This window comes from Hordeum vulgare, chromosome 3H (assembly GCF_904849725.1).
Source record: "Hordeum vulgare subsp. vulgare chromosome 3H, MorexV3_pseudomolecules_assembly, whole genome shotgun sequence".
In the NCBI taxonomy this organism is placed as follows: domain Eukaryota; kingdom Viridiplantae; phylum Streptophyta; class Magnoliopsida; order Poales; family Poaceae; genus Hordeum; species Hordeum vulgare.
Window position 1 is genome coordinate 255423836 of NC_058520.1, and position 72089 is coordinate 255495924.

The window sequence follows — 72089 nt, forward strand, 5'->3', positions numbered from 1 at the left end:
GCCAGTCGAGTAGCTATCCTGAGATAACGCGTCGTCCACGGCCAGTCGAACTTGCCATCGAGGTTAGTTGTACAGACTTAGAACACTTTCATCCATTTCATTATGTGTGTCACCATAGATCATTATTGTGGTAACGAGGAATGGTGTTTCAGGCTGCTCTTCAGAAAGAGAGAGCGGCAAACCATGCTGCTCTTGAGAAAGAGAGATCGGCAAGCCATGCTGCTCTTCAGGCTGCTCTTGATGAGAGGGACCAGACCACGACACGATTGCTTGACGAGGAGAGGGCCCGGAATGAGGCGGGTCAATGGTCCCTGTACGAGCTTTTTGTGGTATGTTTTTTTTTTCACATTAGCCAAATCATGTGTGTAATGTCTGTTTCAATACTAACTAATACGACCCACTCTTCAGGGTCTGTGCGAGAAGAGCGGTCAAGTCCCTCCGCCGATGCCCGTCTTCTCTTCGATTGGCACAGTGAGTTTCATTATAAACTAGTATTAATAATTGAGTGTCATCATGCTAACCGAGACATTGCAAAATATCTTTTCTGCAGAATAACTCCCGAGCGGCACCGCACGACCCTTCTCCAGGCCAACCGTCTCCAAACGAAGCCGGCGCGAGCAACCGTGGTGTTTCTCCTCCTTGATGACCACTACGGTAAGTTTCTCCTCCAAACGTAGCTTGTTTTCCTCTAAAATGAGATAATTAGCCCATTTAGCTCCAAGAAGACATAATTAGGTAATTTAGCTCCAACAAGAGGAGAAGAAATAGGCAAAATGAAAAGAAAGAAGAAGAAGAAGAAGAGAAGAAGGAGAAGGAGGAGAAGGAGGAGGAGGAGGAGGAGGAGGAGAAGGCCAAGGACCTTCTAGTCCTTCTCCTCCTCCTCCTTCTTGATTTCTTCTTCTTCTCCTCCTCCTCCTCTTTCTTCTCCTATTTCATATTATCCTTGCTTTAATTTCCCCAGCAATGACATAATTAGCCCATTTAGCTCCAAAATACCATAATAAGCTCAAAATGGCATAAGAACCTTGGTTAGTTCATTAATATTACATACTTAGCTTGTTTTCCTCTAAAATGGGATAATTAGCCCATTTAGCTCCAAAAAGACATAATTAGGTAATTTAGCTCCAACAAGAGGAGAAGAGGAGAAGAAATAGGCAAAATTAAAAGAAAGAAGAAGAAGAAGAAGAAGAAGAGAAGGAGGAGAAGGAGGAGGAGGAGGAGGAGGAGAAGGCCAAGGACCTTCTAGTCCTTCTCCTCCTCCTCCTTCTCCTCCTTCTCCTCCTTCTTGATTTCTTCTTCTTCTCCTCCTACTCCTCTTGCTTCTCCTCTTTCATATTATCCTTGCTTTAATTTCCCCAACAATGACATAATTAGCCCATTTAACTCAAAAATACCATAATAAGCTCAAAATGGCATAAGAACCTTGGTTAGCTCATGAATATTATATACTTAGCTTGTTTTCCTCTAAAATGGGATAATTAGCCCATTTAGCTCCAAAAAGACATAATTAGGTAATTTAGATCCAACAAGAGGAGAAGAGGAGAAGAAATAGGCAAAATGAAAACAAAGAAGAAGAAGAAGAGAAGAAGGAGAAGGAGAAGGAGGAGGAGGAGGAGAAGGCCAAGGACCTTCTAGTCCTCCTCCTTCTCCTCCTTCTTCTTGATTTCTTCTTCTTCTCCTCCTCCTCCTCTTTCTTCTCCTCTTTCATATTATCCTTGCTTTAATTAACCCAACAATGACATAATTAGCCCATTTAGCTCCAAAATACCATAATAAGCTCAAAATGGCATAAGAACCTTGGTTAGCTCATGAATATTATATACTCAGCTTGTTTTCCTCTAAAATGGGATAATTAACGCATTTAGCTCCAAAAAAGACATAATTAGGTAATTTAGCTCCAACAAGAGGAGAAGAGGAGAAGAAATATGCCAAATTAAAAGAAAGAACAAGAAGAACAAGAAGAAGAGAAGGAGGATGAGGAGGAGAAGGCCAAGGACCTTCTAGTCCTTCTCCTCCTCCTCCTTCTCCTCCTTCTCCTTCTTCTTGATTTCTTCTTCTTCTCCTCCTCCTCCTCTTTCTTCTCCTCTTTCATATTATCCTTGCTTTAATTTCCCCAACAATGACATAATTAGCACATTTAGCTCCAAAATACCATAATAAGCTCAAAATGGCATAAGAACCTTGGTTAGCTCATGAATATTATATACTTAGCTTGTTTTCCTCTAAAATGGGATAATTAGCCCATTTAGCTCCAAAAAGACATAATTAGGTAATTTAGATCCAACAAGAGGAGAAGAGGAGAAGAAATAGGCAAAATGAAAAGAAAGAAGAAGAAGAAGAGAAGAAGGAGAAGGAGGAGGAGGAGAAGGCCAAGGACCTTCGAGTCCTTCTCCTCCTCCTCCTTCTCCTCCTTCTCCTCCTTCTTGATTTATTCTTATTCTCCTCATCCTCCTCTTTATTATCCTCTTTCATATTATCATTGCTTTAATTAACCCAACAAGTACATAATAAGCCCATTTAGCTCCAAAATACCATAATAAGCTCAAAATGGCATAAGAACCTTGGTTAGCTCATGAATATTATATACTTAGCTTGTTTTCCTCTAAAATGGGATAATTAACCCATTTAGCTCAAAAAAGACATAATTAGGTAATTTAGCTCCAACAAGAGGAGAAGAGGAGAAGAAATAGGCAAAATTAAAAGAAAGAAGAAGAAGAAGAGAAGAAGGAGAAGTAGGAGGAGGAGGAGAAGGCCAAGGACCTTATAGTCCTTCTCCTCCTCCTCCTTTTCCTCCTTCTTGTTGATTTCTTCTTCTTCTCCTCCTCCTACTCTTTCTTCTCCTCTTTCATATTATCCTTGCTTTAATTTCCCCAGAATGACATAATTAGCCCATTTAGCTCCAAAATACCATAATAAGCTCAAAATGGCATAAGAACCTTGGTTAGCTCATGAATATTATATACTTAGCTTGTTTTCCTCTAAAATGGGATAATTAGCCCATTTAGCTCCAAAAAGACATAATTAGGTAATTTAGCTCCAACAAGAGGAGAAGAGGAGAAGAAATAGGCAAAATGAAAAGAAAGAAGAAGAAGAAGAAGAGAAGAAGAAGGAGAAGGAGGAGGAGGAGGAGGAGGAGGGAAGGCCAAGGACCTTCTAGTCCATCTCCTCCTCCTCCTTCTCCTCCTTCTCCCCCTTCTTCTTGATTTCTTCTTCTTCTCCTCCTCCTCCTCCTCTTTATTCTCCTCTTTCATATTATCCTTGCTTTAATTAACCCAACAATGAGGTAATTAGTCCATTTAGCTCCAATATACCATAATAAGCTCAAAATGGCATAAGAACCTTGGTTAGCTCATGAATATTATATACTTAGCTTGTTTTCCTCTAAAATGGGATAATTAGCCCATTTAGCTCCAAAAAGACATAATTAGGTAATTTAGCTCCAACAAGAGGAGAAGAGGAGAAGAAATAGGCAAAATGAAAAGAAATAAGAAGAAGAAGAAGAAGAAGAAGAGAAGAAGGAGAAGGAGGAGGAGGAGGAGGAGGAGGAGAAGGCCAAGGACCTTCTAGTCCTTCTCCTCCTCCTCCTTCTCCTCCTTCTCCTCCTTCTTGATTTCTTCTTCTTCTTCTCCTCCTCCTCTTTCTTGTCCTCTTTCATATTATCCTTGCTTTAATTAACCCAACAATTACATAATTAGCCCATTTAGCTCCAAAATACCATAATAAGCTCAAAATGGCATAAGAACCTTGTTAGCTCATGAATATTATATACTTAGCTTGTTTTCCTCTAAAATGGGATAATTAGCCCATTTAGCTCCAAAAAGACATAATTAGGTAATTTAGCTCCAACAAGAGGAGAAGAGGAGAATAAATAGGCAAAATGAAAAGAAAGAAGAAGAAGAAGAAGAAGAGAAGGAGAAGGAGGAGGAGGAGGAGGAGGAGAAGGCCAAGGACCTTCTAGTCCTTCTCCTCCTCCTCCTTCTCCTCCTTCTTGATTTCTTCTTCTTCTCGTCCTCCTCCTCTTTCTTCTCCTCTTTCATATTATCCTTGCTTTAATTAACCCATTTAGCTCCAAAATGCCATAATAAGCTAAAAATGGCATAAGAACCTTGGTTAGCTCATGAATATTATATTCTTAGCTTGTTTTCCGCTAAAAATGACATAATTAGCTGAAAAACATCATATTTTGTTCTTCTTCTGACTTTCTTATTCACATTTTTGCAGATTGGATATGCTACATGCATGGAAGCTGGCATTCATGGAGTTGAACAATGTCGATGGATGAACTTTATATGTATATCATCTAGTTTTCATTTGAGTTGATGAACAATGTCGAACTATATGTATATGTATATATGGATAAACAGTGCAATACTTTGTATGTTGGTTCTTTGGATATATGGGGATGTACATTGATTTATATGTATATCATATATGTGTGGTGAATTATATATATGTGTTGACAAGTATATGTGTGGTGAACTATATATCATATATGTGTGGTGAATTATATAAATGTGCTGTCAAATATATATATATATATATATATATATATATATATATGTGCTGTGAAATAATATAAAACAAAAAAACAGGTACTATATGGGCTCTTTGCCGTCTGCCAGCTGATGGCAAAGACCTGTGCCATCAGCTGGCAGATGGCAAAGGTGCCACATGGCACCCAGCTGTGCATCCTGGGGTGTCTATATAGTCTCTTTTCTGTCTGCCTCCAGGGTGGGCAGACGACAAAGAAGAGGGCACAAAGGAGGGGGGAGGAGGCAGACGACAAAGAGTGGAGGGGGGGGAGAGGCAGATGGCAAAGAGTGGAGGGGGGGGGGGAGTAGGCAGACGACAAACATGGAGGGGGGGAGGCAGACGGCAAACATGGAGGGGGGGAGGCAGACGACAAAGATGGAGGGGGGGGGGAGGGGAGGAGTAGGCACATGACACAGATGGAGGGGGAGGCAGACGACAAAGATGGAGGGGGAGGCAGACGACAAAGCCTCCGTTAACCCCTAACGGAGGCAACGCCTGTCGGCTGTCGTCTCGAGCACTTTGCCGACTGCTCCTAAGGAAAGCTGACGGCAAAGAGCTTTGCCGTCCGCTTTGGGTGGGCAGACGGCAAAGAAGGTCCTATGCCGTCGTAGGCTGACGCAGAAATTTTACCGGTCGTGGGAATCTTTGCCGTCTGTGATTTTGTCTTTGCCGTCCGGGCTTTTTGTCTTTGCCGTCTGTGATGGCAGACGACAAAGAAGCTGATTCCTGTAGTGCACGTTACCGCGACAGACCAGGACGCTAGGAATGTCTGGCAGTCACGGAGTGATGACTACTGTCTAGTCAAGTGCGGCATGCTTTACAGTTTAGAATCGGGGCTCCAAAGGCGTTTTTGAGCAATACGGAGCATATGAGATGTTCGAGGAGCTGAAACTTGTTTTTCAAGCTCATGCCCGGGTCGAGAGATATGAAGTCTCCGACAAGTTCTTTAGCTGTAAGATGGAGGAGAATAGTTTTGTCAGTAAGCACATACTCAGAATGTGTGTTGCACAACCCCTTGACTCATCTGGGAGTTGAACTTCCGGATGATGCGGTCATTGACATAATCCTCTAGTCCCTTCCACCTAGCTACAAAGTCTTTGTGATGAATTACAACATGCAAGGGATGGAAAAGACTATTCCTGAGTTGTATTCAATGTTGAAATATGCGGAGGTAGAAATCAAGAAAGAGCATCAAGTGTTGATGGTCAATAAGACCACCAGTTTCAAGAAGGGCAAGGGTAAGAAAAACTTCAAGAAAGAAGACAAAGTTGTTGCCGCGCCCGGTAAGCCAGTTGCCGGGAAGAAGTCAAAGAAAGGACCTAAGCCTGAGACTGAGTGCTACTACTGCAAGGGAACCGGTCATTGGAAGCGGAATTGCCCCAAGTACTTAGCGGACAAGAAGGCCGGCAACGTCAAAGGTATATGTGATATACTTGTTATTGATGTGTACCTTACCAGTGCTCATTGTAGCTCCTGGGTATTTGATATCGGCGTTGTTGCTCACAATTGCAACTCTAAGCAGGAACTGCGGAACAAGCGTAGGCTGCCTAAGCACGAGGTGACGATGCGCGTTCGGAATGGTTCCAAGGTCGATGTGATCGTCATCGGCATGCTACCTCTACATCTACCTTCGGGATTAGTTTTAAACCTTAATAATTGTTATTTAGTACCAGCTTTGAGCATGCTCATTGTATCGGGGTCTCGCTTGATGCAAGATGGCTACTCATTTAAATATGAGAATAATGGTTGTTCTATTTATATGAGTGGTAAGTTTTATGGTCATGCCCCGCTGGTTAATGGTTTATTCCTGATGAATCTCGATCGTGATGTTACACATATTCATAGTATGAGTACCAAAATATGTAAGGTTGCTGATGATAGTCCCACATACTTGTGGCACTGCCACCTTGGTCATATCGGCGTAAAGCGCATGAAGAAACTCCATACAGATGGACTTTTGGAGTCACTTGATTTTGAATCATTTGACACATGCGAACCATGCCTTGATACGTCTCCAACGTATCTATAATTTTTGATGGTTCCATGCTATTATCTTGTCAACTTTGGATGTTTTGTATGCATTTTATATCTTTTTTGGGACTAACCTATTAACTCAGTGCCAAGTGCCAGTTCCTGTTTTTTCCGTGTTTTTGACCTTTTTCAGAGGAGAATATTAAACGGAGTCCAAATGGAATAAAACCTGTGGAAATATTTTTTCCGGAACAGAAGATACGGAGGGAACTTGAGAACCAAGGCAAAGGGCTCCGGGGGAGACCACAAGCCCCCTAGCCGTGGCCTGGGGGGCGCCTAGCAGACTTGTGGGCCCCATGTGGCTCCTTTGCTCTACCTCTTCCGCCTATAAATTCCCTAAAACTCGGAAACCATGGGAGAGAACCACGAAAATACTTTTCCGCTGCCGCAAGCTTCTGTCTCCGCAAGATACCATCTGGGACTCGTTCTGGTGCCGTGTCGGAGGGGGATTCGGACACGGAGGACTTCTTCATCAACACCATTGCCTCTCCGATGATGCGTGAGTAGTTCACCACAGACCTTCGGGTCCATAGCTAGTAGCTAGATGGCTTCTTCTCTCTCTTGGATCTTCAATACAAAGTTCTCCATGATCTTCATGGAAATCTATCCGATGTAATCCTATTTTGCGGTGTGTTTGTTGAGATCCAATGAATTGTGGATTTATGATCATATTATCTATCAATCTTATTTGAGTTTCCTCTGATCTCTTATATGCATGATTTCATATCCTCGTAATTCTCTTCGAGTTGTGGGTTTCGTTTGGCCAACTTGATCTATAATTCTTGCAATGGGAGAAGTGCTTGGTTTTGGGTTCATACCGTGCAGTGACCTCACCCAGTGACAGAAGGGGTAGCGAGGCATGCATCATGTTGTTGCCATCAAGGGTAAAAAGATGGGGTTTATATCTATTGCATGAATTTATCCCTCTACATCATGTCATCTTGCTTAAGGCATTACTCTGTTCGTTATGAACTCAATACACTAGATGCACGCTGGATAGCGGTCGATGTGTGGAGTAATAGTAGTAGATGCAGGAAGTATCGGTCTACTTGTCTCGGACATGATGCCTATATGTATGATCATTGCCTTAGATATCGTCATGACTTTGCGCGGTTCTATCAATTGCTCGACAGTAATTTGTTCACCCACTGTAATATTTGCTATCATGAGAGAAGCCTTTAGGGAACAATATGGCCCCCGGGTCTACTTCACATCATATTTTCAGCTCTACACTTTTACTTTGTTGCACTATCGACCTTCAGATCTCACCTTGCAATTAATCGTGAAGGGATTGACAACCCCTTTGTAGCGTTGGGTGCAAGTTTGCTATTTTTGCGTAGGTACTTTGGAGACTTGCCTTGATACTCCTACTGGATTGATACCTTGGTTCTCAAACTGAGGGAAATACTTACTGCTACTGTGCTACATCACCCTTTCCTCTTCAAGGGAAAAACCAACGCAAGCTCAAGAGGTAGCAAGAAGAAGTTCTGCCGCCGTTGCCGAGGAGTATCAAGTCAAGAATAGTCTCGCTTCAACGTGTCAATTTATGGCACCCGGGATTATTCTAAGTGAAGCTTATCCAAGTAACTGTCGCAAACTCATCTCTTGCATTTACTTTTTTTGCCTCTCGTTTTCCTCTCCCCCACTTCTAAAAAACAAAAATTTACAAAAATATTTGCCTTTTTCATTCGCCCTTTTCTTTCGCTTGCTTTCTGTTCGCTTGTTTGTTTGTCTTGCTTGTTGAAGTCACCATGACTGAAAACACCAAACTTTGTGACTTCTCGAATACTAATAAAAATGATTTTATTAGTACTCCGATTGCTCCCGCCACTAGTGCGGAATCATATGAAATCAATGCTGCTTTGCTGAATCTTGTTATGAAAGAGGAATTCTCCGGACTTCCTAGCGAAGATGTCGCATCCCATCTAAATACCTTCATTGAGTTATGTGATATGCAAAATAAGAAAGATGTGGTTAATGATGTGATTAAATTGAAGCTATTTCGGTTCTCATTGCGAGATCGAGCAAAAACTTGGTTTTCATCTTTGCCCAAAAATAGTATTGATTCTTGGAACAAGTGCAAAGATGCTTATATATCCAAGTATTTTCCACCGGCTAAGATTATCTCTCTCCGTAATGATATCATGAATTTTAAGCAACTAGATCATGAACATGTTGCACAATCTTGGGAGAGAATGAAATTAATGATTAGAAATTGTCCCGCTCATGGCTTGAGTCTTTGGATGATTATACAAATCTTCTATGCTGGTTTGAATTTTGCTTCTAGAAATATCCTTGATTCCTCCTCTGGTGGAACTTTCATGGAAATAACATTAGGAGAAGCCACAAAACTCCTAGACAATATCATGACAAACTATTCTCAATGGCACACTGAAAGGTCACCTACTAGTAAAAAAGTGCATGCTATAGAAGAAATTAAGTCTTTGAGTGCTAAGATGGATGAGTTAATGAAATTGTTTGCTAGTAAATGTGCTCCTTTAGATCCAAATGATATTCCTTTGTCTTCCTTGATTGAGAGTAGCAATGAGAGCTTGTATGTTAATTTTGTTGATAGGAATAAATTTGGCAACAACAATGCTTTTAGAGGTAACTATATTCCTAGGCGTTTTCCTAGTAATCCCTCTAATAACTTTGGAAACTCCTACAACAATGCTCATGGAAATTACAATAAATTACCCTCTGACCTAGAGAGTAATATTAAAGAGTTTATCAACTCGCAAAAGATTTTCAATGCGTCCATAGAAGAAAAACTGCTCAAAATTGATGACTTGGCTAGGACCGTTGATAGAATGTCTCTTGATACTGATGCTTTGAAATTGAGATGTTCTCCTCCCAAGATCAATATGGATGAAACTTTGAAAGCTATGCATGTTTCCATGAATGAGAGTAAAGAAAGAACCGCCCAAATTCATGCTCGACATGAATCGCTTAAAAAGGCGTGTTCTCGTGATGAGAATCACGAAGATCTTAAAGTGCTTGGTGTGACTCCCATTGAATCCTTGTTTTCTAATGTCGAACCTAATGATGATGGGGCTGGATATGAATCCACTTTGGTTGAGAAACGTCCCAATGATTCGGAGTCTATCTATCTTGATGCTAAAAGCATTGAAAGTGGAGTATAGGATATCAAAACTTCGAGTAGTAATGAAATTACTACTTTGGATTTCAAGGAATTCAATTATGATAGTTGCTCTTTGATTGAATGTATTTCCTTGATGCAATCCATGCTAAACTCTCCACACTCTTATAGCCAAAACAAGGCCTTTACCGATCATATCGTCGATGTTATGATGAAATCTCTTGAAGAGAAACTTGAATTGGAAGTTTCTATCCCTAGAAAACTTCGTGATGAGTGGTAACCTACTATCAAAATCAAGATCAAAAACTATGAGTGCAATGCTTTGTGTGATTTGGGTGCTAGTGTTTCCGCTATTCCAAAGTCTTTATGTGATGTTCTAGGCTTCAATGAGATTGATGAGTGCTCTCTTAATTTGCATCTTGCGGATTCTACTGTTAAGAAAACCATGGGAAGGATCAATGATGTTCTTATTATTGCAAATAGGAACTATGTACCCGTGGATTTGATTGTGCTTGATATTGATTGCAATCCGACGTGTCCTATCATTCTTGGTAGACCTTTCCTAAGGACTATTGGTGTTGTCATCGATATGAAGGAAGGGAATATTAGATTAAAATTTCCATTAAATAAGGACATGGAACAATTTCCTAGAAAGAAAATAATAATGCCTTATGAATCCATGATGAGGTTTACTTATGGTTTGAGCACCAAAGACGACGATACGTGATTCCATCGCCTTATGCCTAGCTAAGGGCGTTAAACAATAGCGCTTGTTGGGAGGCAACCCAATGAATTTATCTTTGCCTTTTGCTTTCTGTTTTGTTGTGTCCACACCATCATAATTCTGTTATGATTTTGTTCTTTGTGTTTCTTTTTGTGTTTGTGCCAAGTAAAACCTTTATGACTAGTTTTGGTGATGGTTGTTTGATCTTGCTGAAAAAGACAGAAACTTTTCGCTCACGAAATTATTTTTCATTCCTATCCAAAAAGAGCTTTTGAGTTGATTCTTTTTTCTGATGGTTTATATGCCAATTGCCCAAATTGTCATAATTGTTCAGAATTTGTGAGATACCAGAAGTATACGAAGTATACAGATTGCTATAGACTGGTCTGTTTTGATAGATTCTGTTTTTGTTGTGTTGATTGCTTATTTTGATGAAACTATGGATAGTATCGGGGGGTACTAGCCATGGAAAAGTGAGAATACAGTAATCTAACACCAATATAAATAGAAATAAAGTTTGCTACAGTACGTAAAGAGTTGGTAGTTTGTTTTCTTGTGCTAATGATATCACGAGTTTCTGTTTAAGTTTTGTGTTGTGAAGTTTTCAAGTTTTGGATGATGTTCTCATGGAAAATGGAATAAGGAGTGGAAAGAGCTCAAGCTTGGGGATGCCCAAGGCATCCCAAGCCAAATTCAAGGACACCAAAAAGCCTAAGCTTGGGGATGCCCCGGGAAGGCATCCCCTCTTTCGTCTTCAATCCATCGGTAACGTTACTTGGAGCTATATTTTTATTCACCACATGATATGTGTTTTGCTTGGAGCGCCGTGTATTATAGGAGTATTTTCTTTTTGTTGTGTCACAATCATCCTTGCTGCACACCTTTTTGAGAGAGACATGCACTCATCATGAATTTGCTAGAATACTCATTGAGCTTCACTTATATCTTTTGAGTTAGGCAATTTAGCTCGCGTGTGCTTCACTTATGTCTTTTGAGCTAGATAACTTTGCTCTAGTGCTTCACTTAGATATTTTTAGAGCACAGCGGTGTCATATTTTGGAGAAATAAAAACTCTCGATCTTCACTTATATCTTTTTGAGAGTGCTCTCTCTGAGTAACTTGGTAGTTGGCATGTGCCATGAAAGCAGTCCTAAAGATGATAGGCATCCAAAGAGGATATAATAAAACTTCCATATTCATGTGCATTGATTAGTAAAGAGAAGTTTGATTCCTCTCAATTAGTTTTGAGACATGGATATGGTAATATTAGAGTTATGTTAGTAGGGTGTTGTGAATCTAGAAATACTTGTGTTGAAGTAAGTGATTCCCGTAACATGCACGTACGGTGAACCGCTATGTTAGGAAGTCAGGGCATAATTGATTTATTGATTGTCATACTTTGTGTGGCGGTCGGGATCGCGCGATGGTTAAAACCTACCAACCGTTTCCCTTGGAGTATGCGTTTAGCACTTTGTTTCGATTACCAAGAGAACTTTCGCAATAAGTATATGAGTTCTTCATGACTAATGCGGGTCCTTGGTATAGATGCACTTTCACCTTCCACCGTTGCTAGCCTCACTAGTGCTGCGCAACTTTCGCCGGTGCACAAAACCACCATATATCTTCCTCAAAACAGCCACCATACCTACCTATCATGGCCTTTTCATAGCCATTCCGAGATATATTGCCATGCAACTCCCACCATTCCGTCTCATGACTTGTGCCGTCACTTTCATATTGCCATTGCATGATCGTAAGATAGCTAGCAAGATGTTTCAACGTCATACGCTAAGCTAGATTATTGCACATCCCGGTACACTGCCGGAGGCTTTTCCTATAGTGTCATCATTGCTCTAAGTATTGAGTTGTGAGTAAATAAAAGTGTGATGACCATCATTATTAGAGCATTGTCCCATGTGAGGAAATAAAAAAAAGAGGTCAGAGATGCCCACCACAAAAATATGAAAAGAGGCCTAAGAGCCCAAACAAAAAAAGAGAGAAAAAGAGAGAAGGGACAATGCTACTATCCGTTTCCACACTAGTGCTTCACAATAGCACCATGTTCTTCATGATTTAGAGTCTCTTGTTTTGTCACCACCATATACTAGTGGGAATCTTCATTATATAACTTGTCTTGTATATTCCAATGATGGGCTTCCTCAAAATTTCCCTAGGTCTTCGTGAGCAAGCAAGTTGGATACACACCCACTAGTTCTCCTTTTGAGCTTTCACACACTTATAGCCCTAAGTGCATCCATTGCATGGTAATCCCTACTCATTCACATTGATATCTATTGATGGGCATCTCCATAGCCCGTTGATACGCCGAGTCAATGTGACCATCTCCTCCTTTTTGCCTCACAACCTCCACCACACTCTATTCCACCTATAGTGTTATATCCATGGCTCATGCTCATACATTGCGTGAGAGTTGAAAAAGGTTTGAGAAAGTAAGAGTGCGAAAACAATTACTTGGCCAATACCGGGGTTGTGCATGATTTAAATTCCTTGTGTGGGGATGATGGAGCATATCCAAACTATATGATTTTGTAGGGATAACTTTCTTTGGCCTTGTTATTTCAAAAGTTCATGCTTACCTTGCTAGTTTGCTTGAAGTATTATTGTCTTCATGTCAATAGCAAACTATTGTTTTGAATCTTACGGATCTGAACATTCATGTCACATGACAGAAGTTGCAAAGGACAAATATGTTAAGTAGCATTCCACATCAAAAATTCAGTATTTATCACTTCCCTACTCGAGGACGAGCAGGAGTTAAGCTTGGGGATGCTTGATACATCTCCAACATATCTATACTTTATGATGGTTCCATGCTATTATCTTGTCAACTTTGGATGTTTTGTATGCATTATATATCTTTTTACTAACCTATTAACTCAGTGCCAAGTGTCAGTTCCTGTTTTCCCGTGTTTTTGACCTTTTTCACAGGAGAATATTAAACGGAGTCCAAATGGAATAAAACCTCCGAAAAGATTTTTTCCGGAACAGAAGATACGCAGGGAACTTGAGAACCAAGGCAAAGGGCTCCGGGGGAGGCCACAAGCCCCCTAGCCGCGGCCCGGGGGGCGCCTAGCAGGCTTGTGGGGCCCCCGTGGCTCCTTTGCCCTACCTCTTCTGCCTATAAATTCCCTAAAAACTTGAAACCACGGGAGAGAGCCACGAAAATACTTTTCCACCGCCGCAAGCTTCTGTCTCCCCAAGATCCCATCTGGGGCACGTTCTGGTGCCCTGCCGGAGGGGGATTCGGACACGGAGGGCTTCTTCATCAACACCATTGCCTCTCCGATGATGCGTGAGTAGTTCACCACAGACCTTCGGGTCCATAGCTAGTATCTAGATGGCTTCTTCTCTCTCTTGGATCTTCAATACAAAGTTCTCCATGATCTTCATGGAGATCTATCCGATGTAATCCTCTTTTGCGGTGTGTTTGTCGAGATCCAATGAATTGTGGATTTATGATCAGATTATCTATGAATCTTATTTGAGTTTCCTCTGATCTTTTATATGCATGATTTCATATCCTTGTAATTCTCTTCGAGTTGTGGGTTTTGTTTGGCCAACTTGATCTATAATTGTTGCAATGGGAGAAGTGCTTGGTTTTGGGTTCATACGGTGCGGTGACCTCACCCAGTGACAGAAGGGGTAGCGAGGCACACATCATGTTGTTGCCATCAAGGGTAAAAAGATGGGGGTTTATATCTATTGCATGAATTTATCCCTCTACATCATGTCATCTTTCTTAAGGCGTTACTCTGTTCGTTAGGAACTCAATACACTAGATGCATGCTGGATAGCGGTCGATGTGTGGAGTAATAGTAGTAGATGCAGAAAGTATCGGTCTACTTGTCTCGGACGTGATGCCTATATGTATGATCATTGTCTTAGATATCGCCATGACTTTGCGCAGTTTATCAATTGCTCGATAGTAATTCGTTCACCCACCGTAATATTTTCTATCATGAGAGAAGCCTTTAGTGAACACTATGGCCCCCGGGTCTACTTCACATCATATTTTCAGCTCTACACTTTTACTTTTTTGCACTGTCCACCTTCAGATCTCACCTTGCAATCAATCGTGAAGGGATTGACAACCCCTTTGTAGCGTTGGGTGCAAGTTTGCTATTTTTGCGCAGGTACTTTGGAGACTTGCCTTGATACTCCTACTGGATTGATACCTTGGTTCTCAAATTGAGGAAAATACTTACTGCTATTGTGCTGCATCACCCTTTCCTCTTCAATGGAAAAACCAACGCAAGCTCAAGAGGTAGCATGCCTCATGGACAAGATGACCAATACTTTGTTCTCCAGAACAATGGAGCGAGCAACTAACTTGTTGGAAATAAGACATACCGATGTATGTGGTTCAATGGGCGTTGAAGCTCATGGTGGCAATCGTTATGTTCTCACCCTAACTGATGATTTAAGTAGATATGGGTATATCTAATTAATGAAGCACAAGTCTGAAACCTTTGAAAACTTCAAGGAATTTCAGAGTGAGGTGGATAATCAACATGACAAGAAAATAAAGTTTCTACGATCTGATCGTGGAGGAGAATATTTGAGTCACGAGTTTGGCACACACCTAAGGAAATATGGAATTGTTTCACAACTCACGCCGCCTGGCATGCCGCAACGTAACAATGTGTCTGAACATCATAATCACACTTTATTGGATATGGTGTGATCTATGATGTCTCTTACCGATTTACCATTATCATTTTGGGGATATGCAATGGAAACAGCCGCATTCAGTTTAAATAGGGCACCGTCTAAATCCGTTGAGACGACACCGTATGAATTATGGTTTGGCAAGAAACCTAAGCTGTCGTTTCTTAAAGTTTGGGGTTGCGATGCTTACGTGAAGAAACTTGAACCAGAGAAGGTCGAACCCAAAGCGAAAAAATGCGTCTTCATAGGATACCCTAAGGAAACTATTGGGTACACCTTCTACCTTAGATCCGAAGGCAAGATATTTCCTTAGGGTATCCTTTCCCGATGAACGGCGAGCCATAGAAAATAATTGGATCTTCAAGAAGAAGACTGACGCGGATGGTAATGTGACCATCTATAAGGATCGACTTGTCGCTAAGGGTTATCGTCAAGTTCAAGGGATTGACTACGATGAGACCTTCTCACCCGTAGCGATGCAGAAGTAGGTCCGAATCATGTTAGCAATTGCCGCATTTTATGATTATGAAATCTGGCAAATGGACGTCAAAACAACATTCCTGAACGACTTTCTTAAAGAAGAATTGTATATGATACAACCGGAAGGCTTTGTCGATCCTAGCAATGCTAACAGGGTATGCAAGCTCCAGTGCTCCATCTATGGGCTGGTGCAAGCATCTCGGAGTTGGAACATTCGCTTTGATGAGATGATCAAAGCGTTTGGGTTTATACAGACTTATGGAGAAGCCTGTATTTACAAGAAAGTGAGTGGCAGCTCTATAGCATTTCTCATATTATACGTGGATGACATATTGTTGATGGGAAATGATATAGAACTGTTGGAAAGCATCAAGGCCTATTGAATAAGAGTTTTTCAATGTAGGACCTTTGAGAAGCTGCTTACATATTAGGCATCAAGATCTATAGAGATAGATCGAGACGCCTCATAGGTCTTTCACAAAGCACATACCTTGACAAGATATTGAAGAAGTTCAATATGGATAAGGCAAAGAAGGGGTTCTTGCGTGTACTGCAAGGTCTGAGGTTGAGTGCGACTCAACGGTCGACCATGACGGAAGATAGAGAAAAGATGAGTATCGTCCTCTATGCTTCAGCCATAGACTTTATCATGTATGCCATGTTGTGTACGGGACTTGATGTGAACCTTGACATAAGTTTGGTAGGGAGGTACCAGAGTGATCCAGGAGTGGATCACTTGACAGTGGTCAAGAATATCCTAAAGTACCTGAAAAGGACTAAAGATATGTTTCTCGTCTATGGAGATGCTGAAGAGCTCGTCGTAAAGGGTTACGTCGATGCTAGCTTCGACACAGATCCGGATGACTCCAAGTCACAAACCGGATACGTGCACATTTTGAATAATGGGGCAGTTAGTTGGTGCAGTTGCAAGAAAAGCATCGTGGCGGCATCTACATGTGAAGTGGAGTACATAGATGCTTCGGAAGCAGCACATGAAGGAGTATGGATGAAGGAGTTCATCACCGACCTAGGAGTGATTCCAAGTGCGTCGGGCCTGATGACTCTGTTCTGTGACAACACTGGAGCTATTGCTATTGCAAAGGAGCCCAGGTTTCATAGGAAGACCAAGCACATCAAGCGCCGCTTCAACTCCATTCGTGCATACATCCAGGATGGAGATATAGATATTTGTAAAGTACATACGGATCTGAATGTCGCACACCCATTGACTAAACCTCTTCCACGGGCAAAGCATGATCAACACCAGAACTCTGTGGGTGTTCAATTTATTATTATATTTCCAGTTCATGATAATTGTCTATTATTCATGCTATAATTGTATTAACCAGAAACCGTAATACATGTGTTAATATATAGATCACAGTGTGTCCCTAGTGAGCCTCTAGTTGGCTAGATCGTTGATCAATAAATGATCATGGTTTCTTGATCATGGACATTGGATGTCATTGATAACGGGATCACACCATTGGGGAATGATGTGATGGACAAGACCCAATCCTAAGCATAGCACTAGATCATGGTGTTTGTTTGCTAAAGCTTTTCTAATGTCAAGTATCATTTCCTTAGACCGTGAGTGTGACAACCCGAGACCGACGTTCCAGAAGATTCCACTTTTCTTTCCGTTTTCGTCGTGTGATTATTTTTATTTGTCACATCATCATCGCATCATGCGCATCATTAGCATTGCATCGGCATCCCGTTGCCGCCAGTTTTCAAACTTGCATCCGTTGTTAGTTGCCGGTTCTCGTCGTTGTTCGTTCTGAGCCCGACCGCACACGCACGCGCCCGCGGCATCGTCAAACCTGTTTTTAAAAGTGAGCGTAAAACTTTCTCTGATTGAGTTGAAACTTGAAGTGCGGTCTTAATATATTATAGGTAGGTTGCCTGCCAATTTTCGTCGCAATCGGAGTCCGTCTGGTACCCGAACGGTCGACCGTAGCGGCACCGTATTCGGTCTACCGTCGGACGTTAATCGGTGTTTTAAAAATTATGTTGTCGGGTACCGTTTCTCTCTCTTCTCCGGCTAACCTACTCTACACGGCCACTTAGCCCGTCCTACGTTCGAAATTGTTCGATTCTGACCGTGCTGTTGAAACCGAGGCAGAAAATTGCTAAACCTAGCCCCCCTTTGCCTATTTAAGCGCCTCTAACCTGCCCCTAACGGAAACCCTAGCCCCTGCCTCGAAATCCGTGCCACCTACCCCCAGCCACCGATGTCTCTCTCCTCTCTCCTCAGCGCAGCCGCCGCAGGCCCGCGAGCCCATATCCGGCCCGCCAGGGCCCGAGCCTCCGCCGCTGTCTGCCTGAGCCAGCCGCCTGAGCTCCTCCCTTCCGAGCTGTCCCGCGCCCCTCGCGACCTCTCGCGCGCGTCGCTCCTTCCCGAGCTCCTCTCGTCGAGGGTCGGAGCCGTCACCGGCCGAAGTAGTCCCGCCGCCACCGCCCCGCCCCACCGGCAACCGCCGCCTCCCTGCGTCCGTCACCCTCGCCGTGGCGATTCGTGGCCGCCGCCATGGCCTCCGATCGGGAGGGAGACGACGGGAAGAGGAGGACGACGGCCAGATCTAGCGCGTCGCCAGCTCCTGGATCGCTCGCCAGCCGCTCCTGGGCCGGCCTCGCCCCGGCCCATCTCCAAGCGCGAGCTCCTCCCGGCCTCCTCCAGACCGCACCGCCTCCCGAGTCCCGCTTCGCCCTTGGCCCAGAAGCCAGCATCTCCGCCTCCTTCCCTGGGCCTTGGCTTGCAAGGTGAGAACCCCCCCCCCCCCGAGCCACTATCATGCGCCCGTGTACTGTAGGACAACTATTGTAGAATTCGGCCCAATAGGTTTTTACTTTAGAGTTTTCGAATTAGTTAGTCTCAGGAATATAGATATATTAGAACGTCCGTAGTTTTTAATCCGTATATCGGATCGAGGCGAGTTGTATATGGATCTTGTGTAGATTTTCGCGTAGATTACGAATTTATCACTTGCATGCATGTTTGATGTAGTTAGGCTTGCCATATGCCTAGTTTTGCATGTTGTCCCAATATGATTTGTTCCGTATTTATTTTCCGTGCGTGTCCGGATTGCTCAAACTCCGGAGATAAAATGTTCATGTTTTAGGAACCCTTTTGCCATGTATTTTAGAGTGGTTGTATGCATTTTTGCATGTAGTATTCCGTGGCTAGTTTGTTATTCCGCGTTTCGGACATATTCCCGCATATACGTGTGGCGTTGTTTTTATTTTTGCAACCCGTCATGTTATATATGTTTTCGAGGTAAAAAAATCCATAGGATTTAACTGTGTATTAGATTTAGCTTTTGAGCAAGTTAGTTCGCGTGATATTTTGCCATGATGCCCTTTTGTTTATTTTGTGGGATTTATTCCGTGCGTGATATGAAGGAGTTGTCAACTAGAGATATGCTCTTGGATGTTTAGTCTAGCCCCTGGTAATGTTGGTTGCAATAGAAATCCATGGTTAGGTGTGGTTTGTTTGTTCTTTACTTGCTAGGATATAGTGTTGTTTTGGAGATGCTGAAATATTTCTAAGTCTGAAATCTGTTATATTTTGTTGCTGTCTTTGCATGAGTTTATCTGGTGTTCTATAGCTCTTTTGAGGTTGGTGCAATGGAGTTAGTTGTAGACTTTAGGATTCTCTAGCTTGCTGTGAGTTTTCATGCCATTTGGGGTCCTGTAGATTATGGTTTTGCTACTGTCAATATGACTTCAGATCGAAAACTGCAGTTTCATAAACTGTTATTTTCACGAAGTCTGAAACTGTGTGTGAGAAGCCATTTTGTGACTTCTTTTCCTAGTGATCCATGCTTCCATGCTAGGTGATATAAGTTGCATGTGGTAGTTCATCTTTCCCTCTATCTTCTCATGCCTTGGTTGAGCATATTGGTTTTATGTAGCTCGTAGTTGTGGGGTGTAGAAAATGCTATGTGGCTGATTTTGGCAGATTGTAGTGATTTCTTATTTAGCTCGTAGTTGTTGAACCGTTGCTCCGTTTTGATCATGTCCTATATGAACTTGCTTAGAATCTCATGTAGTTTCATATTATCTTGCTGGTTGTGTGTTTTGAAATGCTTGTGACTGCCATTTGCACACATATTGCATTCATGCCATCATATCTTGCGATGCTTGTATCTTTTGAACCGTAGCTCCATTGGAGATGTTCTGTATGTGTAAATTTCTTGTAACGACGCGTAGAATCACGTGAACCTATTTGCTTTGCTGTTTAACAAATATGAAAAAGTGTTAGTTCAGATCTGGACAGAATTACAAATTAACGTATTAGGTCATCTCGGAGGTGCTATATGTCATTTCCGACCTCATTTAAAATGCCTAGACAGGTAGTTTAATTATGCTGCACCTCTTGCTATGTTTAACCACATTTAATATTGTCGTGTACCTAATTGGATAGAACTAAATAACCCATTTGTGGAGTTTCGTTGATATGCAACTCGTTGGATATTGAACTTCACTTAATGTGTAGTGTTGATTGTTGTGAATTGCCATGCAATGTCTTGCATATGTTCAACGCTCATGCATCATTTGTGTTATGCATCATGTGGTGAATATCATGTGTTGATTCTTGTTTCCGATTTCCTTCGTCTCGATAGAGTTACGCAAGCGTGTCGGATTGTGAGGACCCGTTCAACTACGTCGGTTCGTCTGCTTCACAGAGTCATTCTTCTTCCAAGCGGGATCTCACGCAATATGACCATTTCCCCAGATACCATGACTATCATTGCCATGCTAGTTTTACCGTTTCTGTCGTTATATCTCGTTGCCTACCACCTGTTAAATATCAGCCTCTCAACAATGCCATGAAAACCCTCAACCTGTTCACCACCTAGCAAACCACTGATTGGCTATGTTACCGCTTGCTTAACCATGTGTTAGCGTTGCTAGTTGCACGTGCAGTTGCTTCCATGTGACAACATGGGTTCCTTGTTATATCACCATATTAAATGCTATTTATTTTAATGCACCCATATACTTGGTAAAAGGTGGAAGGCTCGGCCTTTCTAGCCTGGTGTTTTGTTCCACCTTTGCCCCCTTTAGTTTCGGCTACCGGTGTTATGTTCCATAATTGAGCGCTCCTAACACGATCGGGGTTGTTATGGGGACCCCCTTGATAATTCATTTTAGATTAAAGCTAGTCTGGCAAGGCCCAACTTTGGTACTACATTTGCCTAATAACCTAATAAAATTGCATAGGGACTTTCCGGACCCCGAGGATAATTAATCACCCCCCGGGCCAGTGCTCCGCATGAGTGTTGGTCCAAAATGGTCTGCCTACGGGGCCACCGCGAGGAAACTCGAGGTTTGGTTCTCGTAGCTAGTACCATCCGGCCGTGTTCTGAGAACGTGATACGCGACTACTATCGGGTTCGTCGACACGTCGGGCGGCCTTGCTGGATTAGTTTTACCTTTGACGAGATATCTTGTGCATCGGGATTCCGGTGATGCTTTGGGTAATCTCAGAGTTGAGGTTTTCCACTAAGGAATCCGACGAGATCGCGAGTTTCGTGATCGAGGATTTCTATGCGGCTTGTGGTAATTTGTGATGGACTAGCTGGAGCACCCCTGCAGGGTTAAATCTTTTTGGAAAGTCGTGCCCGCGGTTATGTGGCAACGTTGAAACTTTGTTTAACACTGGTTCTAGATAACTTGAAGTTAACTTAATTAAAATGTGCCAACTGAGTGCGTAGCCGTGACTGTCTCTTTCGTGAGTTCCTTATCCGATCAAGGACACGGTGGGGTTATATCTGACGTAAGTAGGTGTTCAGGATCATTCATTTGATCATTAGTAGTTCACGTCCGCTATGCGTAGATCACCCCCCTCTTTATTCTTGTACTCGTAAGTTAGCCACCTCACATATGCTTAGTCGCTTGCTACAGTCTCACCACTTAACCTTACTTCACCCATTAAGCTTTGCTAGTCTTGATACCTTTGTAAATGAGATTGTTGAGTCCCCTGTGGCTCACAGATTACTACAACACCAGTTGCAGGTACATGTAAAGGTTACTTGACGTGAGTGCATTGATTGTTCATTTGGAGTTGCTTCTTCTTTTTCTTCTTCATCATCATCGATCTAGGATGGGTTCCAGGCCGGCAGCCTGGGATAGCAAGGATGGATGTCGTTCTTCTTTTCTCGTTTGTTTTCGTCCATAGTCGGACCCTGCTCTTCTTCATGATGATTATGTATTGTACTGATGTGACTCTGATGTAGCTTGTGGCGAGTGTAAGCCAATTCTATATATCTCTTCTTTTTAGTACATGTACTTGTAACGATATCCATTCTTGCGAAACGACGAGATGCGCTTCTATCCCTGACGAGACCCTCGTGCCAAATTGAGGATAGGATCGCATCTTGGGCGTTACAAGTTGGTATCAGAGCAGTACCGACCTAGGAGCCCCCTTGATTGATCGAACTTGGCCGAGTCGAGTCTAGTGAAAAACAGCTTTGAGTCTAGTTATATATCGGAGAGTAGGATTGTTTTCTCTCCTCTTCTATGCTCTGGTGAGGAATCTTGACGTAATAATTTCAATTCTGCTCCTCTTCTCACTCAATTTTTTTAGGACCACGCGGATATTTTTGGAATCTATATGATGCCGATGTGACGGAGTTCTGTCTTGGTGCCTCCTGTCTGACTTGATTTCTTCCGGGGAGTTGAGCTCTAGGGGATTCTCGAGCACATCGTTATCATTCATATTTCTTAGTACCTCAGAACGAAGGATGTTCGTAATTGCTTCAATACAAGTAGTGGCGAAATAACCCCGATGTCCCCAGTACTCGTGCAGATTGTTCGGGAGTACTGCCACACTTTGTATTGTTGTGATCACGAGGGTCTGTAGTAGATGAAGGTCCGAGATTCTGGTTATGTGTTTACGGATGTGATACACTGGACGGGTTAGTATAGGAGTTGTGTGAAATATTACTCCTTGTATTCGTATACCAGATTGCATGACCAGAAATTTCGGGAATTCTTAGGTGGGAATTCAAGTAGTTACTTATAGGACAATCTTCCAACAAATGCATGGTGTTAGGTTGGGGTTCGACATCTAGTGGATTCGTTTGTTCACGATCGACTTACAGCGGTTCTCGTTGTGTCTTAAAGAGTCCTTGTAGCTTGCTACGACTCGGGGACGCTTCGTATGTCGTGTGCACTGCCTTGCACAGGATGACTACTGTAAGGATCGAGCCCGTGCGATCGTGTCCACGAAAATATCGAACGAAATCTCTCTCATGGATTTGTTCTGGCTTGTTTCTTAAGCCTCACCCCTTTGTTTTGTTGGAGTATGGTAATTCAAGTTGCTTCGAAGTCAAATGGTGATTTCGTATCTTTCCAAGAGTTGTTCTCATATTTCTATGGGAATGCTCATTAATTCTGTTGCTCAAATCAACTTGTCTTTTCAATTCCTTTTCAACCGGAGTCATCGTGTCAATTCTTTTCAACCGGTGTGCTTCTCTTCAAGTGAATTCTATCCTCTCCAATTTTGCAAGTCAATCTTTTTTTCCAGAGTTGTCTCATATGTCCCAAGTTGTCTTTGTTTTTCCGCCCTCCCGCCCTTTTTCTTCAGTGATTAGTTTTTATCCAAGTGCCTTTCTTTTCTTCTATGCTTCCGCTCTCTTCTTTATCGTGTCGTATCTGGTGATTCATTGTGAAGATTCTCAGGAGTTCTAGTTCATCATTCCTTCAATCTGGTTATCTTTTTCCGGTGAATTCAATTCAATTATCCGTGTTCCTCATATCATTTTCATCCTTTAAATTCTTTCCCATGTTGGAGATTCTTATCAACCTATCTTGTTTATTCAGTTATGTCTATTCTATCCGGAGCGTTGAAGTTATCATAGAAGTTTCTTGTTTTCAATTATTTAATTATTTCAAGGTGCTCAACCTCATCAAGTTTTCATTTGTACCGGTGCAGTATCTTTCTTTGTTAGTAATTGTTTCAACGGTGGTTTCTTCTGAATGGGCCCGTAAACCACATGTTCTTTCCAAGGATCTTATCTGGCTCTTGTAATCTTTTTCCGGAGTTCTCTTATTCTTTTTCAGTGTGACATAAGAATGATTTTCATCAGCCATATTCCTTCTTCAAGATCAATTTGAATTAATTCTCATATTTGACTCAACCTTTCATTCTTCATTATTCCGGAGTGTCTCAATTATTCTTGGTGGTGTTCTTCACATCATTCTCTCCATTGGAAATTCGAAGGAGTGTTTGTCTCAAATCTTGGTTCATTCTCTTGAAGATTCATCTTTTCAGCTTTGTGCCATCATCTTGAATTGTTCCCAATCATGAGTAATCTCTTTCTTGCTATCCGGTGCTTTTCTGAGTTGTTTTCATTCTCGATCCTCCGAAGGCCATCATTTTAGAAGATTCTTTGTTCTCAGCTTTCAGCTTTCATCCTCAATTCTTCTCAATTGTTGTCTCTTCGTTCGTCTCTCAATTATTCTGGTGTCTTGTTAAGTTTTCTTCTCTCAGGTGGCTCATGATCTCTTCATTCTCATGTATCTCCATTCATGCATGGTTGCCTCATTCGTTTCAATTCTCACCGGTGTCTCCTTCAAGACTTCTTCAAGTTTGTGCTCATATCTCTCCTCAATCATTTCAAGAAGAATAAGTGGTATGCTAAATCCGTTGCTTGTCATCAATTAAACTTGATGAAGGATAAGAATAACATAATTCTTATTCTTGTTCATAGTGATCTGAATTCTTCTTCCGGACTGGCTCATCATATCAATTCTTATCCCACGTGTTTATCTTTCTTTTCCGGAGTTCCAAGTTCTTTTTAGCATCTCTTTGTGAGGCTTCATCTAAATCTTGGCAAGGTCATAATCTTATTCTTTTCTACCTTCATATCTTTGCATCATTCATTTATATACGGAGGTCCTTCATGGTGGTTCATCAAGGTTTCAATCCATTCTCACGAGTTCTTCAAGATTCTTGTGATAGTAGTTGTCATTCTCTTATTCTTTCTTTGTTCCCAATGATCTAGTTTTATTCTCTTATTCCGGAGGCATTGTGTTGTTGTTGCTCTCTTCAATATATCATTTCGTCTTTTCAAGATCATGGTGTTCCCTTGTTCTATTTAGTTGTTTGTTATGAATCTTGTCTAATTTTCCCACCTTATCGAATTTTTGTCCCTTTTTCCTACCGAAGTGCTGCCGAAATTTTCTGTGAATTCGTCCTTGTTTCTCATATCATACTTCATCTCTTTGCAACTTTATAGGATCATTGGTTTCACTCGTTTGTCAAAGAAGCAAGTAAGTTTACCTTTTGCTTTCTCATTCTCTTCCCCTTTCATTCTTGGATCTCGGGTCGAGATCCTCTTGTAGTGTAGGAGAGTTGTGGCAGCCCTAGACCGACGTTCCAGAAGATTACCCTTTTCTTTCCGTTTTCGTCGTGTGATTATTTTTATTTGTCACATCATCATCGCATCATGCGCATCATCAGCATTGCATCGGCATCCCGTTGCCGCCAGTTTTCAAACTTGCATCTGTTGTTAGTTGCCGGTTCTCGTCGTTGTTCGTTCTGAGCCCGACCGCACACGCACACGCCCGCGGCATCGTCAAACCTATTTTTAAAAGTGAGCGTAAAACTTTCTGTGATTGATTTGAAACTTGATGTGCGGTCTTAATATATTATAGGTAGGCCGCCTGCCAATTTTCGTCGCAATCGGAGTCCGTCTAGTACCCGAACGGTCGACCGTAGCGGCACCGTATTTGGTCTACTGTCGGACGTTAATTGGTGTTTTAAAAATTACGTTGCCGGGTGCCATTTCCCTCTGTTCTCCGGCTAACCTACTCTACATGGCCACTTAGCCCGTCATGCATTCAGAATTGTTCGATTCCGACCGCGCGGTTGAAACCGGGGCGGAAAACTGCTAAACCTAGCCCCCCTTTGCCTATTTAAGCGCCCCTAACCTGCCCCTAACGGAAACCCTAGCCCTGCCTCGAAATCCGCGCCACCTACCCCCAGCCGCCGCTCTCTCTCTCCTCTCTCCTCAGCGCAGCCTCCGCGGGCCCACGAGCCCAGATCCGGCCCGCCCGGGCCCGAGCCAGCCGCCCGAGCTCCTTCCTGCCGAGCTGTCCCGCGCCCCTCGCGACCTCTCGTGCACGCCGCTCCTTCCCGAGCTCCTCCCATCGAGGGCCGGAGTAGTCCTGCCGCCGCCCTCGGTCCCACCCGAAACAACCGCTGCCCTCGGTCCAAGTCAGATCCGGCCGCCGGCCACCCCCGGATCTGGTCCCCGCCGGCAACCGCCGCCTCCTTGTGTCCGTCGCCCTCGCCGTGGCGATTCGTGGCCATCGCCATGGCGTCCGATCGGGAGGGAGACGACGAGTAGAGGAGGACGACAGCCAGATCCAGCGCGTCGCCAGCTCCTGGACCGCTCGCCAGCCGCTCCTGGGCCGGCCTCGCCCCGACCCATTTCCATGCGCCAACTCCTCCCGGCCTGCTCCAGACCGCACCGCCTCCCGAGGCCTGCTTCGCCCATGGCCGAGAAGCCAACATCTCCGCCTCCTTCCCTGGGACTTGGCCCACAAGGTGAGAACCCCCCGCCCCCGAGCCACTATCCTGCGCCCGTGTACTGTAGGTCAACTGTTGTAGAATTCGGCCCAATAGGTTTTTATTTTAGAGTTTGATGACCCACAAGTATAGGGGATCAATCGTAGTCCTTTCGATAAGTAAGAGTGTCGAACCCAACGAGGAGCAGAAGGATCTAACAAGTGGTTTTCACCAAGGTAAAATCTGCAGGCACTGAAATTGTCGGTAACAAGTGATTGTGTGGTGAGATGATTCGTAGCAAGCAACAAGTAACAAAAGTAGCAATGGTGCAGCAAAGTGGCCCAATCCCTTTTGTAGCAAGGGACAAGCCTGGACAAAGTCTTATAGGAGGTAAAACGCTCCCGAGGACACACGGGAATTTCTGTCATGCTAGTTTTCATCATGTTCATATGATTCACGTTCGTTACTTTGATAGTTTGATATGTGGGTGGATCGGCGCTTGGGTACTGCCCTTACTTGGACAAGCATCCCACTTATGATTAACCCCTCTCGCAAGCATCCGCAACTACGAAAGAAGAATTAAGACAAAGTCTAACCATAGCATTAAACTAGTGGATCCAAATCAGCCCCTTACGAAGCAACGCATAAACTAGGGTTTAAGCTTCTGTCACTCTAGCAACCCATCATCTACTTACTACTTCCCAATGCCTTCCTCTAGGCCCAAATAATGGTGAAGTGTTATGTAGTCGACGTTCACATAACACCACTAGAGGAAAAAAAACATGCAAGACATCAAAATACCGAACGAATACAAAATTCACCTGACTACTATTAGCATGATTATCCCATGTCCTCAGGAACCAAAGTAACTACTCACAAAGCATAATCATATTCACGACCAGAGAGGTAATGAGTAGCATCAAGGATCTGAACATAAACTCTTCCACCAAATAATCCAACTAACATAAACTACAAAGAGTAATCAACACTACTAGCAACCTTACAAGTACCAATCGGAGTCGCGAGACAAAGATTGGTTACAAGTGATGAACTAGGGTTTGGAGATGAGATGGTGCTGATGAAGATGTTGATGGTGACGAGTCCCCTCCGATGAGAGGAGTGTTGGTGATGACGATGGCGATGATTTCCCCCTCCGGGAGGGGAGTTTCCCCGGCAGGATCGTCCTGCCGGAGCTCTAGATTGGTTATGCTCAAGTTTCGCCTCGTGGCGGCGGCAAATCCATGAAAAAGCTCCTCTCTGATTTTTTTCCAGACGAAACCATTCATATAGTAGAAGAGGGGGGCCAGTGGGCCAGCAGGCTGCCCACAAGCCCCTTGCCGCGGCCTGGGGGTGGCCGCGCCGTGCAGGCTTGTGGGCACCTGCTGGCGCCCCTCTGGCGCTTCTTCGGCCCAGTATTTTTTATAAATCCGGAAAAAAATCCTCGTTGATTTTTACGGCGTTTGGAGTTGCACAGAATAGGTATCTTAACTTTGCTCCACTTTCAGGCCAGAATTCCAGCTGTCGGCATTCTCCCTCTTCATGTAAACCTTGCAAAATAAGAGAAAAAGGCATAAGAATTGTACCGTGAAGTGAAATAACAGCCCATGAAGCGATAAATATCAACATGAAAACATGATGCAAAATGGACGTATCAACTCCGCCAAGCTTAGACCTCGCTTGTCCTCAAGCGAAAGCCTAGCTCAATAAATATGTCCACATGTTTAGGGAGAGAGGTGTCGACAAAACAAGATACGAACATGCATGCATCATGATCATGATCAAAACAACAATACCAACATATAATCTCTCATGCTAAAGTGATAATTCCTTCACAAAGTAAAGCATGGATCAAGAACCTTACCGAGAAGTAACAACCGATAGCCTTTAGTCATTGAAGCAATTGAAATTTATCACAACATTAGAAAGAGTCAAATAAGAGCTTGTAAAGCCAATCCACATACTCAATCATTCTTTCGTTCTCTATAATTGCTACAACTCACGTGGTACTCATGAGATCAAAGTTTCAGCTGGACACAGAGAAAGATAGGGGCTTATAGTTTTGCCTCCCAGCTGCTTGCCTCAAGGGCAATGTCAACAATAATAATTCATGAATACTTATCTCCAAGTTGACATATGAATATAGATCTTTCCCAAGCATATGACGTTAGCCAAGATAAAGGCGAAATAGGGAATTGGTGAAGATCACCATGACTCTTTCAAGGGCAAAAAGTAAAGGTACAAGATAGGCCCTTCGCAAAGGGAAGCAGAGGTTGTCATGTGCTTTTGAGGTTTGGATGCGTGTCATCTTAGTGTGGAGGAACGTCACTTTATATTGCCTCCTGTGATAAAGAACTTTATTATGCAGTCTATCGCTTTTATGTCTTCCTCATCACAGGTCCGTACAAAGCTTATTTTCCACACACTAATAGATCATACATATTAGAGAGCAATTTTTATTGCTTGCACTGATGACAACTTACTTGAGGGATCTTATTAAATCCCTAGGTAGGTATGGTCGACTCTCATGGCAAAACTGGGTTGAAGGTTTGTGGATGCACAAGTAGTATCTCTACTTAGTGCGGGAGGTTTGGCTAATGTGAGGTGGAAGCAACCGTCACATGCTAAGGGATCTCTAATCATATAACATTGTTCGGAGCCAAGCAAACACAATTCATTATGTTGTTTTCCTTGTCCAACATCTACTTCTAGGCATGCAATAGTTTAGTGAGTGTTCACAATCATAGATGGTGTCAGAGATGATATATTTATATGTGAACCTCTCCTTCTTTATCACTTCCTATTAATTGCAACCATGACCAAGGTCTACATTTGTCTACCCTCAACAAGTTTAAATCCTCATTCTTTTATATGTGAAGCCATCACTTCCCATAAGATCATTACATGATCTTTCATGCTTTTGTTCTTTTCTCACTCTTTTATCATGGCAAGAGGCAAAGCCCTTCAACTAAGACACTCTTTATTATATGGCTCACGAGCTCGAATACATCGGGGGTGACACAAAGCAAAACTCAAGACTAAAACACTAAGACTTTTAATCTACTAGAGAAAGAGAAAACTGAAAAGCAAAACTGAAACAAAGGTAAAGGCAAAAGATGTGATGGTGATACGATACCGGGGCAACTCCCCCAAGCTTGGCACAAGCCAAGGGGATTGCCCATACCAATGCTCAATTGTCTTCCTTTGGTCGTGATGGTGGAGGAGTTGTTGCAACATGGGGTTGATCCTCCGCCTTCCAAGGCATAGGTGCTCCGTCATGGACAGATGAACGAGGTTCCGGAATCCTCAAATCTGCAGCCAACCGTATTGACTTAAATCTATACTCGTACTCACAGTTTTGGTTCTACAGGTCATAGATCAGGGCCTGGAGTTGATCAATCATGTCATAGAGCCTGGAGAGGTGCTTCCCAATGTCATTGGCATCAACCCTGTGCTTGCTGGTGAACTCCGTGATCATCATGTGGTTGGCGTTGAGTCCACGCTCCACCATCCCTTGGCACTTGAAGACCTGTTGCTCCATTTCTTCGAGCCCCGTCTCCACGCTTCCGGTCTTCTTGGGCCCCTCAACATCACGGATGTGCAACATCCCCTCACGCATCTCGATAGATTGAGGGTGTTACAGCACTCCCGTGAGGTAGGGATTGATGACCTTCTCGAAGATCTTGTCCTTCGGAGCTTTTGGGGAAGTCATAGCGATCTAGATCTCCAACAGAAACATGCTCGAAACGAAAAACAGAAGAAATCTGCATGATGCAGGGGTCAGACCAAACGGGAGAATATATAATGATTTTTTTAGCCGGATGGAGTACCCCACACGAAAACGGAGTTCGGCTGGTGCACGAGGTGGCCACAAGCCCTCCCGATGCGGCCAGGGGGTGGGCCCGCGCCGTGCAGGCTTGTCGCCTCCTCGCGCGCTTTCCGGACTACTTCCAATTTTTGTATTTTTTCAAATATTCCAAAACGGAGAAAATTTCCTACTGGAAAAGTTTTGGACTCTGTTTTCTTACCGAATCACATACCTCTTCGTTTCGAAGTCTGAAATAGGGTGATAAATATCCCTTAGGTATTCTTCCGGAGTTATGGTATTGATAATATTGCTTTCAACATTTATGGGAGTAGTGAGATATAATGCTTGATTCTGTGCCCATTTACAACTCTCGGACAATTACCTTCCGTGTTGTTGATCTTGATAGCACCGGAACGATATACTTCCTCAACAACATAGGGACCTTCCCATTTAGAGAGAAGCTTGCCTGCAAATCTTAAACGAGAGTTATATAGCAAGACATAATCACCTACATCGAACTCATGCTTTTGTACCCTCTTATCATGCCACCTCTTAACCTTTTTTTTGAACAACTTGGCATTCTCATGTGCCTGAGTTCTCCATTCATCAAGCGAGCTAATATCAAACAACCTCTTCTCACCGGCAAGTTTGAAATCAAAGTTGAGCTCTTTGATTGCCCAATAAGCTTTATGCTCAAGCTCAAGAGGTAAATGACATACTTTACCGTACACCATTTTGTACGAAGACATGCCCATGGGATTCTTGTAGGCAGTTCTATAAGCCCATAGTGCATCCTTGAGCTTCTTAGACCAATTCTTTCTAGACCTGTTGACAGTCTTTTGCAGAATTAGTTTAATTTCTCTATTGCTAAGCTCTACTTGACCAGTGGACTGGGGGTGATAGGGAGATGCAATTCTATGGTTGACATCGTACTTAGCAAGCGTTTTACGGAAAGCACCATGAATGAAATGTGAACCACCATCGGTCATTAGATATCTAGGGACTCCAAATCTAGGGAAAATAACTTCTTTAAGCATCCTGATAGAAGCTATGTGATCAGCACTACTAGTGGGTATAGCTTCTACCCACTTAGTGATGTAATCAACAACAACTAGGATATGAGTATACCCGTTGGATTTTGGAAAAGGTCCCATTTAATCAAAGCCCCAGACATCAAATGGTTCAATGACAAGTGAATAGTTCATAGGCATTTCCTGACGTTTGCTAATATTACCTATTCTTTGACATTCTTCATAAGACAAGACAAACTTACGGGCATCCTTGAAAGAGTGGGCCAATAGAAACCTGATTGCAATACCTTGTGTGCATTTCTATCTCCCGCATGGTGTCCTCCGTAGGCCTGATACGTCTCCGTCGTATCTATAATTTTTGATTGTTTCATGCCAATATTCTACAACTTTAATATACTTTTGGCAACTTTTTATACTAGTTTTGGGACTAACATATTGATCTAGTGCCGAGTGCCAGTTCCTATTTGCTGCATGTTTTTTGTTTTGCAGAATATCCTTACCAAACGAAGTCTAAACGTAATAAAAACTTACGGGGATTTTTTTGGAATATTTATGATTTTTGGGAAGAAGTATCAACGCGAGGCGATGCACGGAGGACCCACAAGCCCTATAGCTGCCACCAGGAGGTACGGCGGCGGCTGGCAGGCTTGTGGCCACTCCTTAAGTCGGTTGGAGCCCTTCTTTCGCCGCAAGAAAGATAATTTCCGGAAAAAAATCGTGTTAAAAGTTCAGACCAATCGGAGTTACGGATCTCCGGGAATATAAGAAACGGTGAAACGTAGAATCTGGGAGCGCCGAAACAGAAGGACAAAGAGAGAGAGATCCAATCTCGGAGGGGCTCTCGACCCTCCGCCGTCATGGATACCATGGACCAGAGGGGAAACCCTTCTCCCATCTAGGGAGGAGGTCAAGGAAGAAGAATAAGGAGGGGGGTCTCTCTCCCCCTCTCTTCCAGCGGCGCCGGAACGCCGCCCGGGACATCATCATGTGACGGCGATCTACACCAACACCTCCGTCATCTTCACCAACATCTCCATCATCTTCCCCCAGCTATATTCAACGGTTCACTCTCCCGCAACCCGCTGTACCCTCTACTTGAACATGGTGCTTTATGCTACATATTATTATCCAATGATGTGTTGCTATCCTGTGATGTCTGAGTAGATTATCGTTGTCCTATCAGTGATTGATGAATTGCTATGGTTGGTTTAATTTGCTTGTGGTTATGTTGGTGTCCTTTGGTGCCCATCATATGATAGCACGCGTGGATCACACCATAGGGTAAGTTGTATGTTGATAGGACTATGTATTGGCAGGCTAGAGTGATAGAAGCTTCAAACCTAGCATAGAAATTGATGCATATGGGATTGAAGGGGGACCAATATATCTTATTGCTATGGTTGGGTTTTACCTTAATGAACGTTAGTAGTTGCGGACGCTTGCTAATAGTTCCAATCATAAGTGCATAGAATTCCAAGTAAGGGATGACATGCTAGAAGAGGCCTCTCCCACATGATACTTGCTATCGATCTAGTAACGTAGTCAATTGCTTAGGGACAATTCCGCAACTCCTACCACCACTTTTCCACACTCGTTAGACACTCGTAGTTGTTTCTTTATCTAACCAGCCCCTAGTTTTATTTACGTGTTCTTTACTTTCTTGCAAGCCTATCCTTTCACTCCTACAAAGTACTTCTAGTTTCATACTTGTTCTAGGTAAAGCGAACGTAAAGTGTGCGTAGAGTTGTATCGGTGGTCGATAGAACTTGAGGGAATATTTGTCCTACCTTTAGCTCCTCGTTGGGTTCGACACTCTTACTTATCGAGAAAGGCTACAATTGATCCCCTATACTTGTGGGTTATCAAGACCTTTTTCTGGCGCCGTTGCCGGGGAGCAATAGCGTGGGGTGAATATCCTCGTGTGTGCTTGTTTGCTTTATCACTAAGTAGATTTATTTGCTGTTCTAAGTTGTTCTCTATCTTTATTTATGGATATGGAACACGAAATACCAAAAAAAAGGTGTACTTGCTACTCATGGAGATGGGGAACCTCCTAAAACCCTCGATGCTCGTTATGTGGAAAATATTATATACTTCTTTAATAATCCTGAGAAAGCCCCATTCAATTATATAATGGGATACACGTTGGATCAACGTGAATACTTTAGGGATTATCGCTTGACTCAAAAAGGGAAACTTTTATGGGATCAAATCCATTTGTTGAAATGGTATGCTTGGGAACTATGCAAGAGACATGGTGTTACTTGTTGCTCTAGGATGAAGGCTCCACACCTTACCTTTTCTTATGAGTTTAATGATCATAGAACCTTGGCTTCTTATGCTAATGGTATATATGATTACTATGATGTGGATCAAATAGAAGAGTTTGTTGCTTTTATGGGTGCTTATGAAATTGAGGGTCTGTTTAAAAGGTATGATGATAATGATGATGCTCCTTACCGATCTGAAAATTTGGCTATGCTTCATTATTGTTATACTAATTGTTAATATAATGCCCATATTGAACGATTTAAGGAGAAATCCTATGCTGCCCAAGAAGAGACTATTATTTTGCAGGAAACTATGGAAGAAGAAAATGCTGAAATTGTGAGCTCATTAGATGAAAAAGATGACGAGGAGAGCGAAGAACAAAAGGAGGAAGAACGGACTAGCTACCCATGTCCACCTTCTAATGAGAGTAACTCTTCTACTCATACATTATTTAATTTCCCTTCGTTCTTACCGAAGAATGAATGCTATGATCCCTTGGATTCGTTTGAAATCTCCCTTTTTGATGAGCTTGATGCTTGCTACGCTTGTGGCTATGATGCCAATATGAATGATGCTTATGAAGATGAGCTAGCTATAGTTACTTATGTTACATATGATGATTTTGATGAATATAATATGCATGTGCTTGCTGCTCCTACTTGCAATTCTTATGAGAGAGGAACTACATCTCCACCTCTCTATGTTTCCAATATGATAAAATTGCAAGAAACTGCTTATGCTATGTATTGACCTTTACTTGATGTGCATGAATTGTTCTTTATGACATGCCAATGCATAGGAAGAGAGTTAGACTTCGTCATTGCATGATATATGTTACCTTGTGCTCACTACTAAATTACAAATCATTGCTAATTAAAATTGGCTTTGATATACCTTGGGGATCCGGGTGGATCCATTACTTGAGTACTTTATGCCTAGCTTAATGGCTTTAAAGAAAGTGCTGCCTGGGAGACAACCCGGAAGTTTTAGAGAGTCATTTATTTCTGTTGAGTGCTTTTATTTAGTTTAAAAAAAATAGAGGGGAACTTAAAACTTTTTCAAAAAGAGAAGTGATTGAAAGGTGATGCATTGTGGAAGTGAGGGTCGACCTTGAACACCTGTGTTCATGCTCATGGAAACAATGTAGAATTTTTCATGAAAGTTTCTCACAAAAATAATTATCCCCTTGTACAATTCCTTTGTGTTTTTAAAAATAATGGGCCAAGCAAAGCCTTTACGATTAGTTTGGGTGATAGTTGTTTGATCACGCTGAGAAAAGACAGAAACTTTATGCTCACGAAATTAATTTTCATTTTTATTCTGGAAGAGCTTTTAAGTTGATTTTTTTTCTTCTGATTGATATGCAAATTTTCCAGACGTTCGTAATTGTTCAGAGTTTTTGAGATATCAGAAGTATACATAATATACATATTGCTACAGACTGTTCTGTTTTGACAGATTCTGTTTTCTATGCATTGTTCTCTTATTCTGATGAATCTCTGGGTAGTATCGGGGGTATGAACCATGGTGAAGTTGGATTACAGTAGATATAGTGCTTATATGAATTTAGAATGAGTTTATAACAGTACTTGAAGTGGTGATTTATTTTATTATACTAACGGATCTCACGAAGTTTTGTTGAGTCTTGTGTGATTGAAGTTTTCAAGTTTTGGGTGAGAGCATGATGGATGAAGGAATAAGGAGAGGCAAGAGCCTAAGCTTGGGGATGCCCGAGGCACTCCAAGATAATATTCAAGGAAGACTCAAGTGTCTAAGCTTGGGGATGCCCCGGAAGGCATCCCCTCTTTCGTCTACAATCTATCTGTAATTTTACTCGGAACTATATTTTAATTCGTCACATGATATGTGCAAATGCTTGGAGCGTCTTTTGTGTTTATTTTTCCTTTTTATTTTATGCACCATGCTGGTATGAGATAATCCTTGGTTAGATTTATAGAATGCTTCTTGTGCTTCACTTATATCTTTTGAAGTTTGGATTTCCTGTTTCCCTACACATAGAAAACCGCCATTTGTAGAATGCTCTTTTGCTTCACTTATATTTGTTAGAGCGGGGCATATCTTTTATAGAAAGGATTAAACTCTCATGCTTCACTTATACCTATTTAGAGAGTTAATAGGAGTTGAACATTCACATGGCTAGTCATAAAATCCTACATAAAACTTGTAGATCACTGAATATTATATGTTTGATTCCTTGTAATAGTTTTGCGACATGAATATGTGATATTAGAGTCATGCTAGTGAGTAATTGTGTATTCGTAGAAATACTTGTGTTAAGGTTTGTGATTCCCGTAGCATGCACGTATGGTGAACCGTTATGTGATGAAGTCGGAGCATGATTTATTTCTTGATTGTCATCCTTTGTGTGGAGGTCGGGATCGCGCGATGGTTAACTCCTACCAACCTTTCCCCTAGGAGCATGCGTGTAGTACCTTGTTTCGATGACTAATAGACTTTTGCAATAATTATGTGAGTTCTTTATGGCTAATGTTGAGTCCATGGATTATACGCACTCTCACCCTTCCACCATTGTTAGCCTCTCTAGTACCGCGCAACTTTCGCCGGTGCATTATACCCACCATATAGCCTTCCTCGAAACAGCCACCATACCTACCGATTATGACATTTTCATAGCCATTCCAAGATATATTGCCATGCAACTACCACTGTTCCGTCTCATGACATGTGGCACCACTTCCATATTGCCATTGCATGATCGTAAGATAGCTAGCATGATGTTTCCATGGCTTGTCCTTTTTTGATGTCATGGCTATGCTAGATCATTGTCACGGTACACTACCGAAGGCATTTCATATGGAGTCATCATTGCTCTAAGTATTGAGTTGTAAGTGTGATGATAATCATTAATAGAGCATTGTCCCATGTGAGGAAATAAAAGAGGCCAGCGAAGCCCATTTATAAAAAGAGGCCAAAGATGCCCACCAAAATAAAAAAAATAAAAATAAAAAAGAGGCCAAAGAGCCCACAAAAAAATGAGAGAAAAGAGAGAAGGGACAATTGCTACTATCCTCTTTCCACACTTGTGCTTCAAATAACACTATGATTTTCATGACAGAGAGTCTCCTATGTTGTCACTTCCATATACTAGTGGGAAATTTTCATTATATAACTTGGCTTGTATATTCCAATGATGGGCTTCCTCAAAATTGCCCTAGGTCTTCGTGAGCAAGCAAGTTGGGTGCACACCCACTAGTTTCTTTTGTGAGCTTTCATACACTTATAAGCTCTAGTACATCCGTTGCATGGCAATCCCTACTCACTCACATTGATATCTATTGATGGGCATCTCCATAGCCCGTTGATACACCAAGTTGATGTGAGACTATCTCCTCCTTTTTGTCTTCTCCATAACCACCATATTCTACTCCACCTATAGTGCTATGTCCATGGCTCACGCTCTTGTATTGCGTGAAAGTTGAAAAAGTTTGAGAACACTAAAGTATGAAACAATTGCTTGGCTAAAACTGGGGTTGTGCATGATTTAAATACGTTATGTGGGGAAGATGGAGCATAGCCAGACTATATGATTTTGTAGGGATAACTTTCTTTGGCCATGATATTTTGAGAAGACATGATTGCTCTGTTAGTATGCTTGAAATATTATTGTCTTTATGTCAAATGATAGACTATTGCTTCGAATCACTCATGTTTTAGTATTCATGCCATGATTAGATTATATGATCAAGATTATGCTAGGTAGCATTCCACATCAAAAATTATCTTTTTTATCATTTACCTACTCGAGGACGAGCAGGAATTAAGCTTGGGGATGCTGATACGTGTCCGTCGTATCTATAATTTTTGATTGTTTCATGCCAATATTCTACAACTTTAATATACTTTTGACAACTTTTTATACTATTTTTGGGACTAACATATTGATCCAGTGCCCAGTGCCAGTTCCTTTTTGTTGCATGTTTTTTGTTTCGCAGAATATCCTTACCAAACGAAGTCCAAACGTAATAAAAACTTATGGGGATTTTTTTTGGAATATTCATGATTTTTGGGAAGAAGAATCAACGCGAGGCGATGCACGGAGGGCCCACAAGCCCTGTAGCCGCCACCAGGAGGCACGACGGCAGCTGGCAGGCTTTTGGCCACTCCTTAAAGCGGTTGGAGCCCTTCTTTCGCTGCAGAAAAGACAATATCCGGAAGAAAATCGTGTTAAAATTTCAGCCCAATCGGAGTTACGGATCTCCGGGAATTTAAGAAACGGTGAAACGCAGAATCTGGGAGCGCAGAAACAGAAGGACACAAAGAGAGAGATCCAATCTTGGAGGGGCTCTCGCTCTTCCGCCGGCATGGAGACCATGGACCAGAGGGGAAACCCTTCTCCCATCTAGGGAGGAGGTCAAGGAAGAAGAATAAGGAGGGGGGCTCTCTCCCCCTCTCTCTCGGCGATGCCAGAACGGCGCCCGCGACATCATCGTGTGACAGCGATCTACACCAACACCTCCGTCATCTTCACCAACATCTCCATCATCTTCCCCCATCTATATTCAGCGGTTCACTCTCCCGCAACCCGCTGTACCCTCTACTTGAACATGGTGCTTTATGCTACATATTATTATCCAATGATGTGTTGCTATCCTATGATGTCTGAGTAGATCATCGTTGTCCTATTGGTGATTGATGAATTGCTATGGTTGGTTTAATTTGCTTGTGGTTATGTTGCTGTCCTTTGGTGCCCATCATATGATAGCACACATGGATCACACCATAGGGTAAGTTGTATGTTGATAGGACTATGTATTGGCAGGCTAGAGTGACAAAAGCTTCAAACCTAGCATAGAAATTGATGCATATGGGATTGAAGGGGGGCCAATATATCTTATTGCTATGGTTGGGTTTTACCTTAATGAACGTTAGTAGTTGCGGACGCTTGCTAATAGTTCCAATCATAAGTGCATAGAATTCCAAGTAAGGGATGACATGCTAGCAGAGGCCTCTCCCACAAGATACTTGCTGTCGATCTAGTAACGTAGTCAATTGCTTAGGGACAATTTCGCAACTCCTACCACCACTTTTCCACACTCGTTAGACACTCATAGTTGTTTATTTATCTAACCAGCCCCTGGTTTTATTTATGTGTTCTTTACTTTCTTGCAAGCCTATCCTTTCACTCCTACAACGTACTTCTAGTTTCATACTTGTTCTAGGTAAAGCGAACGTAAAGTGTGCGTAGAGTTGTATCAATGGTCGATAGAACTTGAGGGAATATTTGTCCTACCTTTAGCTCCTCGTTGGGTTTGACACTCTTACTTATCGAGAAAGGCTACAATTGATCCCCTATACTTCTGGGTTATCAAGGCCTCAGAGTGACACTTCTGTAGGATCTGTCCCTGTTCATGTTCAGGTACACAACATCTAATAACACCATCTACTCCTTCTTTATAAAGGCGAGGATCATCCCAAAAGTAGTGTCTTAAGTCAAAGAAGAACTTCTTCTTTTGCTGGAATGTGAAACTAGGTGGTATATATTTGGCAACGATATAGTTTGCACAATCAACATACCATGATGCACTACGTGAAGCATAGATGACATTCAATTGCTCATCGGGAAAGCTATCATCAATAGGTTGTGGGTCATCAAGAACGTTCTCCAACCTAGACAAGTTATCTGCTACTGGGTTATCAGCACCCTTCCTGTCAACAACGTGCAAATCAAATTCTTGTAGCAAGAGAACCCATCTGATAAGTCTAGGTGTAGCGTCCTTCTTCTCAATGAGGTACTTAATAGCAGCATGATCAGTGTGAATAGTGACTTTGGAATCAACTATGTAAGACCAGAACTTTTCACATGCAAAGACGACTGCTAAAAATTCCTTCTCCGTAGTAGCATAGTTTCTGTGGGCACTGTCTAGAGTTTTACTAGCATAGTGAATAACATTCAACTTCTTATCAACTCTTTGCCCTAGGAAATCACCAACAACATAATCACTAGCGTCACACATGATCTCAAAAGGCAAGTTCCAATTAGGTGGTTGAACAATAGGTGCAGTTCTCAAAGCCCTCTTAAGTATTTCGAAGGCTTGCTCAAAATCATCGTCAAAAACAAAAGGAATATCCTTTTGCAAGAGTTTGGTAAGAGGCCTAGAAATCTTAGAGAAGTCTTTAATGAACCTTCTATAGAAACCAACATGACCAAGGAAACTTCTTATACCTTTGATATCTGTGGGGTATGGCATTTTCTCGATTGCATCAACCTTAGCCTTATCGACTTCAATACCTCTTTCAGAAATTTTATGTCCTAAGACGATGCCTTCATTAACCATAAAGTGACACTTCTTCCAATTCAAGACAATATTGGTGTCTTTACATCTCTGTAAGACTCGATCAAGGTTGCTGAGGCAATCATCAAAAGAAGACCCGTAAATGGAAAAGTCATCCATGAAAACCTCGACAATCTTTTCACAAAAGTCAGAGAATATAGCCATCATACATCTTTGAAAGGTGGCAGGTGCATTACATAAGCCAAAAGGCATACGTCTATAAGCAAAGGTACCGAAAGGGCAGGTGAAAGTGGTTTTCTCCTGATCATATTGTGCAAATGGTATTTGGGAGAAACCAGAATAACCGTCTAGAAAGCAGAAGTGTGTGTGTTTAGACAGTCTTTCTAGCATTTGGTCGATAAAAGGCAAAGGGTAATGATCTTTCCTAGTGGCCTTATTCAATTTCCTAAAATCGATCACCATCCTATAGCCAGCAATAATCCTCTGTGGGATCAATTCATCCTTATCATTAGGGACGACGGTAATGCCTCCCTTCTTAGGGACGCAATGCACCGGACTCACCCAATCGCTATGAGCAACGGGATAGATAATACCCGTTTCTAGGAGCTTTAGTATTTCTTTTCTTACTACTTCTTTCATCTTAGGATTCAATCTCCTTTGATGACCAACAACTGGTTTGAAGTCAGGATCAGTTTTAATCTTGTGCTGGCATAGAGTGGGACTAATGCCCTTAAGATCATCAAGAGTATATCCAATTGCAGCACCGTGCTTCCTCAAAGTTTTTAGTAACTTATTTTCTTCATGCTCTGAGAGGCTAGCACTAATTATGACATGATATATCTATTTTTCATCAAGATAAGCATACTTAAGAGTATCACGCAACTGTTTAAGCTTGAACATAGGATCACCCTTTGGTGGGGTGGATCCCCAAGTAGTTCAATAGGCAGATTATTCTTAAGGATGAGATATTGTTCTAAGACAACTCTATCTATCTCATCCCTTTCATCCATATGCATATCATTTTCATGCTCAAGCAAGTATTGCTCTAAGGGATTAGTAGGAGGCACGAGAATAGAAGCTAAGGCAATAGTTTCCTCCTTACTAGGCAACTCCTTTTCATGAGGTTGTCTACCAAACTTGGAGAAATTGAACTCATGTGACACACCTTCAAAGCCAACGGTGACAGTTTGCTTCTCACAGTCAATATGAGTATTGACGGTATTGAGGAAGGGTCTGCCAAATATGATGGGACAAAAGCTATCTTGAGCAGTACCAAGAACGAGGACTTCAACATCCCTAACAATTCCCACAGGGCAGATAGTATCTCTATTGGCAAGCTGAATAGTGACATCAATAGGTTCTATCTCAATAGGTGCAATCTCATCTTTGATTTCATCATATAAGGATTGAGGTATTGCACTAACACTAGCACCCACGTGCCATAAACCATGATAGCAATGATCTCCTATCTTAGAAAGAACAGGCGTGCCAACAACATGCCTACGTTGGTCTCTAGCGTGAGGTTTAGCAATCCTAGCAGCATCTTCAAAGAAGTGAATATTATGTCCCACAACATTGTCGGACAGAAGATCTTTGATAATAGCAATGCTAGTTTCAACTCTAATTTGCTCACGGGATGTAGTTGTTCTAATATAGCCTCTATGTATCACAGTTGAAGCTTTAGAATGATCCTTTATCCTAACAGGGAAAGGTGGCTTCGCAATGTAAGCACTCGGAACAACAGGATCATTATAGGCAATGACTCTCTCTTCAACTGGAGTGGGTTTTACTACATTGACTTCTAAAGGAGGGTGATATTTAAACCACTTCTCTTTGGGGAGATCAATATGGGCATCAAAGGATTCACACAATGAAGCTACTATCTCAGAGTCAAGTCCATACTTAGCGCTAAAGTCACAAAAAGTATTTGTCTCAACAAAGGGTTTAACGCAATCAAATGTGAAATTCATACCTGACTCCTTACCTTCTTCAAGCTCCAAATCTTCAGAGTTGCGTTTAATTATCTCCAATAAATTCCTTTTTAAGTCAATACCTCTCTTCATAAAAGAACCAGTACAAGAAGTGTCAAGCATGGTGCGATCATCATGAGAAAGCCGAGCATGGAAGTTCTGAATGATAATTTCTCTCGAGAGCTCATGATTGGGGCATGAATATATCATTGATTTAAGCCTCCCCCAAGCTTGAGCGATGATTTCTCTGTCACGAGGCCAAAAATTATAAATATAATTCCGATCACGATGTACTAAATGCATAGGAAAAAACTTTTGATGAAATTCCAATTTCAACCGATTGTAGTCCCATGATCCAGTATCATCACATAGCCTATACCATGTCAATGCCTTATCCTTCAAAGATAAAGGAAAGACCTTCTTCTTGACCTCATCCTCGGGCAAACCTGCAAGCTTAAATAAACCACAAACTTCATCTACATAGATTAGATGCAAGTCTGGATGTGATGTTCCATCTCCAGTAAAAGGATTAGCGAGCAGTTTCTCAAGCATACCCAAAGGAAATCCAAAGCAAATATTTTCAGTAGGTGCAGCAGGTTGAGGAGAAACTCTTTGTGCTTTCGTTCGAGGTGAAGATACCCCGAACAAGCCCCTCAAAGGATTAGTTTCCATAGTGACAAGTGACAATAAATCTCCGAATCCGCGGCAACGACGCCAGAAAAGAGTCTTGATGACCCACAAGTATAGGGGATCAATCGTAGTCCTTTCGATAAGTAAGAGTGTCGAACCCAACGAGGAGCAGAAGGATCTGACAAGTGGTTTTCAGCAAGGTAAAATCTGCAGGCACTGAAACTGTCGGTAACAAGTGATTGTGTGGTGAGATGATTCGTAGCAAGCAACAAGTAACAAAAGTAGAAATGGTGCAGCAAAGTGGCCCAATCCCTTTTGTAGCAAGGGACAAGCCTGGACAAATTCTTATAGGAGGTAAAACGCCCCCGAGGACACACGGGAATTTCTGTCATGCTAGTTTTCATCATGTTCATATGATTTGCGTTCGTTACTTTGATAGTTTGATATGTGGGTGGACCAGTGCTTGGGTACTGCCCTTACTTGGACAAGCTCCCACTTATGATTAACCCCTCTCACAAGCATCTGCAACTACGACAGAAGAATTAAGACAAAGTCTAACCATAGCATTAAATTAGTGGATCCAAATCAGCCCCTTACGAAGCAACACATAAACTAGGGTTTAAGCTTCTGTCACTCTAGCAACCCATCATCTACTTACTAATTCCCAATGCCTTCCTCTAGGCCCAAATAATGGTGAAGTGTTATGTAGTCGACGTTCAAATAACACAAGTAGAGGAAAAACAACATGCAACACATCAAAATACCGAACGAATACCAAATTCACATGACTACACTTGGCATGACTTATCCCATGTCCCGAGGAACCAAAGTAACTACCCACAAAGCATAATCATATTCATGACCAGAGAGGTAATGAGTAGCATCAAGGATCTGAACATAAACTCTTCCACCAAATAATCCAACTAGCATCAACTGCAAAGAGTAATCAACACTACTAGCAACCTTACAAGTACCAATCGGAGTCGCGAGATGGAGATTGGTTACAAGTGATGAACTAGGGTGTGGAGATGAGATGGTGCTGATGAAGATGTTGATGGTGACGAGTCCCTTTCGATGAGAGGAGTGTTGGTGATGACGATGGCAACGATTTCCCCCTCCGGGAGGGAAGTTTCCCCGGCAGGATCGTCATGCTGGAGCTCTAGATTGGTTTTGCTCAAGTTCCGCCTCGTGGCGGAAGAGAATCCACGAAAAAGCTCCTCTCTGATTTTTTTCCAGACGAAACCCTTCATATAGCAGAAGAGGGGGGCCAGTTGGCCAGCAGGCTGCCCACAAGCCCCCTTGCCGCAGCCTGGGGGGTGGCCGTGCCGTGCAGGCTTGTGGGCACCTGCTCGCGCCCCTCTGGCGCTTCTTCGGCCCAGTATTTTTTATAAATTCGAAAAAAATCCTCATTGATTTTTACGGCGTTTGGAGTTGCGCAGAATAGGTATCTCAACTTTGCTCCACTTTCAGGGCAGAATTCCAGCTGCCGGCATTCTCCCTCTTCATGTAAACCTTGCAAAATAAGAGAAAAAAGGCATAAGAATTGTACCGTGAAGTGAAATAACAGCCCATGAAGCGATAAATATCAACATGAAAACATGATGCAAAATGAACGTATCAGAGTTTTCTAATTTGTTATTCTCAGGAATATAGATATATTAGAATGTCCGTAGTTTTTAATCCGTATGTCGGATCGAGGCGAGTTGTATATGGATCTTGTGTAGATTTCACGTAGATTAGGAATTTATAACTTGCATGCATGTTTGACGTAGTTAGGCTTGCCATATGCCTAGTTTTGTGTGCCGTCCCAATAGGATTTGTTCCGTATTTATTTTCCGTGTGTGTCCGGATTGCTCAAACTCCGGAGATAAAATGTTCATGTTTTAGGAACCCTTTTGCCATGTATTTTAGAGTGGTTGTATGCATTTTTGCATGTAGGATTCCGTGGCTAGTTTGTTGTTCCGTGTTTAGGACATATTCCCGCATATACGTGTGGCGTTGTTTTTATTTTTGCAACCCCTCATGTTATATATGTTTTTGGGGTAGAAAAATCCATAGGATTTAACTGTGTATTTAGTTTTAGCTTTTGAGCAAGTTAGTTCCCGTGATATTTTGCCATGATGCCCTTTTGTTTATTTTGTGGGATTTATTCCGTGCGTGATATGAAGGAGTTGTCAACTAGAGATATGCTCTTGGATGTTTAGTCTAGCCCCTGGTAATGTTGGTTGCAATAGAAATCCATGGTTAGGTGTGGTTTGTTTGTTCTTTACTTGCTAGGATATAGTGTTATTTTGGAGATGCTGAAATATTTCTAAGTCTGAAATCTGTTATATTTTGTTGCTGTCTTTGCATGAGTTTATCTCGTGTTCTATAGCTCTTTTGAGGTTGGTGCAATGGAGTCAGTTGTAGACTTTAGGATTCTCTAGCTTGCTGTGAATTTTCATGCCATTTGGGGTCCTGTAGCTTATGGTTTTGCTACTGTCAATATGCCTTCAGATCGAAAACTGCAGTTTCATAAACTGTTATTTTCATGAAGTTTGAAACTGTTTGTGAGAAGCCATTTTGTGACTTCTTTTCCTAGTGATCCATGCTTCCATGCTAGGTGTTATAAGTTGCATGTGGTAGTGCATCTTGCCGTCTATCGTCTCATGCCTTGGTTGAGCATATTGGTTTTATGTAGCTCGTAGTTGTGGGGTGTAGAAAATGCTATGTGGCTGATTTTGGCAGATTGTAGTGATTTCTTGTTTAGCAGGTAGTTGTTGAACCGTTGCTCCGTTTTGATCGTGTCCTATATGAAAATTGCTTACAATCTCGTGTAGTTTCATATTATCTTGCTGGTTGTGTGTTTTGAAATGCTTGTGACTACCATTTGCACACATATTGCATTCATGCCATCATATCTTGCGATGCTTGTATCTTTTGAACCGTAGCTCCGTTGGAGATGTTCTCTATGTGTAAATTGCTTGTAACGACGCGTAGAATCACGTCAACCTATTTGTTTTGCTGTTTAACAAATATTTAAAAGTGTTAGTTCAGATCTGGACAGAATTACAAATTAACGTATGAGGTCATCTCGGAGGTGCTATATGTCATTTCCGACCTCATTTAAAATGCCTAGACAGGTAGTTTAATTATGCTTCACCTCTTTCCATGTTTAACCACATTTTATATTGCCGTGTACCTAATCGGGATAGAACTAAATAACCCATTTGTGGAGTTTCGTCGATATGCAACTCGTCGCATATTGAACTTCACTTAATGTGTAGTGTTGATTGTTGTGAATTGCCATGCCATGTCTTGCATATGTTCAACGCTCATGCATCATTTGTGTTGTGCATAATGTGGTGAATATCGCGTGTTGATTCTTGTTTCTGGTTTCCTTCGTCTCGATAGAGTTCCGCAAGCTTGTCGGATTGTGAGGACCGGTTCGACTACGTCGGCTCGTCTGCTTCACGGAGTCATTCTTCTTCCAAGCGGGATCTCAGGCAAGATGACCATTTCCCCAGATACCATTACTATCATTGCCATGCTAGTTTTACAGTTTCTATCGTTATGTCTCGCTGCCTACCACTTGTTAAATATCAGCCTCTCAACAATGCCATGAAAACCCTCAACCTGTTCACCACCTAGCAAACCACTGATTGGCTATGTTTCCGCTTGCTTAACCATGTGTTAGAGTTGCTAGTTCAGGTGCAGTTGCTTCCATGTGACAACATGGGTTCCTTGTTATATCACCATATTAAATGCTATATATTTTAATGCACCTATATACTTGGTAAAAGGTGGAAGGCTCGGCTTTTCTAGCCTGGTGTTTTGTTCCACCTTTGCCCCCTTTAGTTTCGGCTACCGGTGTTATGTTCCGTAATTGAGCGCTCCTAACACGATCGGGGTTGTTATGCGGACCCCCTTGATAATTTGTTTTAGATTAAAGCTGGTCTGGCAAGGCCCAACTTTGGTACTACATTTGCCTAATAACCTAATAAAATTGCATAGGGACTTTCCGGACCATGAGGATAATTAATCAACCCCCCGGGCGAGTGCTCCGCATGAGTGTTTGTCCAAAATGGTCTGCCTGCAGGGCCACAGCGAGGAAACTCGAGGTTTGGTTCTCATAGCTAGTACCATCCGGTCGTGTCCTGAGAACGAGATATGCGTCTCCTATCGGGTTCGTCGACACGTTGGGCGGCCTTGCTGGATTAGTTTTACCTTTGACGAGATATCTTGTGCATCGGGATTCCGGTGATGCTTTGGGTGTTCTCAGAGTTGAGGTTTTCCACTAAGGAATCGGACGAGATCGCGAGTTTCGTGATCGAGGATTTCTATGCGGCTTGTGGTAATTTGTGATGGACTAGTTGGATCACCCCTACAGGGTTAAATCTTTTCGGAAAGCCGAGCCCGCGGTTATGTGGCAACGTGGAAACTTTGTTTAACACTGGTTCTAGATAACTTGAAGTTAAATTAATTAAAATGTGCCAACTGAGTGCGTAACCATGACTGTCTCTTTTGTGAGTTCCTTCTCCGATCGAGGACACGGTGGGGTTATGTCTGACGTAAGTAGGTGTTCATGATCATTCATTTGATCATCAGTAGTTCACGTCCGCTATGCTTAGATCACCCCCTCTTTATTCTTGTACTCATAAGTTAGCCACCTCACATATGCTTAGTCGCTTGCTACAGTCTCACCACTTAACCTTACTTCACACATTAAGCTTTGCTAGTCTTGATACCTTTGTAAATGAGATTGTTGAGTCCCCTGTGGCTCATAGATTACTACAACACCAGTTGCAGGTACAGGTAAAGGTTACTTGACGCGAGCGCGTTGATTGTTCATTTGGAGTTGCTTATTCTTCTTCTTCTTCATCGATCTTGGATGGGTTCCAGGCCGGCAGGCTGGGATAGCAAGGATGGACGTCGTTCTTCTTTTCTCGTTTGTTTTCGTCCGTAGTCGTACCGTGCTCTTCTTCATGATGATTATGTATTGTACTGATGTGACTCTGATGTAGCTTGTGGCGAGTGTAAGCCAATTCTATGTATCTCTTCTTTTGAGTACATGTACTTGTAACGATATCCATTCTTGCGAAACGATGAGATGCGCTTCTATCCCTCACGAGGCCCTTGTGCCAAATTAAGGATATGATCGCATCTTGGGCGTTAAAGTGAGATTGTGCAACTCCCGGATACCGTAGGAGTGCTTGGGGTGTACCAAACATCACAACGTATCTGGGTGATTATAAAGGTGCACTAAGGGTATCTCCAAAAGTGCGTGTTGAGTTGTATGAATTGAGACCGGGATTTGTCACTCCGTGTGACGGAGAGGTATCTCTGGGCCCACTCAGTAATCCATCATCATATTGAGCTCAGTGTGACTAAGGGGTTAGCCACGGGATGATGTGTTATGGAACAAGTAAAAAGACTTGCCGGGTAACGATATTGAACAAGGTATAGGGATACCAATGATCGAATCTCGGGGAAGTATCATACCGATAGACAAAGGGAATTGCGTACGGGATTGATTGAATCCTTGACATCGTTGTTCATCCGATGAGATCATCGTGAAACATGTGGGAACCAACATGGATATCCATACCCCGTTGTTGGTTATTGGCCGGAGAGATGTCTCGGCCATGTTTGCATGTCTCCCGAACCTGTGGGGTCTAGACACTTAAGGTTCGATGATGCTAGGATTAGACGGAAATAGTGTACGTCATTACCGAAGGTTTTTTGGAGTCTAGGATGAGATCTCAGACTTCACGAGGAGCTCCGGAATGGTCCGGAGGTAAAGATTGATATATAGGATGACGGGTTTTGGACGCCGGAAATGTTTCGGGCATCACCGGTAATGTACCGGGACCACCGGAAGGGTTCCGGGGGTCCACCGAGAGGGGCCACCAGCCCCAAAAGGCTTTCATGGGCCAAAAGGAGAAAGGGCACCAGCCCAAAGTGGGCTGGTGCGCCCTGCCCTCTCAGCCCAAGGCGCAAGGAGAGTGGGAGGGGGCAAACCCTAGGCACAGAGGAGGCACAGGGCCCACCTAGGGCGCGCCCCTCCTCTCCACCCTTTGGCCGCTGCCCTCCCTACCCCATCTAGGGCTGACGCACCCTTGGGGGTGGGAACCCTAAGGGTGGGCACCCCCTCCCTCTCCTCCTATATATATCGGGCGTTTTGGGGCTGTTTGAGACACATAAATCTCTCTCTCTCGGTGCAACCCTGCTCCTCCTCTTCCTCCTCTTCCGCGGTGCTTGGTGAAGCCCTCCCGGAATACCTCGTAGCTCCACTGCCACCACACCATCGTGCTGCCGGAGCTCTCCCTCCTCCTTGCTGGATCAAGGCATGGGAGACGTCTCCGAGTTGTACGTGTGTTGAACACGGAGGTGCCGTAGTTCGGTACATAGATCGGAATCCACTGCGATCTGAATTGCTATGAGTACGATTCCATCAGCCGCGTTCATAGTAACGCTTCCACTTAGCGATCTTCAAAGGTATGACGATGCTCTACAACCTCTCTCGTTGTTGGTTTCTCCTTAGATAGATCCTTGTATGGCGTAGGATTTTTTTTAAATTACTACGTTCCCCAACAATCTCCCTGTTGGAAAAAACACAAAACAAGAAAAAGTTGTCAACTATATGGGTGTGATACTACTGGAAACAGAAAGCTACAAAAGAAAAAATAAACACTGGTGAGAAAAAAGATACAAGGAGTTGCCTGTGTTTTACTATGTAGTTGCCCAGAAAACGACATATAGTTGCTCAATTCACTTTCTGTCCATGGATCATCGCAAAAACATTGGGGTTTTTCTTTTTGTGCAAAAAAATGATGCATGTTTATGTTGTCCACTAACAAAATTTTTGTTGTAGATTTGATGTGGTGAAAAAAGGACAAGTAGTAGTGGAAAGAAGATGACTGATGTGAATGAACTACCGCTCGACATTGAGTCTATCAACATTTTAGTTGAGTTGGGTGCGCCCTTCTTACATCCAGGTTATGAACAGGATGATCACCATTTTGATGAGAGCGTTGGCGAGTCCGGCGGCCCCGACATTGGCTCTAATGGTAATCATGTCCCGGACAATCATGTGGGTGCTCCCCCACCTTTGGTTGGTCCTGCTAATGCTATAATTGATGAGGCACCTGAGTTGGAAGACGAGGAAGCATGGTCACAACCACAAGAACCTTATGTTGGCATGAAATTCGATACATTGGTTGTTACAAGGGGACAATACAACCATTATGCTTTGAGGGTGGGTTTTTCAATCAAGTCGAATACATCTAATAGGTCACCCCACACGGGCGTGGTGACAAGACAACAATTCTGTTGTAACAAATGTCGTAAGCCGGTGGAGAGGGTTGGTGTCTCACATTTTCCTCGTCAAGCAAAAACACTACATGCCCGAGCTCACGTGAACAGGATGCCGAAGAGGATAACGAAGAACCCACTTATAAGAAGAAGAGGAAGAGAGAGACTATAAAGCAAACAAAATGCCCTCCTAAGATGGTGGTGAAGCTTATAGATGATAGATGGGAGGTATCAACTTTGTTGCACATCACACCCACCCATTGATTAATAAGCCATCACTTTCCAAATACCTCCGTTCTCACCCACGAATCATGCGTGAAGACAAAAAACATCTGACTCACCTTAGCGACTGCAACTTGACAACAGGTAAAAGAAACAACCCCACCCCCACTCCCATCCCCTCCCCTCACTAAAAAAACTTGTTGTAAAAAAGTGTTTATTATTCCTGGCTGGTGTCATTGCTTTTTTCTCTGTTGTTGAATAAAAAAGGTTGTTATGATGCGGCAACCCAGAGCAACAAACCATGCAACTATATATAAAATGAGGCAACTCTCCTGAATTTTATGCAACTTTGATGATACAAATGGAAGAAATCTCACAAGAAGTGTTAGGATCTGGGGCAACCCTGATCCAAAAAACCTCGCAACTTAAGCAGAAAACTAAAGCAACTCCGTTTGATTTATATACAACTGTTGATAAACAAAAACGTGTACCCAACACAAATACTCTATGTGAAAAACAATGATGCCAGTCTTCGTGTTCGGTTTATGCATATGAGTTGCTTCTGTTTCTATGAAAACAAGTTGCTTCCTACATTGTGGTTAACAAAGTTTCTTTGGTTTTGCCAAGTAGGATGATGATGATAATGTCGTCATAGTACGGTTCAGAGTTGATTGTCCCTTACACATCTAAAGCCATCCGTAACCACTGTTCAAAGTTTAATGCCACAACTAAAGATGTCGACATTGAAAAGACACTCAACTACTTTTGCAAGGTGAAGGAAACCGACTCAGAGTTCTTCTTCAAATGCAAGACAGACGCAGAAGGCAAGACATAGAAGTATAGAACTTGTTTTGGGTGGATGGTGCGACACGGAAAGCTTACGCGGAGGCCTATCATGATTGCATCTCATTTGATGCCACTTATCTTACAAAAATGTACAATATGCCATTTGCCCCCTCCATTGGCATCAATAGGCATGGGCAGTCGGTTATTCTTGGATGTGGCTTCGTACGACAAGAGCTAGCCTCTAGGTATGACTGGCTATTTGACGCTTTTTTGGAGGCAATGGATGGGTTGGCTCGGGAAAACATCATCATGGACCAAGACGTTGTGATGGCACAAGAAATCAAGAGGAAGTTCCCAACAACGATTCACCCTTGTTGCTGTGGGCATATCATGTAGAAGGTGCGAGAGAAGCTTGGCTCCGTGTTTTCTAGGAACCCATATTTGGTGAAAGACTTCACCAAATGTATTAACTTCAGCTTCACCCTGACTGAGTTTGAATGGAAGTGGGTTGAACTACAACTGAAGTATGAGGGGCTTATGCATCGCCACTTTGAGAAACTCTATGAATATCTGGCTACATGGGTGCCTTGCTACTTCAAGTACAAGATCTTCCCGTTCCTTCAGTCGACGCAACACATCGAAGCTTTCCACGCTGTCTTGAAGCGCTATGTGGACCCACACAAGTCAATCCTTAACTTTTTCAAGCAATACGAGAAGATTGAGGTGCACATACTTATGAGGGAGGGTGGGAATGACTACCAGACATAAATTTGGACACACAAAGGCGGTCATGTTTCCCTGTTGAGAGGCATGTGTACAAGACGTACACTAGGGACATCTATATTAAATTCAGGACCGAGTTTGAGATGATTTGCAAGTACAACAAGCACCCCGTTGGAGTCAATTTCTATGACCTTGTGCCCAACATATAAGTCGTTGCAATGTATGGTGCAAGGAAGTATCTAGTCAGAGTGAGACCAGAAGTAACCATCTACAATTGTGATTGTTGCAAGTGGCATAGGGACGACCTACTTTGTTGTCGTGTCTTGAAGATTTTCACCCACCCTGGCATTGATGAGATACATGCACACTACATCCTGCGCTGCTGGACGCTTGATGCGGTCCCAAGTGCATCGACGCCAACTAACGAAGGCCCTCCGCCGGACTTGCACGTTCAGTTGGAGAACCAAGTGCGGCAAGTGAACATGACAATTGATTTTGCAAAGCTATCCAACAATGCAATGATAAGTGATGAGGCAGCTGTTGTAGTTGCAAGGCACATGAAAACATCACACATTGAGGTTACTAAACTGAACAAGATAAAGAGGAAGAAGCTGAAAGCAGCACGAGAAGCGCCCTGGTCTAGGGAGGCATCAATCCTACACACGCGAGTGGTCCAGGCCAACCTCTCCCCCCCGCCATCGTCCCTATGGACCCACCTAGGTCAGTCACAAAAGGGCACACCCTCACCACACGCTTTCAATCCGCTCTAGAGCTACATCCCCAAAAAAGAACAAGTGTACCATCTGTGATTCGATTGAGCACAACGCTACAAAGTGCGCGGGTAAGTTGTTGTGATGGGTGACACATGTGAAGAAAATGACCCCTGGACTAGCAAACTATATTGAATGGGAAAACATCAGTGACTTCTAAAAATGAAGCAACTGTTAGCTTGTTTTTAGCAGATGACAGGGAAAATTCAAGCAACTGACAATTTTGTTGTGCGCAAAGAAAGCAAGCACGGGGATGTTTTGAAGGATCTTGTTTTAGTTTTATGTGTTTTATTTACTATGGATTCATAAAAAAAGGGGACACTTGTAGATGTATGCTTATCATTTGTGTACCTAGTTCTTGTTCACTTCTCGACCAGTTTCAGGATCTCGTGCCAGATAACCTTGTTGAGGTCACGCTTTATCATCGAGATTGTCATCAACTTCTTTATGTTCGGTATGTTGTCTTGTTCGTAGTTTGGGAGCCACGTCCCATTCCACAATAGTGCATTCATCAATGTGAATATCCCACAGTCATCTATTCAAACAAAAAATAAAAAACACGAAAAAATGTAGGCCGTGAGAACACTTGGAAAAAAGCCCTCTCTTATAACAACAAGCGTTGCAAGTTATGTAGTGCTTAAGATAAAAACTTGCTTGGGTGCATCAATGTCCTCAAGTGGGAACTTCTCCATCAAGATTGCTTGCTTCAGGTAGGGCTTGTCCCACATCATATGAACTGTTGCAATAATGCACCTTGCTACTTAAGAGGCATAATTACTTTCTTGGACCCCACCCGCCTATTGAACATGATTGCCTCAATCCCCAACTCAAATACATGAGTTCTCAGCCACTGAGTCTTCTTCATTGATGTGTACTTTACTAGTACTCCTAGTAGCACAAGGGTATTAGATACCGGTTCGACTGCTAAGCGATTAGCAACTTGAAATAAAAGCTACGGAATAAACGGAGACTAGCTAAAAGCGAGGTGACGATAAATGTTGGAAGTGTTTCTAAGGTTGATGTGATCAAATATCGCACGCTCCCTCTACCATCGGGATTGGTGTTAAACCTAAATAATTGTTATTTGGTGTTTGCGTTGAGCATGAACATGATTGGATCGTGTTTATTGCAATACAATTATTCATTTAAAGAGAATAATGGTTATTCTATTTACTTGAATAATTACCTTCAATGGTTTATTGAATCTCGATCGTAGTGTTACTCATGTTCATAATATTGGTGCCAAAAGATACAAAGTAATAATGATAGTACCACTTACTTGTGGCACTGCCGCTTGAGTCATGTTGGTGCAAAATGCATGAAGAAGCTCCATGCTGATGGATCTTTGTGCTCACTCATTTTTGAAATGTTTGAGACATGCAAACCATACCTGTTGGTATAAACGCATGAAGAAACTCCATGCAGATTGATCGTTTGGCCTCACTTGATTTTGAATCACTTGAGACATGCAAAATCACACCACATGGAACAAGAGAGTAACTTGTTGGAAGTAATACATTTTTTATGTGTGCAGTCCAATAAGTGCTGAGGCACGCAGTGGGTATCGTTATGTTCTTACTTCACTGACAACTTGAGTAGATACAGGAGTATTTATGTGATGAATCACAAGTCTGAAATATTGAAAAGTTGAAAGCTATTTTAGAGTAAAGATCGTCGTGACAAGAGGATAAACTGTCTACGATATGATCATAGAGATAAATATCTGAGTTGCGAGTTTTGGTACACAGTTGAGACAATGTGGAAATTGTTTCGCAATTCATGCCACCTGGAACACCATAGTGTGATGGTGTGTCCGAACGTCATAACCGCGCCTTATTTGATATGGTGCATACTATGATGTCTCTTATCGAATTACTACTATTGTTTGTGGGTTATGCATTAGAGACAACCGCATTCACTTTAAATAGGGCACCGCGTATTTCCATTGAGATGACACAATATAGACTATGGTTTGGAGAAACCTAAGTTGTCATTTCTTAAAAGTTTGGGGTTGCGATGCTTATGTGAAAAAGTTTCACTCTGATAAGCTCGAACCCAAAGCGAATAAATGCATCTTCATAGGATATCCAAAACAGTTGGGTACATCTCCTATCTTAGATCCAGAAGCAAAGTGTTTGTTTCTAGAAACGGGTCCTTTCTCGAGGAAATGTTTCTCTCGAAAGAATTGAGTGGGAGGGTGGTGGAACTTGATGAGGTTAGTGAACTGTCACTTCAACTAGTGTGTAGCAGGGCACAGGAAGTTGTTCTTGTGGCGCCTACACCAATTGAACTGGAAACTGATGATGGTGATCATTGAGCTTCGGATCAAGTTACTACAAACCTCGTAGGTCGACAAGGTCGCGTACTGCTACAGAGTGGTACGGTAACCCTGTCTTGGAGGTCATGTTGCTGAACAACAATGAACCTAAGAGCTATGGAGAAGTGATGGTGGGCTCGGTGTTGGAAATATGCCCTAGAGGCAATGATAAATAGTTATTATTATATTTCCTATTTAAAGATAATCGTTTATTATCCATGCTATAATTGTATTGAATGAAAACATAGATACATGTGTGGATAAATAGACACAACAATGTCCCTAGCAAGCCAACTATGTGCAAAGTGTTGTTGGTTGATAACTGGATCACATCATTAGGAGAATCATGTGATGGACTAGACCCAAACTATGAACGTAGCATATTGATCGTGTCATTTTATTGCTATTGTTTTCCGCGTGTCAAGTATTTGTTCCTGTGACCATGAGATCATATAACCCACTGGCACCGGAGGGATACCTTGTGTGTATCAAACGTCACAACGTAATTGGGTGACTATAAAGGTGCTCTACAGGTATCTCCGAAGGTGTCCGTTGGGTTAGTATGGATCAAGACTGGGATTTGTCACTCCGTGTGACGGAGAGGTCTCTCGGGGCCCACTCGGTAATACAACATCACACACAAGCCTTGCAAGCAATGTGACTAAGTGTAAGTCACGGGAGCTTGTATTACGGAACGAGAAAAGAGACTTGCCGGTAACGAGATTGAAATAGGTATGCGGATACCGACGATCGAATCTCAGGCAAGTAACGTACCGAAGGACAAAGGGAATGACATACGTGATTGCGTGAATCCTTGACACTTAGGTTCAACCGATAATTTATTCGGAGAATATGTAGGATCCAATATGGGCATCCAGGTCCCGCTATTGGATATTGACCGAGGAGTACCTTGGGGCATGTCTGCACAGTTCTCCAACCCGTAGGGTCTGCACACTTAAGGTTCACGGATGTTTTTGTGTAGTTGAGTTGTATGTGTGGTTACTGAATGTTGTTCGGAGTCCCGGATGAGATCACAGACGTCACGAGGGTTTCCGGAATGGTCCAGAGACGAAGATTGATATATAGAATGACCTCATTTGATTGCCGGAAGGTTTTCGGGCATTACCGGGAATGTATAGGGAGTGACGAATGGGTTCCAGATGTTCATCGGGAGGGGGCCAACCCACCCGGGGAAGCCCATAGGCCCTAGGGGTGGCGCACCAGCCCTTGGTGGGCTGGTGGGAAAGCCCAATAAGGCCTATGCGCAAGAGATAAGAAAATCAAAGAGAAAAGAAAAAAAGAGGTGGGAAGGAAGGGAAAGACTCCACCTTCCAATCCTAGTTGGACTAGGATTGGAGGTGGACTCCTCCACCTCCTTGGCCGGCGCACCCTTGGGGTCTTGGACCCCAAGGCAAGCCTCCCCTCCCCTCCTCCTATGCATAGTGGAGTTTTAGGGCTGATTTTAGACAACTTTTGCCACGGCAACCCGACCACAAACACCATGGGTTTTCCTCTAGATCGTATTTCTGCGGAGCTCGGGCGGAGCCCTGCAGGAGTAGATCCTTGATACGTCCATTTTGCATCATGTTTTCATGTTGATATTTATCGCTTCTTGGGCTGTTATTTCACTTCACGGTACAATTCTTATGCCTTTTCTCTCTTACTTTGCAAGGTTTACATGAAGAGGGAGAATGCCGGCAACTGGAATTCTGGCCTGAAAGTGGAGCAAAGTTGAGATACCTATTCTGCGCAACTCCAAACACCGTAAAAATCAACGAGGATTTTTTTCCTGATTTATCAAAAATACTGGGCTGAAGAAGTGCTGGAGGGGCGCCACGGGGTGGCCACAAGCCTGCATGGCGCGGCCACCCCCAGGCCGTGCCATGGGGGCTTGTGGGCACCCTGCTGGCCCACTTGCCCCCTCTTTTGCTATATGGAGGGTTTCGTCCAGGAAAAAATTAAGGAGGAGCTTTTTCGTGGTTTCGCCGCCACCACGAGGCGGAACTTGAGCAGAACCAATCTAGAGCTTCGGCAGGACGATCCTGCCGGGGAAACTTCCCTCCCGAAGGGGGAAATCATCGCCATCGTCATCACCAACACTCCTCTCATCGGAGGGGACTCGTCACCATCAACATCTTCATCAGCACCATCTCATCTCCAAACCCTAGTTCATCACTCGTAACCAATCTCCATCTCGCGACTCTGATTAGTACTTGTAAGGTTGCTAGAAGTGTTTATTACTCTTTGTAGTTGATGCTAGTTGGATTACTTGGTGGAAGAGTTTATGTTCAGATCCTTGATGCTACTCATTACCTCTCTGGTCATGAATATGATTATGCTTTGTGAGTAGTTACTTTTGTTCCTGAGGACATGAGATAAGTCATGCTAATAGGAGTCATGTGAATTTGGTATTCGTTCGGTATTTTGATGTGTTGTATGTTGTTTTTCCTCTAGTGGTGTTATGTGAACATAGTCTACATAACACTTCACCATTATTTGGGCCTAGAGGAAGGCATTGGGAAGTAGTAAGTAGATGATGGGTTGCTAGAGTGACAGAAGCTTAAACCCTAGTTTATGCGTTGCTTCGTAAGGGGCTGATTTGGATCCACTAGTTTAATGCTATGCTTAGACTTTGTCTTAATTCTTATTTCCTAGTTGCGGATGCTTGCGAGAGGGGTTAATCATAAGCGGGATGCTTGTCCAAGTAAGGGCAATACCCAAGCGTCGGTCCACCCACATATCAAACTATCAAAGTAACGAACGCGAATCATATGAACATGATGAAAACTAGCATGACAGAAATTCCCGTGTGTCCTCGGGAGCGTTTTTCCTCCTATTAGAGTTTGTCCAAGCTTGCCCCTTGCTACAAAAGGGATTGGGCCACTTTGCTGCACCGTTGCTACTTTGTTTACTTGTTGCTTGCTACGAATCATCTCACCACACAATCACTTGTTACCGACAATTTCAGTGCTTGCAGATAGTTCCTTGCTGAAAACCACTTGTCAGATCCTTCTGCTCCTCGTTTGGTTCTACACTCTTACTTATCGAAAGGACTACGATTGATCCCCTATACTTGTGGGTCATCAAGACTCTTTTCTGGCGCCGTTGCTGGGGCGTGAAGCGCCTTTGGTAAGTGGAACTTGGTAAGGGAACATTCATATAGTGAGCTGAAATTTATTGTCACTTGTCAGTATGGATACTAATCCTTTGAGGGGCTTATTCGGGGTATCTTCACCTCGAACGGAAGCACAAAGAGTTGCTCCTCAACCTTCTGCACCTACTGAAAATATTTTCTTTGTATTTCCTTCGGGTATGCTTGAGAAACTGCTGGCTAATCCTTTTACACGAGATGGAACATCACATCCAGACTTGCATCTGATCTATGTAGATGAAGTTTGTGCTTTATTTAAGCTTGCAGGTGTGCCCGAGGATGAGGTCAATAAGAAGGTCTTTCCTTTATCTTTGAAGGATAAGGCGTTGACATGGTATTGGCTATGTGATGATACTGGATCATGGGACTACAATCGGTTGAAATTGGAATTTCATCAAAAGTTTTATCCTATGCATTTAGTACATCGTGATCGGAATTATATTTATAAATTTTGGCCTCGTGACAGAGAAAGCATCGCTCAAGCTTGGGGGAGGCTAAAATCAATGTTATATTCATGTCCCAATCATGACCTCTCGAGAGAAATTATCATTCAAAACTTCTATGCTCGGCTTTCTCATGATGATCGCACCATGCTTGACACTTCTTGTACCGGTTGTTTTATTAAGAGAGATATTGACTTCAAATGGAATTTATTGGAGAGAATTAAACGCAACTCTGAAGATTGGGAGCTTGAAGAAGGTAAGGAGTCAGGTATGAATTTCACGTTTGATTGCGTTAAATCCCTTGTTGAGACAAATACTTTTTGTGACTTTAGCGCTAAGTATGGACTTGACTCTGAGATAGTAGCTTCATTGTGTGAATCCTTTGCTGCCCATATTGATCTCCCCAAAGAGAAGTGGTTTAACTATCATACTCCTTTAGAAGTCAATGTAGTTAAACCCACTCCAGTTGAAGAGAAAGTCATTGCCTATAATGATCCTGTGGTTTCCAGTGCTTACATTGAGAAACCACCTTTCCCTGTTAGGATAAAGGATCATTCTAAACCTTCAACTGTGATACGTAGAGGCTATATTAGAACACCTACACCCCCTGAGCAAATTAGAGTTGAACCTAGCATTTCTATTATCAAAGATCTTCTGTCTGAAGAAGTTGAGGGACATAATATTCACTTTTGTGAAGATGCTGCTAGAATGGTTGAACCTCACGTTAGAGACAAACATATGCCTCTTGTTTGCATGCTTGTGGTTTCTGTGAAGATAGGAGATCATTGTTATCATGGTTTATGTGATGTGGGTGCTAGTGTTAGTGCAATACCTCAATCCTTATACGATGAAATCAAAGATGAGATTGCACCTGTTGAGATAGAGCCTATTGATGTCACTATTCAGCTTGCCAATAGAGATACTATCTGCCCTGTGGGAATTGTTAGGGATGTTGAAGTCTTGTGTGGTAAAACGAAGTATCCTGCTGATTTCCTCGTTCTTGCTACTGCACAAGATAGTTTTTGTCCCGTAATATTTGGCAGACCTTTTCTCAATACCGTCAATGCTCATATTGACTGTGAGAAGCAAACTGTCAGTGTTGGCTTTGAAGGTGTGTCACATGAGTTCAATTTCTCCATGTTTGGTAGACAACCTCATGAAAAGGAGTTGCCTACTAAGGATGAAACTATTGCCTTAGCTTCTATTGCCGTGCCTCCTACTGATCCCTTAGAACAATACTTGCTTTAGCATGAAAATGATATGCATATGGATGAAAGGGATGAAATAGATAGAGTTGTCTTAGAACAATATCCTATCCTTAGGAATAACTTGCGTGTTGAACTGCTTGGGGATCCACCTCCACCAAAGGGTGATCCTGTGTTCGAGCTTAAACAGTTGCCTGATACTCTTAAGTATGCCTATCTTGATGAAAAAGAGATATATCCTGTTATTATTAGTGCTAGCCTCTCGGAGCATGAAGAAAAGAAGTTACTCAAAACTCTGAGGAAGCACCGTGCTGCTATTGGATATACTCTTGATGATCTTAAGGGCATTAGTCCCACTCTATGCCAACACAAGATTAAAACTGATCCTGATTTCAAAACAGTTGCTGATCATCAAAGGAGATTAAATCCTAAGATGAAAGAAGTAGTAAGAAAAGAAATACTAGAGGAAGCGGGTATTATCTATCCTGTTGCTCATAGCGATCCCACAGAGGATTATTACTGGCTATAGGATGGTGATTGATTTTAGGAAGTTGAATAAAGCCACTAGGAAAGATCATTACCCTTTGCCTTTTATCGACCAAATGCTAGAAAGGCTGTCTAAACACACACACTTTTGCTTTCTAGACGGTTATTCCGGTTTCTCCCAAATACCAGTTGCACAATCTGATAAGGAGAAAACCACTTTCACCTGCCCTTTCGGTACCTTTGCTTATAGACATATGCCTTTTGGCTTATGTAATGCACCTGCCACCTTTCAAAGATGTATGATGGCTATATTCTCTGACTTTTGTGAAAAGATTGTCGAGGTTTTCATGGATGACTTTTCCGTTTACGGGTCCTCTTTTGATGATTGCCTCAGCAACCTTGATCGAGTCTTACAGAGATGTAAAGACACCAATCTTGTCTTGAATTGGGAGAAGTGACACTTTATGGTTAATGAAGGCATCGTCTTAGGACATAAAATTTCTGAAAGAGGTATTGAAGTCGATAAGGCTAAGGTTGATGCAATTGAGAAAATGCCATACCCCGGAGATATCAAAGGTATAAGAAGTTCCCTTGGTCTTGCTGGTTTCTATAGAAGGTTCACTAAAGACTTCTCTAAGATGTCTAGGCCTCTTACCAATCTCTTGCAAAAGGATATTCCTTTTGTTTTTGACGATGATTGTGAGGAAGCCTTCGAAATACTTAAGAGGGCTTTGATAAGTGCACCTAGTGTTCAACCACCTGATTGGAACTTGCCTTTTGAAGTCTTGTGTGACGCTAGTGAATATGTTGTTGGTGCTGTTCTAGGGCAAAGAGTTGATAAGAAGTTGAATGTTATTCACTACGCTAGTAAAACTCTAGACAGTGCCCAGAGAAACTATGCTACTACGGAGAAGGAATTTCTAGCACTCGTGTTGCATGTGAAAAGTTCATGTCTTACATAGTTGATTCCAAAGTCACTATTCACACTGATCATGCTGCTATTAAGTACCTCATGGAGAAGAAGGACGCTAAACCTAGACTTATCAAATGGGTTCTCTTGCTACAAGAATTTGATTTGCACGTCGTCAATAGGAAGGGTGCTGATAACCCAGTAGGAGATAACTTGTCTAGGTTGGAAAACGTTCTTGATGACCCACAACCTATTGATGATAGCTTTCCCGGTGAGCAATTGAATGTCATCAATGCTTCACGTATTGCACCGTGGTATGCTGATTATGCAAACTATATCGTTGCCAAATACATACCACCTAGTTTCACGTACCAACAAAAGAAGAAATTCGTCTTTGACTTGAGACACTACTTTTGGGATGATCCTCACCTTTATAAGGAAGGAGTAGATGGTGTTATTAGACGTTGTGTACCTGAACATGAACAGGGACAGATCCTATAGAAGTGTCACTCTGAGGCCTACGGAGGACACCATGCGGGAGATAGAACTGCACACAAGGTATTGCAATCAGGTTTCTATTGGCCCACTCTCTTCAAGGATGCCCCTAAGTTTGTCTTGTCTTGTGATGAATGTCAAAGAATAGGTAATATTAGCAAACGTCAGGAAATGACTATGAACTCTTTACTTGTCATTGAACCATTTGATGTGTGGGGCTTTGATTATATGGGACCTTTTCCAAAATCCAACGGGTACACTCATATCCTAGTTGCTGTTGATTACGTCACTAAGTGGGTAGAAGCTATCCCCACTAGTAGTGCTGATCACAACACTTCTATAAAGATGTTGAAAGAAGTTATCTTCCCTAGATTTGGAGTCCCTAGATATCTAATGACCGACGGTGGTTCACACTTCATTCATGGTGCTTTCCGTAAAACGCTTGCTAAGTACGATGTCAACCATAGAATTGCGTCTCCCTACCACCCTCAGTCCAGTGGTTAAGTAGAGCTAAGCTATAGAGAGATTAAACTGATTCTACAAAAGACTGTCAATAGGTCTAGAAAGAATTGGTCTAAAAAGCTCGATGATGCACTGTGGGCTTACAGAACTGCCTATAAGAATCCCATGGGCATGTCTCCGTACAAAATGGTGTACGGTAAAGCATGTCATTTACCTCTTGAGCTAGATCATAAAGCTTATTGGGCAATCAAAGACCTCAACTTTGATTTCAAACTTGCCGGTGAGAAGAGGTTATTTGATATTAGCTCGCTTGATGAATGGAGAACTCAGGCATATGAGAATGCCAAGTTGTTCAAAGCGAAGGTTAAGAGGTGGCATGATAAGAGAATACAAAAGCGTGAGTTCAATGTAGGTGATTATGTCTTGCTATATAACTCTCGTTTATGATTCTTTGCAGGCAAGCTTCTCTCTCAATGGGAAGGTCCCTATGTTGTTGAGGAAGTATATCGTTCCGGTGCTATCAAGATCAACAACACGAAAGGTAATTGTCCGAGAGTTGTAAATGGGCAGAGAATCAAGCATTATATCTCACGTACTCCCATAAATGTTGAAAGCAATATCATCAATACCATAACTCCGAAAGAATACCTAAGGGATATTTATCAGCCTGTTTCAGACTCCGAAAACGAAGAGGTATGTGATTCGGTAAGAAAACAGAGTCCAAAACTTTTCGAGTAGGAAATTTTCTCCGTTTTGGAATATTTGAAAAAAATAAAAAAATTGGAAGTAGTCCGGAAAGTGCGCGAGGAGGCGACAAGCCTGCATGGCGTGGGCCCACCCCCTGGCCGCGCCGTGAGGGCTTGTGGCCACCTCGTGCGCCTCCCGGACTCCCTTTTCGTGCGGGTTACTCCTTCCGGAATAAAAAAATCATTATATGTACTCCTGTTTGGTCTGACCCCTGCATCACGCAGATTTCCTCTGTTTTTTGTATCGAGCATGTTTTCTGCCGCAGATTTAGAGCAGGATGTCATCTCAGGAATCTGTGGGGGAGAACAATCTCCCTGAAGTCTATGGAGAAGTACATGCTGATGTGAAAAGGATGGAGGTCATGGAAGCTAAGGAAGGGCTACCTAAAGAAACCAAGGGCAAAACTAAGGAGAGGAATCAGGCGTGGGATGAAGTGCAATATGTGCTCAAGAAGGAAGAAGTTGAGGAGGTGGATTTCCTCCAACCCTACGTCCACCTACTGTCTGCATCCTTGATTGAACTCTTGAGGTTTTGTGAAACAACTCGTGCTCGCAATACTTGTCTCACTCGTGAAGTTGTTTTGCTGGAAAAACATAACGCAGATCTCCAAGGTATAAATCAAAGATTAATGGTCCTCTTGGAGTCAAAGATTGCAACAACTCCTCCACCATCACCTCCAAAGGAAGACAACTGAGCATTGGTATGGGCAACCCCCTTGGCTTGTGCCAAGCTTGGGGGAGTTGCCCCGGTATCGTATCACCATGACATCTTTTGCCTTTACCTTTGTTTTAGTTTTCCTTTTCAGTTTTCTCTTTCTCTAGTAGATTCAAAAGTCTTAGTGTTTTAGTCTTGAGTTTTGCTTTGTGTCACCCCCGATGTATTCGAGCTCGTGAGCCATATAATAAAGAGTGTCTTAGTTGAAGGGCTTGGCCTCTTGCCATGACCAAAAGAGTGAGAATAGACCAAAAGCATGAAAGATCATGTAATGATCTTATGGGAAGTGATGGCTTCACATAAAGAAAGAATGAGGATTGAAACTTGTTGAGGGTAAGCAAACATAGACCTTGGTCATTGTTGCAATTAATAGGAATGTAGCGACCCGACTCAAGACGAGTCAAGCCTCTGTGTTTCTATGCCATCCCTGGATCAGTATGCTGGCACACACAGTACATCGATGTATATATCAAAGTGCAATCACATGTAAATAGCGTAAAACTGATATATACCTTAAATATCTCAGCGGAAGCAGTCAAGGGAGTGGAGTCCCAATAAACACCAACGGCAAGTTGAGTGTAGACCGTAACCCTGAATCGTACTCTTACTCGTCGAAGAAAAATATCTGCAACATAAGACGTTGCAGCCGTGTAGGTCAGCATATTGAATACGCCGGCAAGTCACATAAGAGAGGGGTGAAAAGTAATCATCTATACTATATGCATATATGGCAGGTGGGGTCATAAGTTTTTAGCGAAAAGCAAGTTTTCTCCTACATCAAGAGAGGGCTAAAAGCAAAATGTTACTACAATGGTTGGTTGTTAACGAGATGGTTCCGCCAACCAGTTCTCGTACCCGAGTTCTCAATAATTACCCTCATCAAATATATATAATGGTGTTGAGAAATCCAGATAACTTCAGTTCCTTTGGCTCAAGTTGTCCATGACCGTGGGCACGGCTAATCGATTAGGTTTGAGTACTCTGCAGAGTTTTGCACATGTTCCCCACAAGATTTGATCGCCTCCGTGTATGTCCTCGCACTTCAGGGTGTTTGAAGACCGGATGATCAAAACATGGTCTTTCAACGGGTCCCTCTGAATCCCTGTCGGTGCCCATCCATTCCTACCGTTCTTCTACATCTGCTAGCACTGCCTGTCCAGAGTCGCCGCGTTGTCCAACCAAGCCAGAGGCCATAATGACTTGTGGCTGTGCAGGTAAGCCTTGGGTCTTGAAAATATCCGTCCGTCTCTTTGAGCCTGGGTGAAGCTTTCCGCAGGATGTCATGGCCTCTCCAGCATCCCGGGTCATTCACTGGGTTCTCCAGGGAGCCGATCAACCGTCCTTCACCCAGAGTTGCATTGCGTCCGAGGTCTTGAAAATCTTGTCTTAACCGGTCTTGATTATTTAATCAACCTCGCATCACTCGTGTTATGCACTCAACCGAAATCCCATCTACTCAAGCATAGCAATATGAAATTTGTCGTCCCGGGGCCAAGTATCGGGGTTGTTGTGTGCCTACCACATGATACTACAACCTTTACTAAAATTTCCAAGTACCTAAGCAGCATGCAATTGCGCATAGGATGGTAGAACTACGATGCATAAACATAGGTGATAGTATGATCAAAGTGACTTGCCTGGTGATGTTGACGAAGAAGAATTTCTCAAGAAATAACTTGATAGACTACTCGTCACTCTCCGATGAAATCTATATAACAAACATATCATTCACATAAGCACTTATACTAGCAATCATTCTAGCAATCAAAACAAAAGAGAGAGCGAATAAAATCCGAAAGAAACTTCAAATAAGACTAGGGAGTCTTCTACTACGTCAAACACTAAATAGTTTTTTTTGTCTAACAGAAAAATAATAACAAGGAACTAAGATATAAGTTTAACTAAGATAAAATAAAGTACTTTCACAAAACGTTTTCAAAGTATTTCCAAACGGGTTTTGAAACAGTGGTGAAACCAATTGCAAGTTACTAAGGAACTAGAATTGATTTCATGAAAACAAATAAAAATAAAAACTTGTTGCAAACCTACTGTTAACTAACATAAAGAAAACATAATCTTTCTTAAATATCAAAGAAAAATAATTTAAAAGAATTTACAGAAAAAGAAATAGCCATAGTCCTAAAAGAGGTGACACAGAAATTGTTTCACAAGAAACCATGAGCTAAATACTCAAATAAATCTGAAATTTTTACCACTCATACATAAGATAACTAGTGATCATTAGCAAAAGGCATCAAATTAAAATCTATTTTTAAACTCCTGGAATAGGCAAAACAAGGTTTAAACTAAATCTGATCTAACTCAAATTTGAAAATTTCAAACATAGACAAATTATATGTTTTTAAAAACAACAGGAAATTTGTGAGCTACTGGAAAAAGAATCAACTCTATTGGACTTATGGATCAAAAGTTATGGGCTAAACAAGATTGGAACTTTTCTGTTTTTGGAACTAAATCTGAAAAATAAAACAAACAGGGAATCCATGTGGCGGCTTCTGATTGGCTGATGGGTGTGCGTTGTATAGGCTAAACAGCGGATGGACGAATTATAAGAAAATGCTTCGGTTCACTTAACTGATGGACCGGTTCTTTAAGAAAACCAAAAAGGTATGCCCCTATGTAATCTACACCGTAGATCCTGATCTAATAGGCAAACTAAAAAAAACAGGAGGAGGAGGAGTCTTACCGTGGATGAATGCAGCAGTGGCTGCTCCAGCGATGGGGAGCTGCGCCGGCGGGGGAAAAGGGCACTCCGGCAGGGTGGGGTCGATCTCCCGCGGGGGAGGGGCCGGCGAGGCTCTAGGGAAGGTTCAGCAGGGAGGGGGGGCCTGCAGGGGGGCAACGGGGTGGAGTTTCCTAGCGAAGAGCTCCTGGTCGGGGCGAGGTGGAGGAGGAGCAGCTCCGGGCGAGGCTGCAGGGCGAGGGGTGGTGTGGGGTGGGGCGGCGGAGGAGGGGCCGAAGTGGTGGGGACGCACGGCAGGGAGGGGAGGGAGTGCAGGGGCGATGGGGTGGGGCTCCGGTGAGTTCTCTGGTGGCCGACTCCGGCGAGGTGCAGGGGGAGGAGGAGGTGGGGAGAGGCGGCGGTTTCAACGGGAATGGAACGAGGAGGCCATGGGGGTTCTTATAGAGGCGACGTGAGGTGCTGGGAGGGAAAGAGCTTCGTGAATCCCGGAGGTGGGGATTTCTGTGTCCATGGAAGGAAAGCTCCTGTGACGTGAGGGAGAGGTAGAGGAGGAAGAAGATCTTGCTGGGCCAAAGAAAAGGAAAGGTCTTAATGGGCTAGCAGGAGTTTCCAATTAAAAGTGATTCCTTTCCTATTTTTAAAACTAGGAAACTAAAACGATAAAAGGGAATTCAAATCAATTCGGCATAAAGAGTTTCTATATACTAAAATTATCAGAAAAAATAAAATATAAATGATGGGCATTTTTCCACGGCAAAAATAAAAACTTCAGAAAAAATTATTTTCACAAAATTGCCTAAAAGATTTATTTTCTTTTGCAATTTTTTTTCAAATGACCCTCTAAGTTTTAGGGTTCAAATAACCTTCAAAATGCCCATGTGTTTGAGGGTCATGTTCCTCCTCTCTTTTTTTGTTTGCAAGAATTATTTTCCGGCACTTCTTGCACGAAGAAAACAAATAGAAATGCAAAAGAAAATTTTGAAAGAATTCAAATGCAAATATCTCCGTTCAAATTATTTATAGTTGAAGAAGTCATGTCATCTTCTCTCTTTGCTTTTAAATGATTGAATTTGAATTCACCGGAGAAGGGGAAAGTCATTTTATTCCCTCTCATTCAAAAGTTTTTGAAAAGTTTCAAATTTCACTCAAGTTTCAATCACTCAAGCAAATAAACAATCAATCTAATAATTTTATTAACATTCCAAAATTTGGGATGTTACAAATCTACCACACTTAAAATGAATCTCGTCCTCGAGATTCGGAAGGGCTAGAAAGAAAAGGTTAGGGTTTGGGGGTCTTCTAACAAATCCAATCTCCGGCAAGGTGGGATGCTACCACACTTAAAATGAGAGATACTGGTCCCTCAAAATGCTTTAACGATCCTCTGGGGTTTTGGCAACGGACATCGCACAGTCTTCATATTAAATCCTTTGGCGATGCTCTCCCGTTGATATAAGCTTCTTCCATCACTGGGTCTTCTTAACTAACAGTCTCGTGGTCAATTCTAAATAACCTATCGATGGTTCTCATGGTGGTCTACCATTTGTGGTTATCCTGCAGAGAAAGGGGTCTTGTCTTCATCCTCACTGTAAAATTTCCTACGCGTGACAACAAATGCCATGTACGTGGGGCTTTCATCATACCATTCTAAGGCTTAAACAAAAGCTTCAAAGAACGTCGTCTCTCATTATGGGTAAGTCTCTCAGATTTACCATCCGAATAGCAAGATAAATGATAAGAGTAAGTCGTCATGGTGATCAATCCATTCCGCACCCAAATCATTTCTCTGTATAAGGTTTAGCGAATCTCGCATTCTAACACTTGGGCATCTTCACAAGCGTTGCAGAATTTCCCTTGTCCACGAACGAAGTTTGGATAATCCATTAGTTCTACAAGCTGAACGAAACATCTATCGTATGTTCACAACTCTCACGTTTTCGTATGCTCCTAAGAAAACGTTTGCTGATCCATCATAGCTTATTTCCATAAATCATATTCATTTCATAATCAATCCTTTATTACATCCTTATTTTCTTCAAAAACTCCAATTCAAAAGTATTTTATTACAAATGCTGCCATCCACATGGTTCGGTATGGTCGAGCATTTCTGCCAACTTTATTCATCTGCCTCTCTTGGAGGTACTTTAGTTCCACTCGAACTTTCCAATGTGCTCCTTGAAATCATCCATCTTTTGCTTCATCATGGTGGTCATGAGCTTCATCTCCATCATCTCCGCACGTACTTCACTCAGGTATTCCTGGGTATGACGGAGTCTTGCTTCAAGGATTTCTCCGATCTGACGTATGGCTTCCATGGCAGCTTCACGAACAGCATCAAAGAAGGTTGCTCGTGGTACACGTGAAATGAAAAAGTATTGCCCCATAGTCTTTGGACAAACTCCTTTCACATGGTGGAGGTGTACTTCCACGTACCAAAGTTCCACTCCACTTTCCATGAATGGGTAGCCTTTGTAGACTGCATCTCCTTCAAGATGAATGTGCTTCATCATGTCCTTCAGAATTTTCGGGTAATCATGATCACTGGTCAGGGTCATGATCGTTTCTGGGCCCTTGAGGAATGACTCGTAGAGAGTTGCCATCTGCAGGTGTCAGTAAATAGGTACTCAGAGGAATGTATGTGTCTCCTTGGTAATTATGGCACATTCCTACTCAGTGGATCCTGTGGGTTTACCGGTTACTACCACACTTAAATGAATTATACTCATGCCTGCATAGATCATATTTTCTCATATTCTCATAATGTTTAGAGATCTTTGCTCGTAGAGAAACAACGCATACATTTTCAACATAGGCAATCATGAGACAATAAATTCCATTTATTCATGATGTTATTACAATCTCAGGGACTTCTGTTACAAAAATTTCACTCCATGATCTCAATGAAAAACAAGAGTGCTTCAGATCACACTTATTGCCCTGGTCAAAACTTAACTACTCCATTCTAGCTTTCTTCCTTTGCGGACAATCGCTAGCAAAATGTCCTGCTTCCTTGCAACGAAAGCAAATGAGTTCTGACAAGTCTCGAGGCTTCTTAGCTTTTGCTTTTGCTCCTTGGATTTCCGGCTTCCTTCCTGAGCACATGTATTTGTGGTGGCCAAATTCCATGCACTTGTAACATCTGACATGACTCAGGTCTTTTCCTGCAGAGATTTGGTTCTTCCGAGGGTACTTTTTCTTCTTTCCGGACTCCTTTATTTTGGGCAGTTCTTCTATTTCAAGTGGATCAAACTCCACTTCTTCCGTCGGGAAGTTTCCCAGATACTCTTGGCTTCTCTTCGTGCAGTCCTGTGAATAATGTCCTTCTTCTCCACATGAGTAGCATGCATTGGAGAAAAATCTGGTCAGACCTTGTCCATCAGGGTCTTCAATATATTCGTTCATCACCGGTTCTTCTAGAATCTTCTTCTTGAGGGTTTCCGTCACTGCATCTTTCTGCTGCTTGACAACTTGTTGCACCTTGGGGTAAATGTGACACTGAGCTGGGTAGTGGGTGGTTCCTTCACAAAGAAAAAAAGTCTCCTGACTACTTGGGCACTCCTCAGCTGGGTGATTGTCTTCACAATGAGTGCATCCATCCTTGTGTTCTTCCTAGGTGTGTCCTATTTCTCCATAGATCTTGCATGCACAAGTCCTCTCCTTCGGATTATCATAGCACTTCTGAATAAGTCGGGATCTTAAGAGAGTGTTCTTGAATTCGTCCCAACTTTCTGCTCCACTAAATCCTTGTATGGCATGGTGCATTTTCCACCAGATAGCAGCACTTTGTGTAAAGTACTGAAGAGCGTGTTCCACTTCATGCTTCCTTGAGACCAAGTTGCTCCCGAAGTGGTTCTCCTTGTTCTGAATCCATATTTCAGCCTCCAGCTGGGTCATTGGTCCAGAGACTACAAGTCCAGCTTCATACTCCATCTGGTAGGGTTGAGGTTTTGGGGATGAGACGGGTAAGAGAGAGGGAGATACACACAATACAAACAATATTTTTGAGAATAGGTTTTATTTGTGGCCGTCGGAAAACACACACCAATGACGGCTCACAAATCATCGCATCTAACGTGGGTATATAATAGGGGTTTGGACTTCTAATGGTCATATAAATATTCGAACGCTTCAGGGTCTTCGAGTTCTTCGGGTCTTGAGAGTCTTCAATTGGTGCACCTTCAATTCTTCAAATGCATGTTGAAATCCTCTTTACTTTTAAGTAGAACTCCATTGATTCTTCATGAGGTCAAAGGGGTAAGGGGATTGTATAACTAGTGGAGGTGAGAGAGAATATTTGATGAAATCAGAAAAGATGAGAAGTGAAAGGTGTTCTCGAAAATAAGATTTTTGAGAGATCTTATCCTAAGAAGTTTCCAGTTTCTAGGGTCACGTCCTACAGTCAACATGTGCTCTTATACCATTTCTGTAGCGACCCGACTCAAGACGAGTCAAGCCTCTGTGTTTCTGTGCCATCCCTGGATCAGTATGCTGGCACACACAGTACATCGATGTATATATCAAAGTGCAATCACATGTAAATAGCGTAAAACTGATATATACCTTAAATATCTCAGCGGAAGCAGTCAAGGGAGTGGAGTCCCAATAAACACCAACGGCAAGTTGAGTGTAGACCGTAACCCTGAATCATACTCTTACTTGTCGAAGAAAAATATCTGCAACATAAGACGTTGCAGCCGTGTAGGTCAGCATATTGAATATGCCGGCAAGTCACATAAGAGAGGGGTGAAAAGTAATCATCTATACTATATGCATATATGGCAGGTGGGGTTATAAGTTTTTTAGCGAAAAGCATGTTTTATCCTACATCAAGAGAGGGCTAAAAGCAAAATGTTACTACAAAGGTTGGTTGTTAACGAGATGGTTCCGCCAACCAGTTCTCGTACCCGAGTTGTCAATAATTACCCTCATCAAATATATATAATGGTGTTGAGAAATCTAGATAACTTCAGTTCCTTTGGCTCAAGTTGTCCATGACCGTGGACACGGCTAATCGATTAGGTTTGAGTACTCTGCAGAGTTTTGCACACGTTCCCCACAAGATTTGATCGCCTCCGTGTATGTCCTCGCACTTCAGGGTGTTTGAAGACCGGATGATCAAAACATGGTCTTTCAACGGGTCCCTCTGAATCCCTGTCGGTGCCCATCCATTCCTACCGTTCTTCTACATCTGCTAGCACCGCCTGTCCAGAGTCGCCGCGTTGTCCAACCAAGCCAGAGGCCATAATGACTTGTGGCTGTGCAGGTAAGCCTTGGGTCTTGAAAATATCCGTCCGTCTCTTTGAGCCTGGGTGAAGCTTTCCGCAGGATGTCATGGCCTCTCCAGCATCCCGGGTCATTCACTGGGTTCTCCAGGGAGCCGATCAACCGTCCTTCACCCAGAGTTGCATTGCGTCCGAGGTCTTGAAAATCTTGTCTTAACCGGTCTTGATTATTTAATCAACCTCGCATCACTCGTGTTATGCACTCAACCGAAATCCCATCTACTCAAGCATAGCAATATGAAATTTGTCGTCCCGGGGCCAAGTATCGGGGTTGTTGTGTGCCTACCACATGATACTACAACCTTTACTAAAATTTCCAAGTACCTAAGCAACATGCAATTGGGCATAGGATGGTAGAACTACGATGCATAAACATAGGTGATAGTATGATCAAAGTGACTTGCCTGGTGATGTTGACGAAGAAGTATTTCTCGAGAAATAACTTGATAGACTACTCGTCACTCTCCGATGAAATCTATATAACAAACATATCATTCACATAAGCACTCATACTAGCAATCATTCTAGCAATCAAAACAAAAGAGAGAGCGAATAAGAATCCGAAAGAAACTTCAAATAAGACTAGGGAGTCTTCTACTACGTCAAACACTAAATAGTTTTTTTTTGTCTAACGGAAAAATAATAACAAGGAACTAAGATATAAGTTTAACTAAGATAAAATAAAGTACTTTTCACAAAACTTTTTCAAAGTATTTCCAAACGGGTTTTGAAACAGTGGTGAAACCAATTGCAAGTTACTAAGGAACTAGAATTGATTTCATGAAAACAAATAAAAATAAAAACTTGTTGCAAACCTACTGTTAACTAACAGAAACAAAACATAATCTTTCTGAAATATAAAAGAAAAATAATTTAAAACAATTTACAGAAAAAGAAATAGCCATAGTCCTAAAAGAGGTGAAACTTAAATTGTTTCACAAGAAACCATGAGCTAAGATACTCAAATAAATCTGACATTTTTACCACTGATACATAAGATAACTAGTGATCAGTAGCAAAAGGAATCAAATTAAAATCTATTTTTAAACTCTTGTAATAGGCAAAACAAGGTTTAAACTAAATCTGATCTAACTCAAATTTGAAAATTTCAAACATAGACAAATTATATGTTTTTCAAAGCTACAGGAAATTTGTGAGCTACTGGAAAATGAATCAACTCTATTGGACTTATGGATCAAAAGTTATGGGCTAAACAAGATTGGAACTTTTCTATTTTTGGAACTAAATCTGAAAAATAAAACAAACAGGGAATCCATGTGGCGGCTTCTGATTGGCTGATGGGTGTGCGTTGTATAGG